Source organism: Opisthorchis viverrini, assembly GCF_000715545.1.
Source record: "Opisthorchis viverrini unplaced genomic scaffold opera_v5_42, whole genome shotgun sequence".
Classification (NCBI taxonomy): domain Eukaryota; kingdom Metazoa; phylum Platyhelminthes; class Trematoda; order Opisthorchiida; family Opisthorchiidae; genus Opisthorchis; species Opisthorchis viverrini.
Genome location: NW_008751698.1, coordinates 182,075 through 253,004, shown reverse-complemented (window position 1 = coordinate 253,004; position 70,930 = coordinate 182,075). Strand labels below are relative to the sequence as shown.

General features: G+C 42.2%; 1 protein-coding gene across 1 annotated transcript; it reads left to right on the top strand.

Moving 5' to 3' along the window:
• Nucleotides 1-10,662: 10,662 nt before the first annotated feature.
• On the top strand, nt 10,663-42,194 carry T265_03069 (hypothetical protein; the record flags this gene model as incomplete). Its single annotated transcript, XM_009167474.1, has 9 exons — nt 10,663-10,868; nt 12,496-12,785; nt 15,701-16,023; nt 19,348-19,705; nt 23,694-23,864; nt 28,191-28,311; nt 33,895-33,974; nt 38,806-38,943; nt 41,363-42,194. 9 exons carry the CDS (start codon nt 10,663-10,665, stop codon nt 42,034-42,036), a joined length of 2,361 nt encoding a protein of 786 aa, XP_009165738.1.
• Between the last annotated feature and the right edge of the window lie 28,736 nt (nt 42,195-70,930).

Sequence of the window (70,930 nt, the reverse complement as noted above, 5' to 3'; positions counted from 1 at the left end):
TATATATATATATATATATATATATATATCATCAAGAAGGACCCACTGCCCAACAGTAGTTGAATTTTTGAATACTCAAGCCTATATTGCAAACTATGGGGGATTTGGACATATCCAAATGTGTTTCCGTTCGGAAATCCCCTCATATCTCTGTGAGCCTGAGCAGAATGTAGCGACCTGTAGATATTCAGCAGTGGTGCTGACGTCATCCACTGATTGATTAATCTATTTTCGGAATATCACTCTCCCCTTAATAAATTAATGCAGTGGTTCTTTCTGAATGGTGGTAATTACAATACCTTTTTGAGCGGAAATCAATATCCTGACAGCAGCTCGTAGCCGACGAATGTTGGCTATTTCATCAATATTATCGTAATATGACAGTAAAGTGAACCCGTACTAAGTGGGAATTAAAGAATACCGGCTTTAGGTAGTCCACTGGTTGTTTCATTGGTTTACGTCAACTCTCCTGCTAATCGGCCATTCCGACCCCTTTTTTATGATCTATAACCAAGGCTGAAGTTTTGAAAACTAGTTGATGAGGGTAACACAATGTAATTACTGTCACCCTCGAGTTTAGCATCATTAATGAGTTTAGGTCTGTTGTCTCATCACCGAGTAATCAACAGATATCCGAGGTGGTCTAGTTAATGGAATTGGTTTTCCATCACCTTACATCCCAAAGCAAACAATCCTCCGAGTTTATTGTGAGACGATTCCACTGTTTTCTGCGTTTGACTGAGCTCTGCACTGCAGCATATGGCTTGGGTTAGTAAAATATAGCCATGGCGAATTTCCTTAGTTGAAGCGTGAAATTTGTTGTGTACCTTTTGTTCGAATCTATATCAATATTGAACTTGAATCAAGGGAAATAAGATTTTTCTCTTTTTTTCCACGTGGTGCGCTTTTTAATTCAACTGCAAACCTTCGTTTCACAAACTGGCCATGAGACTTCCCCTCTTCTAAAGTCCATATTAGAGACCAAGTCAGAACTTTTGAGATACGTCACTAGTCAGCGCAAATAGCTGTAAAATGTTTTTGATGATAAGACCACTTTGTTACTGACGCGGAAACAATTTCCTTGGAACAAATTCAGTTTGGTTTCGCAAAAATGACTTTTCAGTGTTTATGTTTGGGCAAATGAGCCACCTTGCCTAAAAAAGGGACTGTAGATCAGACCTGAAAGAGACTTCTTTTCATAAAAGTTTGCTTGAACTGTATGATAATTTACAAAATGCCCTTTGTTCTTGCTTGCTTGCAACTACTGAACCTTCTCTATCCGAGATGGTCTGTCTTATCCTCTTAAGATTATCGACTGACTGACTCAGTAAACCCTGTTTTTCACCCAGCTGTTGGACAAACCTCCCGCCCAAAGTTCCTACTTTACGTGCATCATCGATTAATTCGGTTGAATAAAGGCCGACCAGCCACAAATTCTGTCCAGCATTCACCCAATCGTGCTACTTCTAATCGTCACTATCACATGTTCATATCCCACTCCCTATCTTCAACAGGTGGAGTACTTATGCTTTATTTATTGCTCATTCGTGTTTCACATATATGTCATCTCTTCTCAGAACAAGTCAATAGGATTTGGCGAGCGCAAGCAAATATTGCACAGCTGAGGGATTGGGGCCGCACGCATTATTTAGACCTTTAGCGTTTTACTAGAAAAACATCTTCCTGATGTGTTTCAAGCTCAAGGAGTCTTGCACTCATCTGTTCCCAAATACTACGAGTTTCTTGAGGCTAGGCATGTCAATTGGATGTAGGACCAATGACAAAAACCTCGCCACAAAGATATTTTCGAGACTTTTGAGGACTTGGCGGGACCGTTTTTTACTGGTCAACAGAATTGCAAGTACGCAAGTACAAGCTGTTGCTCGCTTTGCCCCTAGCACAATATATACAGAGTATAGGGGACTCAAGAATGCTGTTGCTAAATTCAAGCATCTTAAAATAAGGTACCACCGATCTGCTCTGGAGTCTCCTTAAAATATTGCCGTGTACCCCAGTGAACGTATAATCATATGTCGCCAACTTTGGAAGAGAGTTCGATAATAAGATGAGGGACTTTTGAGCGAGAGTTCTCCTTGCATTAAACTTGATTTTATCCAATATCCCCTTTCATTTAAAGTAGTGAGGCATTTTGTTTTGCAGTTATTTGCTTCAAATATCGCACTTTCACTACTTCTAATAATTACTGTAGTAGCTATATGTACCACTTAATGAGTGCGTGTTGCCTGGGCACCACCCGAATTGTGTACCTTTACAGGTAGACGGTCATGTCTGCCGTTTCTTCATATATTCCTTATTTTTCCGACGCTTACGTGCACATGTGTATCCTAAATTAAAATGTATTCTATTCAAGTGAAACTAATCGGTGCAGAAAGTTGAAAGACAACAAAACTATTGCAAACAGTGGAATAATAGTGTACAGGCGCCATCATCATCTGCCTACCTGGGCATAGACGAAACCTAATAAAGGACATGAAACCACACTTGTGGCCAAATCGGTGGGGACGGAGACTTCACAAGATTTTCCATTCTGATAAGCAATAATTTATGGAAGGACATACAGAACTTACATCGTTCTTCATAACTAATATCACAGCGTTGCGTTTTCCTCTCTATAGGAGATTGCCGCCACGTATTTCTGCAATAATAACATAAATCGTTGTATTCTTCTTATGTGGCATAACAACTACTGTAATAACGTTAATATACCTATGAGTTTTCAACTGGTACTAAACCCAACCTGAGATTGTTAAATCAAAATAACGATAGCATCTCACTTGTGCCCTTAAAATTGGATATCTATGGTTTTGTGTTCATCCGCTTGACAGATAGTAAGCGTCACCCAGTTAATTCTGGTCCAACGGCCTTGAAATTCTTGTGGACAGCAATTAAGAATGATCATTTGCACGTTTTTTTCTTTTAGGGTGCTTGATTGTTTGCTCTTCCTATACTCCTCTTATAAGAAAGCTCTTCTGATCTCACGAAGCTGTGTACCGCGACTGAAAATTGCCACGGTCACCTGCGCAATGCAAAATTGCTCACAATTACAGATACTCATTATTTATTTAAGGAAACCTGTTCACTTTATTGACGGCCATCTGGAAATGACCGTCTAGCAACAAAACAGCTCGATTATGTGGACTGTCGAAACACCGTTAGTCAAGTTTACTACTATGATCCATTCTTGATATTTTGCACTTCTCGTAGCATCGTGAAGTTAATTGGAATGTCGGTTTGACGTAACCTATCATAAGCGGAATATCATTGAATAATCTGAAGATTACGTTCACTCCCGTTTAAAATATAAGCCGACTAAGACCGGATGACTGAAAGCGTTCGCTGCTGACTTGCCGTCATTATGCTTTAATGTAACGTTGAGCAAAACGACCGCACACGTCTGCTATTGGACTGCTTGTGGTGGTATACACATCAAAGCCTTGTCTATGAGGTTAACTAATCGTTACTAATCTGTATCTACAAACTTCAATCCACATATAACAAATGCGTATGGTGATATACAAATGTTGCCATGATGGGTTTTTTTCTAGGTATTTCTTGTGGGTGATCCTGCGTGGGAAGGCACAAAATGCGTTCATTAACTTATATATTCCGACAAGTTAAGGGACAGGACAAATGTACAGTACCCCTCAATTATTCGGCACAAAATAACCCGCCTACAGGAGGTAAGCTCGGTCCCAACTTAGACCAGATTTGCGATTACGGATGATAACATCATCTCCACCTCCGTATTGGAATCCTTCAGCTCATTTTGTTCCAATACCCCGTTTACCCCGAAAACAGACTGCATGTCTTGATACCAGTATGTGTAAGAAAAAACAAGAAGCAAGTTAGAGGCGTTTCATTCTTATTGGAAATCGTTAGCAGAGCACATACAACGAAATACCAGAGTCTTGAAGCCGGGACACCCAGATTGCAGGTTAACCGTTAGGTCGTGAGCAGCTGACCAGCGGTGTGAATATTTGCGCCGGTGCAGGCGCTGTAAGGCGACAGTTGGCTGACTTCAGCTTGGTTGATATAATATCGTGCAGAAGCTAGTGTATGATCAAAAAGCAGAATCAGCACAGAGCAGATAACGCTGAATACATTTGGGGAAACTAATGGCATATGGTGGGATCAGGTAATGAAGCGTCCACGTGAAACATAGCGGCTACAACAAAATGCAATATTTTGAGAACTTTTCGCCTACTTCAATGAAACACAAGGGATTCTTTTGCCCACGGCACCGATTTATGCCATGAGCATTGTCTCATTTCCTAGACCAAACACCAAGCTCCCACGTCTCTGTTATCTTTTGGAAGAAATTCACCTAGTGAGTTTCACCCGTGGCATCGTTCCCCAAGTAATTCACAGTTATGTTTAATTTAGTACTGTTGAAAGTTTTTAGCGCCTAGTTCTCGATACTGCGACTTATTTTCACAAAACAACTACTAGTGTGCAAATCAGAGTACTGAAGTAATAAAATTCAATTCAAGCTGTAGTGCTCCTTCATAAAATGGAGATGTGTTTCATCTTTGGTGCGTAGGACAAGATTTTGTATTTTCGGCTGAATACACGTAGCTCTTCAACCGCATTATGGGGGTTTTGGGAGCTACATGTGTGCCGCCTTTGATATTGTTGTATTATACAAATAAACAGGTTTTTTTCAGCAAAGTAGCACACGTCCGATTCCCAGGGACCACATAGATCGTGATATTGCCCCAGAGTTAGAATAGCTTGCGAACAGTATCGTTACTTGTTGTTTACAGAAGTACCTCACGTCGCTTGACTATGGCTGCAATTCTAGCTGTGTCCTTTTAGTGACAACGGTCTGCATCTAGGAAGGTTAATCCTAGATTCGCAAAAAAATTTTGCTTTCTTTTTGCGATTTGGAAAACCCTATCGCCATTTCTATTTTCTGTTAGCATAACATCCTTTCATCTTTGGATTCTCTTTCAAAGGCCACTACTTATCCCAATGGTTATGTTACTTCGCTTCGGAGCTCTCTGTCAACACACCAGTAGATATGACAAATAACTACCTCGCTATTATACATCTAATTAGTGCGTCATTTTGCTCACAAAATTCGCCGGAAATTAATCTGTTGCATATTCATATTGGCCCTAGTTAATTAGGTGTATTTTCAAACCTTTCTACGGTTAAATGAACTAGTGCCGGATGACAAAACTTTAGATTCTCAATTCTTTATGGCGTGTAAATGCTTGTGAACGATACGTGCACTGTGGCAGAAAATAGTCAACTTGCATGTTTAGTAAAAGTTCTAGTTGTTTGAGATGTACGCCATATGTGTCACTTTGTTCTCCTTAAGGTATATAAACATTAACTCACCCACTCCGTCTACTGAATCAAGCGACAACGCCTTTATTTCCACTTGGCCATTTGAGTTGCCTAACGAACGGCAAAATGTTTTCATTCATGTGAATTGTGTTGAGTGTTGGATTTTTATTCTAAATAAATAGGGTTATGGACCCCTTTCAAGTAAGTCATTTCGCTTCTCAAATCTCGCATTATCAACACTCACCGAATTTCGCAACCATTATTTTGTTGACGTCTGCTTTAAACTCTTATTCATTTCCTGAGCTTATTTATCGGTGGATACCCAGGGTCGTCTCTTTTTTTATCAACAGCCATGGCGCTCTGCATTACGGTCTACATCTTTTTGTATTACCCAGTGAGCCAATACGCATTTCATGCAACCGATGGCCACTAATTTCTTTGATAGTTCATGTCGTCTTACTGCTTCCAGCTATTTTTCAACTTCATTCCGATTTTAAACATCCTTCAGAATATATTTATTTCCAGTCCAAGGAACATAATACTCCTATCTACCCTCGTTAGACAGACGTTGTTACGCCTGAATGATTTCTTGTTTCCCTTCTTTTGACAGCTTCAATTTCCTTCATCATATTCTAGCAAATATTTTGACCCAGCTCAGTGGGATTGAAGTTAAAACAAACCGGAATTTTAGTTTTGCCTGTCAGGATCTTGTAAATTTACACATCTGTGCCACGTTGATGAAACGGATAACTGTAGTGAAAGTAACCGGACAATTATTAGCCCTCAATTTTTTTTAACTTTTGTTAACAGTATGAATAAAACTAACTGCAATCTGTTCCCAGCCGGGCTCAATGAAACAATTCAATAGTGCATACTGGCAAGCCTTTTTAGCTTGCACTCCTTCACTGAAATGTTCAGAATGAGAGTAGGGCGAAAACGACATGATGATCAAATTCAGGGCAACTGTAACGAAGGTTTTTTACAACGGACTTAAATGAGAAATAAAAAATCTTTGATCGCCCCATCCTTCCATAATTTTAAACGAAACGATTACGTGCTACTGCACCCTATGACCTGTATCCTCCGAAGAGCGCACACAATGACATTCACTAATACAGTCTAAGGCGTCAGAATGCCGCATAACGCAAACAGAATGACCCTGAGTAAACAATACCGCGTAGAATGGACGGCCACCTGCGACTGACCGTGCAACGGTCCTCAAGGTTCCGATTTTTTAAACGTTTCCTTCAGTCGTATAACAGGGTATCACTTCTGCCGCTAAGACAGTTTTTCACAGCAGAGTAGAAAGAACACTGCTCACACTACACAATCTCTGACAGTTCACAACCAGTTTTGTTCTCCTTGGGGCTCACCAGATAGGCGAATTCTTAGAGTTTGCGTCAATCCCACATACTTTTAAACTTTCTGTCCCATTTTGGTGTACTTAAGCTTTACTCGTGCCTTCTTTCTTTAGAGAGGTTTTTGGCTACCAGCACCTGGGTTGTTAATCAAATGGAGCTCCTTACATACGCACACGGGTATATTTTTTGCACTTTGTTAAAACGAGTGAAAGAGCCTTGAGCATGATTAATTTTCGAAAGCATTTGATCAACAGACAAAGTGCTGCGTAGATCAATACAGAACAAAAGTCAGCGAAGTGTACTTAGAAAAGCTAGGCCAATTTTTGATTTATTTCCCGTTTGCGCTACAAGCCGGATGCTTGGAAATCCGCTAGCACAGATGAAACTTATGCTCATGCCACTGTTTTTGTTAGGCTTGGACAGAAATCGTATGACTGAAATTCGGTCACTAATTTTATTGTACCAACTAAGTCCATTTTCCCTTTCGTAATCGAGTTTATTCTCTCGAACTTGGTTAGAAGAAAGCTCAATGTCCGTCTATATTTCGGAAGAAAATGCCCTGTCTATTTCATGAATACGGATGAGTCTAGGAGAACTTAATTTTCTTAGAGGACATTCAGACTGACTAGGCTATCCCAGTTTTTAGCAAACCTCTAGAAACTTTCAATGTTATCGTAGTTTTTTCAGAATGCTTTTACTTTCTGTGTATTGTTTTAAATATTCTGATGGACTAAGCTGAACAAGCACTAGCCACTACATCTCGATAAACCAACTGAGTAGCTCCAGTTTTCATCCATGATCAGCTAATATCCACTAAATTCACGGGAGTTGATATTGTTTTTCAACATCCATAAGATATCAAGCGAGTTATTCTCAGTAATATACAGGATATAGAATATATATTATATGAATATAGTATAGTGTGTAGTTGAAAGCTTCAACTTTCTTCACTATATGGGGTTTCTGTGTTTTGAGTCAGCCAGTAGGAAGTTGTAAGCTTGCCGTCTATACCACTCAGTTTAGTTACCCTACTGCAAGAACCACTAAACTTTACATCCATGTTGCCGCCAGAACTGTACCTTAGGTGTTCTTTAATTAGTAGGTTACTTCTATTAGTGATAACTTCGTAAACGAGACAGCCTCATACATATACAGAAGAGGGAGACTGAGAAATTACGGGCAAAAATTTAGACCACCCATTCCATTTCCCCCAGTCTGCTCAATGAACGTTAATCCCTCACATACTGTTTGGGCATCCACGACTGGAGCCATAAGATTGATCAAATATCCAGACATCAAGAAAGCAATTATCCCTTTTTAAACCCCATTTCCACATTATTGTTTACACTACTGGTTGTGCCTGTAAAAGATTTTCAGGAAAAGTGTTCACAGCTTATTGCTGGAACTCAATTTTCGAAACTGCTTTGACAGAAACTTCAAACGTTTGGGGATGTTTCCAGCACTTTGATGTTTTGCAAAATGTAGCCTAAAGAACTCAAAACCGGACCGCTGGGAGAAAAGTGAGGAAACCGGGCAAATGAAGTACCTTGGGTATTTCACAATTTCTTGATTTATGTTCATTCAGAAGGAAGTTGACTTCTGCAGAATGTCAGGCTTGATTTATTGCTTCCGGACTATTTTGAAACAAAAGGTAAACGGACGAAACTATATGTGGAGGAAAATCCAAGGCAAAATCAGCTTTGTATCGAACCATTTCCCGTCATAAGGTTGCTCGAATGAGTGTAAAACGAGACGAGCGTACCCTGCCACAAGAACACTCAATTAGGCTTTTACAAAGCTTCGAGCTTCACAAAAACATGGCTTTTGCTTCACGGAATCTTTCAGTCTAGCAGTCATGACCACAGTGTTAGGCCACAGTTAGATGAGGTCCTGCTATGCTGATACCAAACACCGTACCAAAGCAGTAATAGATGTGGTCGTTGGCTTGTTCGCTGAGCTGGGCAATTGATTGCAAACGCCACAGTTAGATGAGGTCCTGCTATGCTGATACCAAACACCGTACCAAAGCAGTAATAAATGTGGTCGTTGGCTTGTTCGCTGAGCTGGGCAATTTGATTGCAAACGTTTCATCACCAATCGAGGTGACATCATCAGTGCGTTATTGTGGAGCGTAGTAGCGGTGGGTTGGTGGTTGTACCAATGTCTGTTTCGCTTGCCTGTACAACATTACGGATATTCACTAAATGTTTATATCAGGAGGCATGACCGGCTTAAACGCATTTGTGGTTTTATTTACAAGGTGATGGGTAGCTCGTTGCCCTGGACCTCTTTGTGCGGTTAACGCCTGGGTGACTGATGTCTATGGAAAACAAGTAGTGATTTGAGTTTCTCCATGTTTCAATAGTTCGGGGTGTTAAAATCACTACTTACTCTGATTGTCTTGGAAGTATGCAGTGACTTTTTCTCTAAAGATAACAGCCATCCCAGATGGGATGTCACCTTGTTGACCTTAGTCACGTGCGTGCAATAGTATTTCCACGGAGTCCAAGTCACATTCTCGAGCATGAAAGCTATTGGGTGGTCTACCATTGGTTCAGCACTTCGTGCGACTTAGCATCCGAGCCCAGTCCCTCAATTTCTCTCAGTCCTATCCTTTAGTGAATTGAACAAACATCTATTGACAACTTTGGACGCTCGGAGCTGGCATCTTATATCAAACTTTCGTTCCTACTATTTTTCCAAGTAAATATGTATAAAAATGATCCTCCCATGAATGAGCTTGAACGATATCCAAGATGTTGCAGTACACACTAATTGTATGGATTGCGAAACTCCCCTGCAGTTCAGCCGCGATTTTTTCCACACAGGATTGTGTGCGGATTTCGTAAACTTGTCAAGTAGTTTAAGAGAGAAACTGGTGTATATATAGATAACCAGTGATTTCCGAATCGGGACGTCATAGAAGGTGGTACAAAGTGATCTCGCTATCTTGACAATATTTAACTGAGTGTACTGCGCACAAATCTTGGGTTTGAAGGAGAATGGTGTTCAGAAAGTAATTTGATTTCGCAAGCATTTTTTAAACTCAAACAACAGAACCTATCGTTATTGGAGACAGGCAAAAAATCTAACGAAAATTAATCATGTCCGGATGAGGTAGGGGAAAAATATATTTGGGTCTTCCCTGTAATGACATACAGAGTAGCCAATTCATTCATTAATATCCTTTATATGTTCTTAAGGTTTATTCCAAGGGCATATAATTTGAGATTACTTAAACTAGTGGCAGCCCGAATGCATTACGAAATGCTTTGAGAAATGCAGTGAATTCAGCCAAGCACAAGCGGTTTATGTATGATATTTTCAGTGTTCAGCGTAACGTCGATGTATTGACCTACACATATTTTGTTTGCTGAATTTTTATTAGTAGAGGGAACATGCAAATCTACCAGCGGTCTGGTGACAGCTCACTCGGGTGACCGTCAGCACAACTCAACCGGCTTAGTTCTCAAGTTAATCGTGTATGAGAAATTATCTATTCAAATTCAACCCATTCAAAACGCATCACGGGGGACTGGTCACATGAGGCAGTTCTGATAAATCTAGACAAAAGGCGGTCCACACTGTTGTCAAGGAGAATTCAGCCGGTAGCTTGCGCCAAACTTTCATGAAGGCTGCTATTCTGGTCGGATAAAATGGGAAAACTGTGAGCTTTAGGTTCTCATCAGCAGGCTAAATCTCAAAATACCGTCAGTTAACAACATTCCCACGGGTCCAGTACGCCCACAGTTTTACCTTCTATAAAAGCAACTAACTGTCAGTCTTTGTGAAGAACCCCCTTCAAAGGGATAATTAACTTGTCACTCAATGTCATCTCTCTCCATTTGCGGAAAAACTGATAGGGCGATTAATTATACTGAGCGATTAATGCATGTCGTAGCTCCCCCCTTCAGGGTGGATTATTATTCATTTCATGGGTTATTTCAATTTTTTTAATTGCACCGTTCCTACTTTAACACATTTTCACATGACAGAGTGTGATTACATGATCCGAAGTCACGGATTGACCGAGGCCACATTTGAATTTCCTACACACAAGAAAGAAAAGCCGCTCTATCCAAATCGTGTGTGTTCGTTCTATTTTCTCGGATCAGTTCACGCACAATACATTGAAGCTGTTCGAATTGGGTTCGAGGAGTTGCAGCTACCGAAGCCGAGTATATCAAAACAAAAGTGAGTTCGCTTTTACGCGACAAATTTCAGAACAAACTAAAATACGATATGAACGTTCTGGTAAACGTGAAGGATAAACTAGTGAAAATGTCTTTTGGCACATTATTTACAAGCATGTGCATCTTCGGAATGAATATGTCTGGATCTTCCTCTTGCATCTTTCGTACCTCGTGGAACCATGCAGGCGTAAAACGATTTCTGGTCGGCAAGTCATGAATAAGGTTGCTTGTTACATTTATCTTGAATGACTTTGATCCGTTAAAGCAGTATGTCAACAGAGAAAATACCGAAGTTATATTCGGTGGCACTTTATGGCGACGTTTGACCAAACCAGCTTTTGGTGCTTGTTTTCGAGGCTGTTTTAAAACGATGTGCGTTCTGTATGTGTGTGAGTTCCGTGTGTAGAATATTGTGCCCTTCTAGTACAGGCATTTCACCGACTCAACGAAAAAATGCCAGTTCTAAATGCATAGTCTTTAACACTTGAGACGCGATCTTTCGCGTACTTAACGTTTCAGGGCCCTTCATATGATGCATTTTCAGTTACATTTTGCCCAGTTACGCGTCACTTGTGGAAGATATTTTGATTATTTGGAAAATGGCTGATTATGGTACCGTAGTTATTGCGCGGTATGGAACGATTAGGTCGTTACTCCCCCTTTCACGCAATTGCTCAGCAAATCAAATTGTGGAGGAACGACATTGGTCTCATAGCTAGGATTAATCTTTGGCTATTGCAGTTCAGGCACGATGCCCTGGTGGTATGCGAAACGTACCTATAGAACTGTTGGTCATCTTAAGTTCTCTAAAACTATTTTTTGAGCAGGAAATAAGTTTTGAGTTTGAGTATACTGCTAAAACGGTTGCCAGCAAAATGTACTTGAAGGTGCATTGAGTTTCAGGAGCACACTGATTTGCTTAGCACTCTAAAACTTTGGATTTAGCAAATTCAATGGTCAACTTTTAGAACAATTTTTTCGAAGTTTATGATTTTCGTAATGAAAATTTAGAGGACACTTAGTACACCATCTGTCACAATTTCTTGACCGTGGTTGAATTGGGTTTACATGAATACATGTACATTTGAAACATTCCCAACCTCAAAGTCTAGACCATCTCAAGATAGCTCCATGATTGGCCGATTAATCGAAAAATTCTGAACCCGCAATAAGTTTTCGCCATCCCAAGACTTTGTCTAGAGCCAAAGGACATGCGGAAGGCGGACTCAGATATTAAGCACGATAGTAGTGTGTTCTACTGTTCCCACTAACCACGAGAAATCTCAAAACGTTCGATATTTCCGATTAGTAAATATAGTAAGCGGCTTCTCGTTCCATGAAGTGGTTTGTGGATGACTTTCCTCTGAACGGCAGTGTTATTTTTTCGCCACCAGTGCCGCTGCTACATTGAATCCATTTTGTGCAAATCCTGACAATCGTTGTTCACTAACGTCTGGAAATATCGTACGAGGTCACTCCACCACATCATAGACTCTGTTTGCTTTCTGCTGGTGAACAAAAAAACAGATGAAATTGGAGGGAAAACCATTTTATTAATGGAAAAATTCACATTTGTGTTCGTTTTTTTCAATTATACACGAGTAGTGACTCGGTACTGCCTTTTGTAGCTGTAATCATGGATTTCTTGCCGTGTACGGAAGCCGTTCGTTCAACAGTGTGTACCAGTTATCCGAACCAGGTGCGGGACCGACTTATGCATTTTCCGAAGGGACCGTTGCGGCCGACCATGTATGGTGTGACCGGGAAGATCAAATGCAACGCCTAATGCTATCAGCAGATTCAAAGCATTTTCCGATTGTCGGTCGTTACTCGGTACTTGTATTAAAACTAAACTCGACAGGATCAACATTGCCGGGAATGTATGCCAGCTTCCGTCTGCGTTACCGCTTTGAGCGTGGTAAGTTACGACTCGATATTTTCAAATTTTGTATGAATACCCGATTACTCTTAATGCAATTCAAAAGTTAACTACAGATTACTAAAGTGTTTTCAGTGTTGCAGCAGGATAATTGCCTAAATTTGACTGAGTATTGGATTTTTGGAACACTTGATTTCGAATATTTGAATTACTTTGGTGACGAACAACAAAACCTCTTGAAAATTCCCAGAATCCCGAAAAATCCTCAATACTCTTGTGATTTGTGATTTATTTCCACTGAATGTTTTTCCGGTGCACAAACTTCATTTCGAGTCAAAGCATGTCAATTAGGGTCAGTAGTTTTTGTGAAAACCGCGACCTGACTGGGAGGGCTATGCGGGTTCCAGATGGACACTCGGGGCGCCAATGTTACCATTGCGTGTCTTTGTTATAATTTGTAGACCACTACTAGTAAACAAGAGCTTATGGTGAGGAGTTTTTTATGATTACAATGTCAAAACACAGCGTATTATATTAGGGTTTGGGAATTCTTTAGACAGGTCGCCAACGGCAACCGAAACGTTGGATTACAACAACTTCATAATTATAAACCTTAGTATACGGTGCACAAACTTCATTTCGAGTCAAAGCATGTCACTTAGGGTCAGTAGTTTTTGTGAAAACCGCGACCTGACTAGGAGGGCTATGCGGGTTCCAGATGGAAACTCGGGGCACCAATGTTACCATTGCGTGTCTTTGTTATAATTTGTAGCCCACTACTAGTAAACAAGAGCTTATGGTGAGGAGTTTTTTTATAATTACAATGTCAAAACACAGCGTATTATATTAGGGTTTGGGAATTCTTTAGACAGGTCGCCAACGGCAACCGAAACGTTGGATTACAACAACTTCATAATTATAAAAAAACCCTTAGTATACACCACATGGCGCTGAATATTTTTAACACCCTTTGAGCTGATTTTGTCCCGGAACTCCTAAAAATATTGTGGCATTTCTACGCTTCTTCCGCCATTGGGAGGGAAAATTTGATGCTGTTTCATAATTTATGACGGAGTCACGAAAAATACAACCGCATATTTCCTCTCACTAAGATTAAGTTTTTGACCTCCTGCTTTTATTTGTGCCACAGGAGTAAATTATTTACCCACTATTTCTCCACTTTATTTCCCGCTAGCTGATATATATTATTAATCATACTCCACTTCTTGACAGTCTGATGAATCTTATTCCTACTGTCTGCTTCTAGAGGTCATAACTGTGGAAAGCTAAATATGGTAACTAACGTACGGAATCAGATGTGGGTTTCATACTCGCGTGTGTTCTGCCAATCACTCAGCGTCAAGAAATTTGCTATCAAACGAGGAAGCTATATGTGCTTCACGGGACAAAATCATAAATGGAGGCAAAAGTCTGCGAAGTCGTTCATTTAGTACCGCTAGGCAGAATGCGGTGCAACTATTGTCTGAATGGTGTGAATTACAGTTTTCCATATTCACCAAAATGTCCTTCACATGCACCCGGTAATTCTAGCTGAGCCAGTCGGATAGCACGATGTCTAATGAATGTCAACCCTCCAAAAGCGAGCCTACACAAAAAGTAAAAGACCCCGAAAATCGGACAAATTTTTGTATGCAATTTCATTAATAAGTGAATCGATTAGCGTGACATGAACCGCATGTCTGAGGAAGAATTCATCTTTCTTCCTGCCAACAGACAGTGCAGTGCAACCTACTAATTGCCATAACCAGGCCATTAAGTTTCATGGCCGTTGAGAGTTGTATTCAGTGGCCACACCACCTTGACTCGCAACAGGCTATTTCGTCCCTTGATTAGATAATCAGATCGCGCAATTTATTTTTTTATGAGCCTAATATTAATAAAATGAGAAACAATTTGATTTCCAAGACTACAGTCCCACTCGCAGCACTGTTTATGCCGGACACCACTATCATCGTTTTCACATTCTATATACCAAAACTCACGTGAACAGTGTCGTCCAACAAGTAGATACAACTGTGTTTGAGGTTGACGACTCCTTCAAATTTTGTCGTTTGTCAAAGTTTCTGGGCAAATGAACCCCGAAAATTTACAAGCATTTGGCCAAAGTGAAGCATGTTCGACATCACAATAAGTAACACAGACGTGCGATTTTATTCCGTCACCAATCTCCATGAGTTTTACGGGTTGATCATAAACCGGGTCTATGAAAGCTATCCTCTCATCGGTCGATAATCAAAGCTACATGATTTCCTATTATTCAGTGCTTACACTAAACAACTTTCAATTCAAGCGCATCTCCGTTCAAATACAATGTCGCGTACTTTAGAGAATAGTCCAACAAACACATCAATTTTGGCCTGTCTTAGATTCGTTCGCCAATTTTTTTTGTTTAAGTTAGAGTGGCACAAAATTATCTAAGATTTATTAGTTGATTCGGATACTCCATACACAGAAAGTGACCTACATTTAAACGACCCTGTTGTAATTTATCACCGACGAGGTGTCAGTAACGGACCGTTTAATTATTTTGCCAGAAATTATTCGCACCCTTTTGAAAGCGTAATTTATATCGTTTATTATGACGTTTCAAGTCGAAAGCGCTTGATTTCTTCTATCAAAGTGTTGTGTTTACACTGTAGTAACCATTGTCTTCTATTTTTCACACCTCGCATTTCCTTGAAGAGAGGCAATCAGTTCCTTAAACTGCGCTTATTCGTCCCTGAATAATCTGGTATTTAGGCAAAGTGCATTTTAAACACCTAAATCTTAATTTGAATGTATTTATTTCCCGGGGTCCAATTTTCGCTGATTAATGGTTTTGATCGAAAAGTAAGTGGCTTCAAACACTCGAATGCTGACTAACCACAGATGAGACAATCATTCGAAAATAAGCCAGCTCGATTGTAAAAATACTCTCACTGTTTTATTTCCAGATTTTGGCATTCCCGGAATGGATCTCAACACCGGAACATGCCAGTTTTTGTATAGCCCTTCCTTTTCACCATTCCTACGTGACCTGAACATTGCTCAACATTCATCTAATCTAACTCATCATCAGGGATGGACGAATTCCCCATTCTATCGTAATTCCTATCCATCCAACACCACCTGTATTTACTTTTTCGTCCCGGACACAACTCAGCAGCCCATGACAAGTATGATTCGACTATCCTTTGGAAAATTCGACATGCAACATTCCATAGAGCCAACCGTTCAACCTACGTCAACAGTCCAAAAAGCACAAGTTTGTTCCCAGGTAGGTGAGCTTGCTTATGGTATATCCTAATTAGCGACGGGTAGTATCCTAGACTTTATACTATAGGTTTCCGGTACCAGCATGAACTACTCCGGGACACCAAAAGAGTACAGTAGTGTACCACTAAGCCCAAGCTTTCGCCAGGAAGGATGCTAGCTACTCAAAAGTTTCGTGCATTTTGTCCACAGACGTATAAGTAAACGAATTAGCACAGGAGAAATTGCTAGGAAAATGGCAGCATTCTTGTTCATGACAAGCGAGCAAGCGAGAAAATCTCCTTCAGTCATTTATCGCCTGTGTGCTTGTCCGATGCAACAGATATAAATTATTTCTGCTAATCAGTGTGTTGTATCTGGTCAGTTTTTGCTCCCAAGATGCATGTTTCCGGGCTTATCATCCTCACTCAAACAACCATAATCATCCCATTATTGTTAGCCCCATATTGATGAGGGTTTCTTTACATTCGTTTCTGATTAGCATATTCCTAAGCCTGCTTTTATCATGTTCCAGTCTAGCCTTCAGTCACTTTCTCTTCAGCTGCAGGTTCTGAATTATGTTGTGTACATGTTTGAAAGTGTGCGCTTCCGTCGGGCAAAATCAGCGCGTACTACGTAACCAGTTTACACGCGCGAGTTTAGAGGAGGATGATCGGTGCAGCATCTCAAAATGTTACAGGATTAGCCACTGTTCCCAAAATTTGTGTCTCTTCTACACTAATTTCATTAAGACTTACAACTTGCGACAGACGGCTTATGGGTGGAGGCAGTTCCAACAATATAGATTCTCAATAATGTAGCATTTGCAACTTCCTATATGTTATGACCCAGTGTAGTATGTATTTTAGGAAGGCAACTTCTGGCAGATGAGAAATTTGATAACTGTACATTTTATTCACCGAAGAAAATGCTAGACCACGCTAGGAGAGTGAGTTCGACATCGTCTTATTCTATTTAATGAACAGTTACTCAGTTATTCAATTCACCAGTTACTCAAATCGGCTGGTTCTGTTCAACAAATATTTGATAAATATGTTGCCACTGCTTGAGAAGAACATCCGTTATGTTTTCGGGAGAGACGCTTAAAACAATAGATTCGTTGTATCTCCCCATTTTAACCAGTTTCTGTGCACACTACGAAAGGCTCCAGATGCTCACAAGGAGTCCAGTGAAATACCTGAGAAAATATCCAGAAGTTATAGGTTGCTGTTACCTTTGGTACCGAAAGCAGACAAAATAAGTTTACAAGTACATCGCAAAACTGTACAATAGGAATTTCGCTCAATTTCAAAGCGTAGAAAAATTACCGGGGGAAAACAACCTAACTGTGACTCAACCAGGCGAATATACGACCACTAGGAAGATACGAAGAAGCGTTATACAAAGGGTCACAAATGGTGCCAGATTAACTCAGTTTACCAGACGAAGTATTCAAATCAAACCGCAGGGAGTGTTGAAAAATATTTGGTCACTGACCGCTGAGAAAGGAGAAAGAATGCAGGGGTGTGGAGATTGGAAATTCGGCGAAAATACTCAACTGACTCTCAGAAAACGAAATATTATTGGCGAATTTAAAACAGCAGCGTTTCACAGTTACATCATTACAGAAGCAGGGAAAGGCCACTATTTAGAGGAAACCTCGCTGCTCCGCATTAATTGTATACCAGACGCGTGCATTTTTCCATTTTGCTTATCAGTTGGGTATCAGTACACCATGACTCTATGTACGGATGTCTCCGTTGCGTCCAGGCTACAGAATATTTGAAGTTGTCAGGCATTGTTTTTTCTATAACTGCCAACCAATCAATTTGACGTCAAGAAGCCCCTAAATAAGCTGACATTGCTAAATAAAAATAATCAGTGGAAACCTACGAAGCCCGATGCAAAATAGGTTGCTCTGGAAGGACTTTTTAATGGGTTGACGTTTTGACAGAAATGAAAGGTGGGATTAAATTTTCTTTTGCAACAGACCACTGCTAATAGGGTTTGAGGACAGCCAGGATAAATAATTTGTACACCCAACAATAACTTACGTACCTGTAAAGTTCCATGATTAGGAAAAAGCTTCAAGTTTCAAGTTATCTTAGCCCCATAACAATATATATTTGATGCGTGTTATGTAAACAATATATTCGTTAGTTAGAGGAACTAAATTAATCCATATTTCCGTGACGGGATGGAGATTGTATGCTTGAAGTCACACGATGCAAACTAGAAATCAACGGGGCATAGGAAGTGTAGACCATGCAATAAAACTGTGACTTTGGGAAGTCTGCACGTTGTATACAACAGGGTTTTTAGGCGCGATCTCATGCTCTGCTGACTGTCAGCTAATTCTCATAATATGACCCCCGACACCTGATCAGTTAGTGGCATTTGGTCAACGCCGACACTCGGACAGGAGCCAGGGGTATGAAATCCAACCGGCTGTGTTCAGTGGACTTGTGGCATGATCCAAAGAACTCACTATATTCGAGTTGACTGGTTTTATGGGGGTCTCAGCTGTTGTGTGTGAGAGGGTCAGTCACGTGACATTAGGTTGTACTTTTTCATGCTGTTAGCTTCCTGAGTGTGTATAACCTGTCCAAGCCATACAGTTCCGTTTTTGCTAATATACATGATCATACGCCACAGAAACTCATCAGTGGTATCCGAATTGAGGTTCAAACCACTCTCGTCTGAACAGCCATCCTAGCGCAATCATTCTGGTGAGTCCACACAAAAGGGTGGAAGCATTGGTCTCGGGTTTCGCTTGCATTAAAGGTTATAAGCTGTAAACACCCTCGTTTGTGCCTGAAGTTTAAGTTCCAGATGCCTGACATGCGAAGCAAGCGTTTACCACTACTTCACGAGAGTATAGCGAACGCATCTGGATTTTGAAGTCTGAACACGCTTTACTGGTATGACCGACTGGCCCGACTACTTGAACAACGATCGAACGAAGACTTGAATGCAATCACCTCGCATATCGCATGTGAGTACTTCAAAACCCTGTCGGACCGAGGATGTGAACCACTGGTGAACCCTAATATGAGTGGGTAGACTCATCAGAATGATCGCACCAGGATCGGAGGAGAACTGTTTAAACGAGAGTGACGTGAGTTAGTTCTACAAAGCCCGCAAGCGCCTAAAACCAATTATATCGGAGAATTCGGACACCCCAAAAAGGGGTGTGACATTGTGCAAACTTGAAACTTCCGTCTTTCTTATTAAATATTAACCCAAACGAAAAATTAGTGCAGTAATGAAAGGATTGCATGCAAAACATATGTTAAATTCCGCCGTTTGTTTTAAGTTGTTCAAACGTGATCGCTTTTTCTCCTAACAGGACACTATAGAAATTGTTACGGTTAGAACAAAACTTGAATTATCCTTGATGAAAAGATTGGCTGAAATTTCTTCGCGACCATTCTTATTGGGCAATGGACAACAAACTTGGCTAGATGAATGGGAAGCTATCGAAAATGACTTGCAGAATACTCTAACTACCCATGACCTGCAACTTGAGCCTGTAGCTATTGAGTGCGGTCCACGAATTCCAGGCCCCGTAATAACCGAAAGACCCACGGATGCCTTTCTCCTAAGATTTCGCTCCAGCATGAACACTCAAACCAAGGGATTTACACTACATTATGAGTTCATCAGCGATGCAGCGACTGCAGCGTCCTCCACTTTGTCGTACCACAGTGAGTCTCTCATTTGAGGTTTTATTTAAACTGAATATAAATGGTATTGGGTATTTTTAAAGTCACCCCTTTACCTGACATGCCTGGAAAGCTAAATGTTTGGAAAACATGGTGGCAGCATGGAGCAGCCTTACTTCTCCAGAGTAATTCTAGTTCTGCTTTCTATGGTTCGTCATTTAGACGTTCGTGTATAACTACCGATAAAATCAAGCTTGTGGCTACTCAAAAAGATAAAACAACTGATTCCCGTATACTGATGAAAGGGTGAATTACTTCTTCTTCTCATGAAGACACGTTAAACAGAGGGCATTATCATAGAGAAGACACTTCATCCAGTACCCAGTCTCCTCGATTCTGCAAAACCGTCTTAAGCAACCAGTCAACCGAGAATAGGAGTTCGGTGCCATATTTTGGAACGTATCGCTATTGAGATATACAATGAAGGTGATGGAACAGGAAACAGTGTATGAATCAAAGGTTGCTTTCAACACATGCATGACAACTGGTCTACGCTTTTGGCTTTTATTCGAATTCAACCAGGTGCCCAATAATTCTCATTCCTACTCATTAGTTTGAGCGGACCCTACTACCACCATGCTTCATTGGTACACCCAGGTCCCAGTAAGCAAGTTATACTTTTCAATCGGGTCAAAGAAAACGGTTAAAAAATCTTGTTGGAAATACATATCAAATTCTATTATCCTGATACATGTGGCGCCTATTTTTTTATTGCCACTGCTGTACTGTTAGCTTTCACACGATTCTGAGCCTTAAATAATATTTGGCTACTATTCCATCTTGTTGCACTGTGCGAGTAGTGTAAGCAGCTTAGAATATCTGGTTTGATGCATTTCCTCCATTCATTTGTTACCCTGAAAATGTCGATTGAGCAACCATGCTCCGTCAATCTTCCAAATTTGAATTGGAACGTGAAATCATGTCAGGGCACATACAACTTCCGTTGGTAGACTGAGTCTGTTCATTCGAAATTTAGTCGTTGACTTTGGCATTCATGGACAAAACAGTCCGATTACTAGGGAACGCATATAATGACGCAAACTGTTTAGCACTAGCTGCGGACCGTAAGCTGACAACACCTGTGCATGGTTCCACTTTGGACTGCTTCGTGGGTATCCATTAGAACCTGCCTATTCGGAAATGTTCCGTAGAAACGTGAAAATTGTTTTTATTTGAGCAGTCTAGCCCAGTAACCGTCGTAGATCCGGGATTTATGTTGATTCCAGATGGAGCACAGTTTTGTGCAAAATGTGGAACGACCAAAGTGCCTTCGTGTGAAATAAACATAGAGACAAACCCAGCGTCATTTATTGTTTCGAAATGTACAAACATAATTTTTGACCGTAAAACCCCAGGAAAAAGAGCCAGTTTTCCTAAGCGGTAACGTGAAATAAAGTGAATCCACTTCACAGAACTATATCCAGAAATGTACAAAGTTAAGTACACGCTTACTACCAACTGCCTGAAGGACGGATTAATCCCGCCGAGGTTACCCGGTGGATAAATGTGCAATGATTACAGTATTTGCATGGATCAGAATTATTCAACATCAAACTGCAGAAAGAATCTTTGAAAGTATTTGTTTGCGCCAGATACATTTTTTGTCTTCATCAAAGCACAGTGAAGTATCGTTTCACAGATCGTGAGTATAAAGTAGGCGATGACAATCTTGACGAGAATGCACACCGTAAGATGGGTTAAAACCCTGTGCGACTATATGGTCAACACATTTACAGCTTACCTGCATGTACAAAACAGTGTGTATAACAGCATGTATGTATGCATTTATAGAACAGACGTACTTGTAACTATTTTCTGCTTACTAAATAGTTTTAAAATATAGAAATTTCTCTCTATGATAGGCAGTTGTAGGCCTGCTTAAAGGTTTGACGGAAGTTAGTTCTCAGTGTTCAATTTTATTGTACAATACAGTGGGTTCACTATTCTGGCTGGGTTTTCTAAAAATCCCTCCGGCGCATACGATACTGTGTCGATGATACCATTTTCAAAAACGATCGATAACTTATCAGCCCCTAGTACCTACTCGTCCCATTTTTCTCCTTAATTCAGGTTTCAGCGTGTTTCGCTGAGCAATTCCAATAAGTCACAAATCATATCGTTTCGATTCCCCTCAGTATGACGTCATAAATTTGTGGAGTGCTTCAGTGTCAAGATGTAAATAAGTTCAAAAGTAACGGGCGATATGGGGTGGTCAGCTGGACATTGGAGCAGCAGTGTGAGTACTTGTGGTTTTGTTGCACTGGTTGCTCAGTAGGTTTGGCTGGACTCTTGGATTACTACGTTTGGTGAGTTCAGGAACGGGTTGGGTATGCCAGTAACGTGTGGCACTAGTCGCAGTCAAATTGCAAACGCCACCGGCAATCCCCTATGATGGCTAGACATAAAATTCTTGTCCAAAGGAATCCCCCTGAATTCCATTTCCTACATACCCGAGCTTACTGAGTAATCAGTCATACTGATCAAATAATCAACTAGGAGCCCTAAGGAACTTCTCCCAAGTTATACACTTAATGTGCAATCTACTCTCTGAGGTAATATCTACGGATAAAATAGATGGTCTCCTTGGGTTAGGCTTCTGCGTCGCTTCTGGGTGTCATTTTTGTGGGAAACCCGGAACATACCACAGTGAGGCCTAGCTTAAAAATGCATTGAACTTTCCGCCCGGCACCTCAGTATTGCTCAGTGGTTAAGGCGCGAACTTTTGACTGAAAAATCTACGTTTCCACCTAACCTCGGCATCTAGACTGCTCCTATCTAGACTTGTGCAACTTTCTTGCTTGTCAGCTAGGTACTGAAAGGTAGTTACGGTTGAACGACCTTCTACACCCGCTAAGTCAATGATGTACTCATTCCGTTGCGCCGTGGTCAACAGCTATACTGTATCGTGTACACAAATAATTGTGCTTTCAGGCATTTTCTTCATGTCAGAGAGGAAAAATTGGAACACATTTCATTTGCGAAATGAACGGCGTGCAAAGTTTCATGGCTTTGTTCATACTCACTCAGTTTTTCATGGCCTTGTATCTCGTAGTCAAAAGGTGGACCTTAAACGAACAGTTGCTCATCAAGCGCAGACAATTTGGAGATCAAAATAAGAAATGGTCAACACCCGAGTTCAAAGCTAAGCTAGTTTTGCAATCTGCACCAAAAATAGCGCTAAAAATTTTGGAGCTGCGTTTGTCGTTTACTAACCAACAGTCTCAAGAAAAATCCCACCCAAAGAATTTAATGCTGCAAACCTGACCATCATCTACCTAGATTCGAGGCCCGATGGTTTTAAAACCCCGCGACAATGCAGCGGCTCACGGCTCATTTATCTTGATTGATTATTGCATTCGAAAACTGGTTGCACCGCGTGGTACCTTTGCACGAATATCACAATAAAACTTTTAAAACCCAATTAAGCGCTATCTCGGAATTTGACTAGAACGAAATAAACTAAACTAACTAAACTAAAATCAGAAATATCTCATGCAATAAATAGACTTTGGTCTGTGTTCTTGTGAACGGAGCAAACTCCAAAGCTAGTTGGCGTTCCTGATTGCTGAGTGCGGTGTGTGGTGCTGAGTGTGATAATCCTTCCCTTTCACCTGACTCTGGGACAACATAGAATACTTGTCCAAGGTTCCAGTTTGACCCGAGCAACAACTAATGCACGAGTGTTCACATTCTAGTTCCTTTCGAACAGATGTCCACTCTAGATTTTGTGTTTCCTTTAGACCAACTGCCACCTTGACAGAGAAACACGCCATTACTACCATACATGTTACGTGAGTACAAGCCCATGTTGACACGCGCGTCTGCCATTTGCCTGTTCACCATTGCCCGTGGGGACCTCCGAAAATTAAAGTTACTTAACATAATAGGTTAATAAGTTAAGTTAATAAATTAAGTTAGTAAATAAGTTATTTAAAATAATGGCTCGCTTTGTTCACCGCTCTTGCTGCAGCATGTGGAGCCAATTTATCCTCGTTGGAGCGCGGTGGTTTGATTGAAAGTCCAAACTTTCCGAAACCCTACTTCGATAATTTGCAATGTGCATGGACACTCAAAGCTGATGGTGAAAACAGCCAACTGCTGCTTTATGCTGAAAAGTTCACTCTGGATGGCACTGAAATGGGTGAGCGTTAATTTTTATTTTCGTATATCTGATTTGTAATAATGGTATTTTCTCAGTTTAGTTTTTGGTCTGAGCCTGCCGTCAAAACAACCGCCGTAGGTGTACAACGTGTATTAACGTCCTAAATCAGGTCAAAAAACACGTACACCGCGTGTGCATGCGGCGAGGACATCCTTAAAATTCTGACGCCTATTGGATGCGATCAGCATTCTACAGATACTAGATCATGATTGGCTGTTGAGTCCAAACTTTTGATCAATTAGAGCTCGCCTTATTGCTGGACTGACAAGCGGCCCGATCTTTCTGCCAGTCACACAGGGGTAGGCTTTTCGTACACGGCAGCACCTAAATGCAAACGGTAAAGCGGTATAGGTTCTGAATTCCGCCTAATATATTTTACTTAGTTGTAGTATTGTACAACTGGCGACGAATACCAGAGGCCACTGCGAAACGAATTTTCCAGCTTTCATAATGGAATCAGGTTCACCATGGCTTTCCCGGTGAGCCGAAGTTCCTTTTGTTGTCATTAATTATTAGCCTTTTCCGTTTCTTTTGGACGTCACTTTTGTGAGATAAAGCAGTAAACATAGTCACCAACAACCGCTATTGTCACGCCCCATATAATCGGGCATTATATTCAGCTGCATACAACCAAAACTGCGCGTTTGTTTTCCGAAACTGGATGTAACTGGTCTTTTTTCAAGCTTGAAATAAAAGAAGATTTAATCTGTCATTATCCCGAAGACGCAATCTGATTGATGACCTGTTAGAAAAAAGTTGACATTTTGGACCTGAGCATGGATAGGTAGGATTTGCCTGTGGTGAACTTTCGGAGAAAATTTGAGCCTGTGTGAAAATCCGAAGATTAAAGAGTCAAGCAAAAGTATAATACCCTCCCATCTTTATTCACTGCAGTTCAAGAATGAACAAACGGAGATATACTCGACGCTACAATTGACCCATATTCAACTGATTGTATACGCCATGAAAAAGAACGAGTTTTCGTGAACTGAGTTTGTTCTAGTATAATTTCGACTTAGTTAAACGGGGCCCATTTTAAATTCTAGAGATGCAACAACTATTTCTCATAAAATTATTGTTTAGTTACCCAGGTCGTTAAGCGGGATTACCAGGCAGATAACCTACTTCCAACCAAATGGTTACAGTAACACTATTTGCGAGTCCACAAAAAACCAAACCGACCACCGTTGAGCTCACGCCACATGGTGGACCTAATTTTCTACTGAATCACAAACGGATCATTAAGCCAACTCTCTTAAATACAGCCTAGTGGACAAGCTTATCTGACGGTGTCGGGATACTTACCGAATTAGATCAGTTGGGTAACTTGGCTCATTACGGCCAAAAATAAACAAACTGCACATCAACCCCCCTCCCCGAAGTAAGTTCACGGGGTGGGGATAAAGTCTCTTAATCGTGGGGAGGACACTTTTCGGGAGCATGAAATGAGTGCCAGAATCAATGAAAAGCACAGCTCAAAAAAAGGTTACAACAGTTCTGAGGTTTAAAATCATCGTTTGGTTCTTAGAGGCATTGCATCCTGTTTCAGGTTTCTACATGGTCCTTGGCACTGTGGTAACCTCTCTGTCCGTGGATACGTGAAGTAGGTATACATATGTTGGCTATGCGAAATAGCCGGTAAACGCACATACTAACAATTTTGGTTCTAAAATATGACACATTTTTAGCCAGATTGCTTTTGCAGTTTTTTGCAATCTATACTAGCCGCAGTGTTCTTCATGACAAATAGTATTTAAAGAAGTGTGTTCCGGAAAGCAGACTTTAAATTTTTCTCAGCCACCGCAAAAAAAATTCTCTCAAGATTATTGTTTTGTTAGAGGCGCTTTGCAAATCCGCTGTTTTACACATAAGACAGGTTTTTGTCCCAGTCCCGATATCTTGAGTTCCATTTCTTGCTACTGTTATTTCTTCGAAAACTTAAAATAATAGCTCCAACTGCCATGATAGCTTACGGCCAACTTAAATCTAATCATCAGACCGTGTGCGTCGCTCAAAAATGTATGGAGAAACCAAAGCGCTTTCCTTTGGGCAGACGTATGGTTTATTAACTATCACATGTTTGCACCGCTACAAAGATGCTTCTCTCTAGTGCTTGACACGCCCACCCACTCGTAAGATGAACATCTGTTTAATGCCTTTTCTCCGACGGCAAGCAATTGACGTCTTGAGATTCATGAATCAACCTGTGCATATGTTATCTGTATCACAAACTTCCTACTAATTCAGTCAAATATCAGTGGGTTCAGTTAGCGTCTTTCCTTTGTAAACAGCCGCCAATGTTTTGAAGTATGTCTCAAAAAATGATGAGGAATGATAAGGACAAGCTGTATTAGGGCAAAATAAAATTCCTTTACTCCGATTCTCATACACAATGCATCTACTGCTAAGTTTTATTGGAACGTTTTTAGGACGTTGAGTCCAAGAAGTCATTACAGCAATATTTTGATAACTCTAGCTCAAAATCCCACGACGCAAGTTTCGCCACGTAAATCCATTAATACACCCGCTTTCTCCCATGGGGTAATTTCCGCATGTAGTTATTCAATCGCTAATTCTGTTTTCACAAATTTGGTCTCCACTTGCTAAATGTCACCCAACTCTACTCGGTGGTTTGTTCTCATGACATTGTCAAAAGTGTTCACCCTCTGATTCGTGCTACCTGTAAACTTAACTTATTCCATCGTCTGTGTGACGGGCAGGACGCAGTAACCACCCCACACTACTGTGTTTTAACTCCATTTGCTGCTTTTCATGTTAGTATACAGATAGTTGTGGTAAAGATACAAAATCCTCGCTGGTCTTCATAACAAATCTGAATCACGATAATGCTAGAAGTGCAGACGAAATTGGTCCATGTATCGCATAAAACAATGCGCGAATGAATGCATGAATAAGTAGCTCTACCTAAAAGCCGGTGTTATATCAGCGACGAGTACTGAAATTCTGTCAACCGACTAAAAATGAAATGTTTTCACTTCAAAGCCCCTGATTTTGAAATTCAGTTAGGGGGAGTCCGGTGTCATTTTGGCAGAACATTGTTCGCCAGTGAATTTGAAATTCTCTCTGGGGTAACGGCCGCGTATAATAAATGCTCCTTGCTGTGTTTACTTCATTAGTGTGATCGCTCGGTCACAATATGGGAGAGCACCTAGCGCTCATACTGCCTAGCATTCGTCGAATCGTCAAAACGCTCAGTAGTTCTGTGAACAAGACTACTCTGTAGGGTATCCATGGGGTTGGAGATTATCTGTGTACTATCTGAAAAAAAGGTGCTTTCAGGAAAGTTTTGTGAACTGAACAGCTACACTTCACCAGAAAGGAAGCCATTAGTATGCTCGAAAAGGAAGTAGTTTATGTTCAGCTTGCCTTGGAAACTGAGGAGTTGAACTTCTGCCTAAATATGCTCTCAGAATTGTTGAGTGACCACGGCCGTTTTAATCAATGACAGTTGATGTTTGGTGGTCTACATTAGGTTTTGGAATATTGCTTTTGATAAAACTAGGAGGGTTTATTTTAAGTTGCTTCTCTAGGACAATCGCTTTGAGGATTTCAAACTTTAATAATGCTTCGCAGATATAGACAGCCTTTGAAAATATCCAGTGTTTCAAATGAATCATTTGCGCCTTGTGACGTCGTGGACAAGCACAGATGCATTAAAACTTCCGAAACCTGGCGGTTATACCTCAATTTGTCTCCGCTACAGTATGTGGTCGAAAACAACTAATCCTACATTTTCTTTTTAACGCCTTTTTTACCACAAACTTGAAAAAATTTGAAATTGAGGTAAATAAGCATGTTTGAATCCACACATTTCGTTTCGACCGGACTAACATTTTACCCTGTAATATAGCCAGGAAACCCAACATTCTTGAGGCGTCCTGCACCAGATCCCGTCGGGAACCATTAAAGCGACTAAGACTGGGTTGTCATGAGACATACATTACTGTTTTTTGAGTGCAATTTTTATACTAGTTTCCCATTTTTGTCTCGAAATCAAAAATTATTTGGGTGTGAATGAAGCAAAAAGTGACTTGATGCTACTCGTGTGGAACTTATTGCCAGTGGGAGAAACTCAGAAAAGCATTTTGCAAAGGGTTTTGTCATAAATGATTTGTCCTATGACTACTTTTCAGATGACAGCGAGCACTAAGTCCATCCATGGCTTTAAATTATGGGTGGTGTTTGCTGTTTGTAGCTGTCTACTATACATTTAAGGTGCATTTTCAAAGCCATTCACTTCCAACTTTGTCCGATCCTCCTAATAAATTCTATATTGTCTTACAGATTGCTCACGCGCAGTGCTGCGAATTTATACGGCAGATTCCAACCAGCCTGCCGTTGAATTGTGTGGTAACCAGAGCAAGCCCACACAGCTTATAATTTCTAGGAACACAATTGCTATACGGTGAGTTCATTCAATTTCATATCGTAACGTTCTCCTGCCGACTTCCTGTAAAATTTCTCCCTGAAAAATGACCTGGTCACTTTGAACATTTGCATGAGAAACCACAACAGAATCGCAATTCTGGTTTTAATAATAGTCAGTTTGGAGGGAGACCTCGACCAGATTTGTCAACGTAAAATTGGTTATATGGATCAATCTTCTAGCATCATTTTGAAGCTTTGCGTCTAACGGCCTGAATTCAGTTCTTGACCACCTAGATAAGCCTTGCATCAATAAAATTACTCACAGCCTATGAGTAAACAGTAGTTCCCAAGTTTAAGTTTCACCAACCAGCATGGTAGTACATGCACTGGACAAGTATGCGCGTCCTCACACCCTTTGGGTTTAGGGTCAATTTATCTTAGCCGGGAAGTATTCCTCATGGATTAGGCGACAGATACATATCATCCGGTTTGAACTGTTTAATACGGTCTGCCTCGTATAGTCCTGTTTCATTTCAAAACGTCTGATTTATTCGGTAGACCAAATAGACCTAATAATTGTCCCATTGTTGGGCGAACACGCGATAAAATAAAATCTCTGTGTGTTTTGTTAATATATCCACCTTTCACCAGCGTCTATTCCCTTAGTGTGGCCTCGATAATATAATCGTTTATTTGTACACTGGTCCGCGATAGACCGATCGCTCGCTGAACAAGTAAGCATATCGAAGCTGTAGTGCGAGATCTCTGAAAACTTTGGTCCAAACGATTTTTACAGTTGAAACACGGCCACCAATATTTAGGCATTGTTTCTTTCATTTTTCTGTTGTCATAATGGAGGCATTTACGTGGATTTATTGTGAACTTGTTTAGGTACCGTTGCCACATTATGATTTACTCTGTTGTCCAACGGCGTTGGCTGGTGGCTCCGTCAATAGCACGTCCATTATTGAAAACGAATGGCAAACGCCCCCACTTTTCCACCATTTCAGCCAAAAAACGCTGAAAGTTTTTTTGGTCAGAAAATGGGTAACCATAGTCCAACCGACCAACTAAATGACAGAATTGCATTCATAGCCTTGTTTTGTGTGAATTATCGCTCCATTGGTTTTCGGTGTGATAATCCACGCTGATTTCGAATGCTGGCGTCTCTTTGACTTTTAGGCAAATTATAATACACCAAATGGGTGGATTTTTGTGGCCGCATTTCCAGTGAAACTCAGGCTTGGTTTTTTAGCGCACACGGTCAGCTATTTGCATTTGGTTACTTAACACACTGCAATTACTGTATTCTGAAGTATTTAACTGTTTATTCCTCTATGACAAATGTCAGAAGATCAGGTTCTGTCAACGTCTGTTTTCCGTTGATTTCCCTCCTGAATAATCCTCACCGTAGTCGAGTCTGATTTCAGTTCTGTTTAAAAAGTCAGAGCAGTTTGTCTTCCACACCACGTCCATCTCGCTCTAAAAAGTGAGCCATTATCATACGTGTAATTCTAGACCGTAACGACAGTTGACCGTTCTAGATGTCTACGCACAGATGGCTATATGTTCATGTCTGAATATGCTTCCGATGTAGTGGCCCTAATGTAGTCGGATCTCAATATTTCCAAATCCTGTAACTAAGGTTGCTATTAGTTTGATACTTTTTCGCTGCTGCTGCTAATCGACTGAAGTGGTTTACTCTACGAATCGTACTGGTAAATTATTTCTGGTTTACGGTCACTCGTGTGTTGTCTAACAAGTTTTTATTTATAACAGCATGAAGAGAGGTTAACCAGGCAGGTTGGTTAATCGAAGGTGTACTGATGTATCAGAATCAACCTGATATGCTACGATTTTTAGCTGCATGCCTGACGATTTAAGGACGTCGTCCAGCTATACTCCCAACCATTCACCATCGTTTTTTATGAGGGCACTGCGGAAATAATCCAAGCTATTCAAGGTTCATTTGCTCGTGCACCTTAAATGGCAGTCGACTTGTCTGTCAAAGAGGAATGCGTTGTTGTATTTATCCTCAGCGTCCTAACCTCGCGACGATATCAAAACACATTGTATAGGCGTAATGCACCACCCATAATTTTGCCGAAAAATCCTCGACAGCCCTCGACCAATTGTGCCCTTCTAGTGGCTCACCGGGTAGGCGCAGTCCCCGAGTTTCCGTCAAACTCATGTTCTACTTGGACCCAAATTGAGCAGAGTTCAACAAATGCACTCATTGCATATCAATTTGGTTTTGATGGGAGGCTCACATGGAACTCAGCTGATTCACCTGTTTGTGATTTTCTTAAGCGATGTCTCTAATGTCGTACTAAATGCAACCTCATGTGACCTGATGAAGTACATTCACTTGCTTAAGAAAATCAGGTTCTAGACAAATCTCCCGTCAAAAGCAAATGAATATGAAAATGAGCGTATCTGTCCATATTCGAATTTGGGTGGAACATTATGTTGACAAAACTCTGTGACTGCGCCCACATGATGATGCCCGTGAAGGGCGAGGCCAGTAGTGGCCTGTCGAAGATTTTCCAGTGAACTTATGAGTAGTTTGTTACGTCTCTTCTCCGATAATTTGAAGTAAGCTTTCATCATAAGGACAAAATGTTAATCGTTAAACTGTGTTGTTCCTGCTTTGGTTTAAATTTATTAAGATACGGTATTACTTGCCTTTCTGCTATGTGCTCTGCAAATAGTATATTTGAGTTCTGAGGCTCTTCCAGGTTTGGTGACAGTTACCTTCTGCTTTCGTCAAAGCAAGTACCAGTATCCGAACCTGTAAGAGTCCACTGTGAACTGTGCAAGCGACCACTGGTTGTCACTTTGTTTTCACTGTTAGCATACATTGTGCAGTACACTGCACCACATCCAAATTAATTCTATTCTTTGTGCTGACTCTTTGTGCCCCAATCGGATGCACTAGCTAGCCACAAACATTGTGTACCTTATCGGGGATGCGGACCCGAAAGTTAACAAAAACTGTTGGTCTCAGTTGTTTATTAGATGATTTGACAAATACGAATGATCAGTTGAACACGCTGATGGATTTAACGTTGTACTACTTCAGTTCCGCCTACAGCTTTACATTTTCCGGCTGAAACCAGTCAGAGAGCTTTTACTTAGTTGCACAGATGACTCAAAGCGACAGACAAAAATAGAATCAGTATTTGTCTCACCGCCAGTAAAGATGTTCTCCATTTTGAATGGTCCCATTTAAAAATGGGGGGAAATGTACAAATGTGGATGTGATTAGGAGGACAATATTGAAGGGTACTACTGGTTATATGTGAAAACATCCGTTTCCTTGCACATGATATGCCACAATGACTGGATCCATCAAAATCCCCATTAGTAACGACATGATGAAGCCAACAAATCAGGTGTTCCGACTGGGAGTTACATGATCCATTCATTACTGCCGCAGTCGATCAGTCCCTTTTGATCAAACCGCTCAATAGTGAATCTTTATTTATCAACGGCGGATAGTCAGTTTCCGGGCAAACCTAGTGCATAATATTTTGACCGATGTCTGACATCCCAGACAAGTAACATTAAACAGCTGGCTTTTATTCCGAACCCGAAGCGCAATGACGCCATCTATATGCCTATCTCCTGTGCCCAAAATATCAACTGCTAACTTCTTCACTCTTACTAGGTGGCCGTTTCACATGGATTAAAAGTTTTATATCTAATATGCAAACCAATCCATGTTATGTTATGTTGATAAATACAGGAACTCCAACCAGCTCGACTGAAGTAGTCTTACATTAATAAGACTATCAGCGATATGTGGGACTCTAACTTTTGTCATGAAGCATGGTTGGAATTCAGACAAAATCTGTATAAGCATATATTTGAGTCAACTTCTTATGGCAATATCTTCAGACACGGCGAGTAAAAAACACTGCTGGTGTAATGAGGTGGTCCTCTGGAGTAATGTATAAAAAAATAGACTTCTTCGCTAAGAATACTAATAAAGCTCTGAACAGTGCCTGCATTGGCACTTATTTTCACGGTTGTTCACTCGGTGATCTCGTTCCCTCTTGAAGTCATTGGAACTTGTGGGGAATGTTCATCTGAACCAACCGAAACTTCTGTCGAGTTTAGTAAGGGTCTAAAGCGTTAGCATTGGGTGGCTCACTGGATTCGGTGTTTTACCGCTCTATAAGGGATTCACTGATACGTAAAATAAGGACAGATAGCGTCTGCTAAAATGTTCCTCTCTGCATAGAAAACCTCCGCACGCGAAGCGAATCCGCGATTGTAACTGTACCTGACAGCACCTACTTCAGATTTGGAGGAGTTGATCGCCGTCCACCGAAACACAGCCATTTTCTCCGAAAATTCTGAGTGACGTGCTACCGTGGGTAGCCTATCGTCGCTTTCATCAAGCGTGTTTGATCCAAGGCATACAGTGTTCCAGTGGTTCACAGATTATTGGAACCGGATTTGGTTGACGACGCTTTGGTTGAACCATTCGTGAAATTTTCAAATTCCTGAGTCTCTCTCTACTGCAATTCCTTGTCTCCGTAAACGTTCCTCAAAAGCTTCGCACAAGTGTTTTAAAAAACTGCCATTGTAAATATGAGCAATAGAGCGCATCTCAAATATGCTGCCTCTAGTGTCTGGTTTCAAAGTTCTACTTGCAGTCGTAGGCAGAAATTTTATCAAGCTTAGATAAAAGTACCCACTTGACAACAGTGTAATATTTATCAGCTGGAAGCTTATTCCTTCTTCAGTAAAGTTTTATGCTCAAGAAACCATCTTGTAGATGAAATCATCTCTTTCCGGTCCTTCAACTAAGTTCCTATGCGTTTGCAAGCCTACCTAACATCACATCGAGCTCCTTCTGAATTTTGCCTTCTATGCATAGATGATCACTGTCAGCTAGCGTATGTGTTCCGCATTCCTGCGAAATTAACAGGACAGGATGTCTCACTCAAGTTTAAAACTAAAAAAATACGCCTCAAGACGGTTTTGAAAAAGCCTAGCTGATAAGAAAACACACTTCCTGTACGAGCAATTAAGGTTCTTGGCACAAGTTGTTGTGACATGTTGGCTGATTCTTGACAAACAAGCTGAGATTCACTGTACTGAAATAACTTTTTTCCAAAGTGTCGTTGGTCTTGGATAACCAATGTATGCTTAAGTGTTTTGTTTATGGCCATCACACTGGACAGTCTTCGCAACAGAAATCAATTAGCCGAAAATCGCACGAACAGCCTGTGTTTTTTCTTCCAAGATAAATGTGACCCAGATTTATCATAAGCTAGATAAATATTTTGTTTCCGATTTTGCAAACAGTTTCTCTTCTTCCTGGCCTTATATTGGACGTCAGTCCCAAACACTCGTTATTCCAGAAACTGTGGCTGAAGGACCGCCCTTACAAATAGTATTCAGGACTACCATTTCTTAGAGTTTTTTCAACCTTTATACGCCGATAAGAGTCTCATGAAGCAACACTGATTTTTTGATAAGCACATAAGTTTCTGATTTCAGCCACTGCTAATCGCGTGATTGTCCTTCAGATTTTGGGTACCTAAATATATGCATCTCTATGAGGACAGTCCAAATATATTGACGTTATTCATTTATTTCCTTCCAGGTTTTTGAGTACGCAGAACACGCAAGGAGCAACAGGATTTCGGCTAATATGGACGGAGCTGCTACCGATCGATGACGATGGTAAGATTAACAAATTTCTGGATGCAGTTTCTGGTTCCACTCTTTTTAGTTAAATTATCCATACTGAAAGAACAGGAAATCCATTTAGCAGGATTTACTGCAAAGACATTTGCAGTGCTCTAAGTATTGAGCACATTTTGGAAAATCATCGTTTTGGCTTCATTATGCTGCTGAAGCAGGATCAATATTTCTTGGTTTTTGTTTCTGTACTTGAGCATCTGAAGAACACGAAGCAACAAGCTGATACTTTGATGAACGATCATATGGATAAGTTACAAGGAAGAAATGTTGCTCGTTTCCAGGAGCACGGAGAAAATTGAGGACTTCAGTTGACGGACACACCATGTGAATTTTTCAGAAGACAGCTTATTTACTCCTAGTGAGACTTGATTTTCTGGACATATTCTACTAAGCGCCCAAATCACAACCTGAAATAGTGGGAGTTTTAGATATCGGATGTTTTCATCAAATATATGTGGACATTTTACTATCTTGTTAAATAGTCCGATTGGTCCCTCTTGCGCTGTGCTACCACATACGGTAGATTGCGTTTTTAGGTCTTAATAGTATTTTGCAGGTTAGAAAAACCTGTTCATAAAGACAATTTTTACTCCTTAGAGAAGTTTTTCGATACCGGTCTAAATGTTTTACGCAGCTTCTAGGCAAGCCAAGGCGTCCAGATGAGCGGAGTGAGTGGGAGAAATTATCTGCACAAGCGGCAACAGAATGATAAGATAACCTAATACACTAGCGTATTTTTACACTTATCCATAGATGCACAGTCAAGTGATATATTTAATAACCTTGTAAAATTTTATCCCCATCCATCTTTGAAATCTAACCTCGCTAATAATTGTTGTACTCAGAAAGAAGCACCAAAATCCGCCCAATTAATAAAAAAGTTCCAACTGCAAATATACAGTTGTCAATGTGGGGACGCTAGGCCGTTAACACGAAATGGCAACTATTTGTATCTTCGTAATGGTGACGCTCACGAACTTATGTCTCGGAATGTACTTTCTATGCAACCATTGGAAAGTACCCGGCCCGTGCAGTCACCTGCAGGCAAATTAATTATGAAAGTTGACAAAACATGACAAACGACCCCAGTGGCACGGGAAGGAAACGATCAGGTGGCTATCTTCAGAGCTCATATGTTGAGATTTGAGCCCGCCTTGGTCTCCGCGAACACGGCTTGTGATAATGGCTGACTGGGTAGTAGGCCGCGCCTGACACGGGTAATGAACAAGCAACATGTCTGCGTGGAATGAATGTAACAACCAACTGATTTTTCCGCGTGCTCATTAATGATAGAACTGCACGCGTTAGAACAGCTTCTCTATCCGGCCAAATCAAGTCCTTCGTTTATTATTGTATTCTGGGAAGCCCGATTTGTGATGCACGAAATGACAAGCCAAGAACTGTGAAGTCTTGAGATTTACCAACAAAGTGATTTACTTCGCCTACAAAATGCTTATATAGGAGGACACAAACTCATTATGGGGCGTTTCGTCTAATTCATACACAAATTGGTCTAAGTCCACAGAAAGCCTGTTGAGAACGCAAATCGACGTGAATTACGGACAAACGCATGAGGACAACACGTGTTAATGCAAGTGATAGAAAATCGCGCGAGGATTGTTTGTCAGAATTGGCTCGTTATGTTAAGGGTAAAAAGTTAATGAGGAATTGTGGGCAAATAACAAATACCCGAGATGGAATCGGTAAACGTGGGTTCAAGCTAGGCTTCCCTTAAGCTATTCCCAGGCAGGATCTGACACCAAAAATGAAAAGCGAAAATGACACCACGGACTCCAGCCACAGTCCTTTCTCACAGTCCTTCATGTCCTGACTGCTCACCTACCTCTTATAGCATACATAACTTCCGTATTTCTTTGGTTACTGAAGCTTCGAAATTCTTGAGCACTACAGTTGTGGGGGTTACGATCCCCTTCAATGAAGTGTCGCGCGTGTGTTGCTATCCAATCATCATTACCAAACCACCCACTTATATGTTTCCTTGAAAGTCATCCATTTATGCCGCACTGGAATCAATGGAATGTATTCTGTCAGCCAGTGGCGCCAGAAGTTGTCGGCCATCAAATAACTCTGTCTCCAAAACCGAGTATATTGGAGTCGTATTCCTAGAACTTCATCAACCGGGACATATGATATTCTGGATACTAATAAATGTTCCGGGATCAGAGTACCAGTATTTTCAGAATCATCCAGCGCTGGAACCAGTGGGTGGTTGTTCAGTATTCGTTCCACTTCTGTCAATTATGTTGCTAACGATTCCTCTTTTGGCTTTTGTTCCCGTGGGACTACAATCATAACAAGTCGAATCGACCTTATCACCCTCTCCTCGATGCCACCGCTGTGGTTAGCATAAGGAGGGTTGAGGTGCCAATCAGCATGCCATCGCAGCACGTCATTCTTCAATTCAGTATAATCTAAAGTCTTCATGAACGGTTTCAGCTCCACCTCCACTCCCACATTGTTATTGCCTTTATCACTACACATCTCCTTTGGGGTTCCTCGTCGGATAACGAGTCGAGCAAATGCCACGGGGAATAAGACATCGTATATCAAATAAGCCACTTCTATATGTAGCGCACGTGTTAGTAAATAAATGAAACTACGGCCAAATCGCTTCCTCTCAATACGACCTTCGTGTATTTGAAACGGTCCGAAGTATTCAAGCCCGTTTGCTGCCAATAACTGCTCTGGCTGCACACCGGCAACTGGAAAGTCTTCCATTAATTGTTCGGCCAAAAAGGCTGGTTCAATTCAATCCCATGCACCACTTGACTGCAGCCGTAGGGCTCAAAATCCATTATTGTTGCCGTATAGTTACTAGGGTATGAGAAATGTCCACATGACCGTCAGATTCATAATACTAGTTAGTAATGCCTTGCATCATTGGATGTTCTCTTGGAAGAATAATGGGATATTTTTTTTAATTTTGGCAGAGCATTATTGTCCACCCACACACAAGAAACCATAAAGAACCAACTCATACAAACACTGTGAACTCCACAGGCCCAGTCAAACCGTCTGGACACCGCCACCACGAACACTACTAACATCGATTAGACGTCACTTTTTGTTGTGTCTCCTGCTGGGTACAAGGAACCCATGGGATTACATAGTGGAAGCCATACCAGCAACACGCCCTTTTCGTGGCCTCTTTGTCGGCCTACCGCTCAGCCACACGTTATCCACCTCGCAGTATGTCATTCTGAAGAAGGCAACGAGAACAACACTCGTCTTGACAGTGACAATATACCTCTTACTGTAAGCTAGTACACATGACCCCTGAGATTCAGTGATACGACTTTTTGACGACACAAATGATCCGAGCCTTGAGATTTGTGCACTGACTTCATCATTCGGGCATACCCACGCCAGTAGGCGGCATCCGAAGCGTTAATTCGACCATCTCAATGCAATGTATAACGCGTGTAGAAAAGCCTCTATCTAAGAACCGCAATGTCTTCAATGATGTTGTCTTTAGCAAGGTTGCTATTGATCTCAGCCTTCTCGTCCGGGTATAAGGTACTTGCGTAAACACCAAGGAAGAGCCGTTGGCTTCTTCTTGCGAAACAGAGCCAATATTCCCCATTGTGGAGTTTGGTCACTTTGCCTCCCTCGAAGCCTCCATCCTCTACACAAATGGAAAGTTATAAGCGCCTGGCATGATCATGGTGGCCAGATGATCTTCTGCCGTGGAAGTTGTGGTCAGCAGAAGAGATTCCGGCTGCATCGTATATGATGCCAAATTTGCTCTTCGTAATCGGGCTGAAAAGGAAATCACGGAGAGCCTACGTCGCCTAGGATATACCATCCTGGAGGATTTGAGAACACCTACGCCAACGATTTTAATCAAACCTCACCTAATCACTGTCCGAGAGCACCGAGTAACTGTGGTGGACGTAAAGTATATGCGGATCGGTCCAGAGTAATTGTGTGGAATGTGTTCCCTCGCCATCACCACGCTTCAACGTGTAATCATTAGTGGTGACTTTTGATTCACCAACCGATAATCATTTCATCGAGGGATCTGCTTTCTTCAATCCACCAAGACTGCTATTGAACCGGGATTTATTAATTTTACAGTGTGTCATGCGTTCACTCTTTACGCACTTACCATAGTTTAATGCGTGGTGCACGGAGTTGAGTGTGCATTCTTGCCATTGACTTTTACACCTGACCCAGTATGACGGACACTTTTTTGCTTGATGTGCGAATCTTGACTGTGCTAGAGATTACTGCGCCTTGAAGGCCATTCAGCGTTCTTTGTCGTTTTTCAGCTGCTGGTGTTTACACGCATGTTTCAACGCCAAAATTTCTCACGCATATCGTAATCTAGCTTCATGAACTGATCAGTGAATTGCGTAAGCGCACACCTAAAATAATTAGAATCGCTTATTATTCCATCTGCTCAATGCGCATATGAAATCATCAACTGAGCTTAATGTTTGGTCACCAGGGTATAAATCTAGTCCAGTTTTCGACACCTCCACATGAAGGAAGTCTCTGTTAATTTGAACGAAAAAACTGAATCAAGAATTGGTGGCCTTTAATGTTTTCATCGTCGCACTTGATTCCGAAAAATGTTTAAGGCAGTACAGAGAGATGGTCTATACGTATTAGTATTCTGGTTTTCTGCTGGCATCTAACAAATATTTGCTTTTAACACGATTAATCTTGAACTTAAAAAAGGAAATTTTTGTTACACAATTTTGACTAAATTGGTAGTGGATTTCCTCCCGAATGCTTATTAAATGAACTTTTGAAATCACAACTGCAACTTCTCTTCCTTAACCAGGAGTTTGTCCCGGATTCTTCTGTGAGCACACTCGTCATTGCATTTCCCAAGGCCTCACATGTAACGGCCTGCACAATTGTGGGTTATACGAGGAGGATGGTGAACTGATTATTGATAAATCGGATGAAATGGTGAACTGTGAGTTATATCACATATACGGTTCAAACCGTAGCGCCCTAACCTAGTAACCGGTTCATCTTAATTCTTCTTTTGTTTGTTTAGTCAGTTATCACATTACGGGAATAATAAGAATACAGCCTGGCTTATTGTTCTTTGAGAATACTTCTGTTCCTCAACGCATTGTGATCGCTAACACATAATAAAAACACATTACCAACTGTCTGCATCACGGCTGATTTTTCACATGCCCCTTAAAAATGTAAATAAAATGATTTCGCCTAACTAGAACGAGCGTGACGGGAAAAATTCAAAACGATGCAGTGGATGGAAACAAGGTTCTGTATATTCTTGAGAATCACGATGAAGTTTTGTCTACAGACAGGCAGACTTTGGTAAAACTGTCGTTCCAAAACATAGCCCGACTGAGTAAAATGTAGAAGCTCAATATGTGAGTTAACACATTTTCACTCCCCATATTCAAACTCAAATTAGGAGACCGGTCGAGTTGCCCTTCATCTAATTCCGGCTTTTGATGTTGTTTAGAAAGGCAAGGAATAGGCATGAGAAGAAAAAATCTCCGGTCACTACATTTTATTCTGCAACGTCAGTTTGATCACTTCCCATCACACAGGATGTTTTGATCAAGCAACACGGTGAAACAGCTTGATAATTAAATTGGTAACCAAGGTTCATGCGGTGAAAGCTGCTTAGACCCTGGCAAAACTTTTTTTCGAATTTCGATGTGCGCATCCATAGCTGACAGCTGCTGCTTACCTTTTATCTAGCCATGTTTCTAAGTAAACTTGCTCAATGCAGTTAATTCCTCCCAGCATACCTGAATTAGAGGGAGTACAAGGATTTCCACAGAGACTACTTAATCCCTCGAGTGAAATAGACTTTCTCTCGACTGATGTACACCGTATTTTTGAAGGGAATGTATTTTTAATTCTCAAAATAATTAGCGCAGAATGTCAACGTCTCACGTTACCTACTGACATTTAATGAAATTCTACAAAGGGTGAATAACCAGATCGGGTTGACACCTACGATACCTTGAACTGACGAGAATCCACTAGAAATATATCGGTCAATAAAAACGATTTTTAGACATTTTTCAGATTAGAAAGTAAAAATAAAATTTACGACACTACTGGTATCTTCTGAGTTTGTGACGACAAGCCAGAAAGCGACCAGGATGGCACAGTGTCCTGCCTGCTGCTACCAATAATAATTTCAGTGTCACTAATTAGGGTGGCCGAACTTGAAGTATAACTGGTCGACAGATGCGCAAACTCTCATAGGTAAGATGGAGTCTGAGTGGCCGAAATTATGCTTGTTATGGCTGTTTTTGGACCACTTAGGCATTCGGCTTCAGTTTTGGATGGAGCTAAGCCAGAAGGGTCATCAGCACAGTTAACATGTGTTCTGCATGATTTGTACATGAGCTGATATATGTAAACTCCTTCACAAACTATCTTTTGAGGCCCATCACAAAATACACAAACAGATGTATATCCATGCGTGCGAAATCTTTATGCCATACAAGTTGAATTATTTTGTCTCCTTAAACGTCGACTCTAAGCCTCCCGCTGTGGCTGGTGATCTTCCAATGGGAAGGGTGGGCAATGGTAGTCAACCCATATTCCTTTGAGTGTGAATCACTTCCCTGAAAAGCCTTTCTCAGTTCGATAAGGGTTTGTCTGCTTGTGGGAGTGCTGGGGAACATACTTCTCCTAAATTACTGTTTAGACACTAGAAAGTAGCTAGGAACGGGTTAAATTAACGTGGCTCTGAAACATATTGCGTTACGTGGACATAGTATGGTCTGTTGTTAACTTGGAAGTTACAGAACATGTGAACACAAACGCAAAGCGACAGGTAAAAACGTACAAGCAAACTTCTCAGCCTAAATAATCCCCAGTAGTGTGGCTAGCGTTTCCATGAACAGGGCGGGTGAAAAACACCATAAACATCCACACCGGCTATATGTGTTCTTGTCAAAATCACTAGTATATATTCTTAGGCACGGATTGAAGTCGCCCATTCCAACAGGTCTTTACAATACTCCAAAATCACGAGAATCATTCAGAAAATGCTCTGATTAATAAGCGTGCAGCTGCAGCACTTTGAAGATGAATGAATACGTATAAAGTCAGTCAGTTTTTCAGTCAATCACAACTTAATCTATTTATTTATGGTCTGAAAAGGATTTAATTGGCTGACAAATGGTCCAAACTGTTTATTTGTTTCTATAGTTCAGGAAACTGGATGCCGATTAATGAAGTCCAGGACTTAGGTCGTTTGTTTGAACGTTTTAATGAGTTCATTTCAAAACAGACTAGACATTCCCTCAATATTCTATCAGACGAGAGCAGATTACAAGTTTCAAGTAAGCAGGTTTCTAATATGGTATATGATGCTTTTCTACTTTCTCTAGGTTCTAAAGGACTGACCTACAACTTTCTGCACATTGGAATTGGAGTATCCCTGACCTTTGCGTTGCTTTTTGGTCTCGTGGCATTTATATATTGCCGAGAAAGAAAGAGACAAAAGAAAATGCCTTCGGATCCGCTGGCCGAATTGACTGGTTCAAAACACTCGCTAGCGTCCAGTCATCTAGGAATGAAACATCACCATCATCATCGTCATTGTACCAATCAGATCAAATCGGTATCCGGACATTCGCATCTGGTACACCATCACCGTACTTCCAGAACGAATATGGTTGCGGACGGTGACGTTGCTGGACTGCTTTCAGGTGTGTACGTCAAAAAACACCAAGAGAACAATGATCATCGATCCCACTATGCACACTCACGAACTAACCTCCTTCATGCACATAGTTTCACATCCAAGCAGCATCTCACTTCTACTCAGGATCTATCAAAAAACCAGACTTACGGATCAAGCAAATTACAACGGAAATATCCTCGCAATGCGCCCATACATGCCTCAACATTGGGGCGTATTAATTCTAATCAAACCGGTTCAGTTCATAGTGGAGTGGTTGGGACTGGCTTTTTGAGCACAGCTGTTGGTGGGAGCCTTCCATCTGACACCGACGGTGGACTTCTCATACGCGAAAAAATGCAAAAGATCTCTATCGTCTGATACTTACTACACTGGAAACAAAATTTGGACTATTTGAACGAAACCCAGAGATTTGGCAGCGTGTTAGACTTTACGAAAGTTTTGTTTTCTATTCTTAATTCATTCCTTCCCTTGTATATTAACGTTCGCTTAGTTCAGCGTCCATGTTCATAAACTCAACTCTACCACCGACTAAGCATGATTGGTTTTTATCTAAACCGGGGCAAACTTGCCATTACTAATCATATGAATAGGCAATCTTTTTTGTAGAAATAACGATTTGACGTCTGTATTACGCGAAAACGAGTGACGTTTATGAATATTTTTAGTAAACTGTTGAGTTTGGACCTACTGATTTCAGGAATTTTCGTAACTACAGTAGAACAGAGAGAACCGTTCCTAAAACCAGATAAAGCAGACGAATGACTTATATTCACTATAATATACTTATCACAACTAACCCACTTTCAAGCAAGAAACAGTGTATTCAGACGGGTAATTCAGGTGGGAATGTTTCCTTTCATTCTTCGCCCAGAGATTCTATCGCCGGAATTCGGACGGACGTACAGTGTCTAAAACTCCACCTGATACTTTTGATGTGAAGTAAACTAGTAATCGGCAACCAGAGGTGATCACTAAGCCCTTATAATCTCCTGGTACGTGGTCGCTGTACCTGCCTATGTTCTGCAGGTTGGCAGAGAAAATTCTTCGTCGTTAAAGTCGAAGGATTGGTACAGTATAAAATGACCTCGAAATGTTCACGCTGACAGTCGCGTTGTTTCCAGTCATTCTTCACTCTGCAGTGTGCTTGGAGAATGGATGCCTCATTTGAAGGTGGAGGCTTAAAACAACTGAGCCACATTCCCGAAGCTTCATTCTAGTAGCTGAAACCCCACCAAGGCAAAGAAGAGTGCAGTTTTCTCCCGTGGAGCCAGCTACTAGGAGAAAGCTTTTTAACTAAAATGATAAAACTGACGAAAAACACGAGGTTTTTAATGGAACACACCACACATAAGATTGTCCAGAACTCTGAAAATCAACTAGTTGTTTCATTCTGTATAGGACTGCGTTTCCCGTGGGTCCGTCAAACTCATATTTCACGTGAACACAAAATTTTGTGCAGTCGGCAAAATACACCCACCGAAACCGGCTATGGAATGTCGCAGTATATTTAGCTACCTCAAGAGTAGCGTGTGCTTCTCGAATACCGTACCATCTGAAACATGAGGCGGCCTTGGTGTTGAACATTCAGCTGAATAATATTGCAAAAGAGGACTTCATTTGTGAGTCTCCTGTTAGGATCAATGGAGTCTAAAAATGTGTGTATTTTCCCAACAAATGGTCTTCGGTTTTTTACCTGCTGAGAGAGAAAAAGGCAAAACAAGGCATTTTCAGCACCACTTACTGCAGCACTTCACCCTACCTAGAGGGCAGGGTGTTTCTTTGGTCCTGTGTGACATTGTTGTTATCCTGAAATCCTTTTGATCTATATCTGCCGTGCATTTTAGTATACATTTTCCCCGATGTCTACTTGAATTTCGGCACAAATACACCCTTCTATGAGTACATAAAACAAAATTTGGTTTGCTTAAGAGTGCACTGTAATCAGCAGATATCGCCACCTTACTACGGCCCACCTTGGATAATTCGACCCAGTGTGGAGCGACGGTTGAACCCGAATGTTAAAGATGTCAAAAGATCAACTACTCGAATACAATAGTAAAAAGGCCACATAAGAACTCTTCCAAAATGTACTAATAGGGTGCTTTGCACAAGTCGAAAACAACGTACCTACTTCACCGTTAAAGTAATTTTTGTAGTCCAGTGAACAAAAAACACTATTCAGAGTAAGCATGTATCTCCAGCGTTTTGTTTGCTCATCACTTTCTCGACCCCTTCCCCAAAATGAACACTAAACGAACTGGAACTGAATCATTAAAGTACTCTCAGCCTGAACATGTTTTTTTCATTTTGGTAGGCCGCGATGATGACATTGTCACCAGGATCTATTTCGAACTGTGTAACAACATTTTACCATGGCTACCATCAGCATGTGTTGTTCAACAATTAGCCTTGACAACTAGCGTTGACAACAAGGTGTCGTAACAACTAGGCAGAACTATGTTTCATCCGATTGATTGGGGTGTCTCCTAATCCTCTCCTCTCGACATACTCCAGTACAGGTTCTCTAAGAGAGTCAATAATTTCGAAAACGTGGTCAGTTTTCGTAAAAGCTGATCAGCTGAAACTTTTCCTATCAGAACTCGTCAGACTGGAACAAATGTATCGCCTATTTAAACTTTTGGTTAAACGTTTTGGACAGATTTCTCCAGAACCCCGCGCTCATTCGCCAGTTGTAAAAATAGTGGAAAAAATTGAAAACTTAATTAAACAGCAGTACTCTAAGTCAGACCGTTCGACAATCGGCCAGTTGCATTCAACAGATGCTCATTAGATTCAAACTCATGCATCGGTGAAAAAGTAGTCAGTTTCCTTCCGAAAATGCTCTCCTGACGATTCATAGAGCGGCGAGTGTCAAACAAGACTTTCAAGTTAGCCCGATGTTGCTGAAATCCCCCCTTGAAATTTCCGCCGAATAAAACCATCCTCAAACCACCGTCAAGTTTGCGCAGTCCCAGGAGAGTTGACTTTGAATTGATACTCAAAGGCGATTTTAAGGCCAAGTTCTCCCCTCATCAGAGAAAACGGTGATGTAGCCCCTGTGAAGCACAGACGGGTGACGAATATCCCAAATGAGGGATTCATTTGGGATTCATTTAGTCTTCCGTTGACACCAAGTTAATTTCACCAAAGATTTCCCTTCCGTTTGTGGGCAGTCACAATGGCAAAGTCAGTCAGTCAAGAAGGGAATGAAAATCTCATATAAGAATTGGATCAATAAATCCAAAACCGAAGTTCTTTCACATTAAAGCAATTTTCTAAAGTTGTGACTAACAGTGTGACATGAATTTCAACCAGCATAAGCTTCTTACTTTGGGTTTCAATCGTTTCTCATGCTGGCACTAACTTGGTGAAGATGTCGTTATCTTAAGTGTACTTGTAGCGACCCAGACACCCACATACTTGACTGTTCAACTCACAGTCACTCACTGGATCGCGAGGCTTGTCTTTTTTCCCATACGCACAAACACATCGCATTAAGCTGACTCATCGGACATCGTTTGTCTGCACCGCCTAGTCGGCGTAGCAACCACTCATGTGCCGACGCGCCCACGTATACGCACTGGGATCCACATAAAGGGAAACCAAACCCAGTCAGGACAGACTCGCGCGCGCGCAGGGAGTAAGGAGTCAGCCAAGCACTCTAAGTCCACGGACAATCATGGAACACGTGTAGCAGCCCTACTGCGAAGAAAACACGTTCCCACCGTTCGGACTTTTACCAAGAGACTCTCGCATACGATAAGTTCCCTTTTGACTCGCTCCCATTTCACATTGTATTCATTTTTATACGCGTTGCAACCCTCCGCTGTCCACCATACTAAAAATTTCTATTAGTGCACATACACCTTCTGATCTGTATTATGGCTATCACCACCTGTGCACTAATATACTTTCGATCACTCACATGAGCATTCCCCTCTATGTGAGAGTTGTGCACTAAATCGGGTTCAAGTTTCAGATTATGACAAAATTACCTTGGCTAACAGGGAGAACAAGAGAGTTCTCAAGTGTTATTTTAAACAGTCGTCCAAAACCTAGCTCGGTACTGATCGGCATATTAGTGATCTACGATAGGGGTGAGATGGTTCAGTGTCTACAGCGCGAATTTCCTGACCGGAGGGTTCGCGGTTAGAACCCGGCTTCTACATCCAGACTTCTCCTGCCTAGGCTAGGGCAACCTGACATTATCCCAGCCCTCGTGCTTCCTTCGGGTAGCATGGCAGCTAAGCACCGAAAGAGTTNTACTGATCGGCATATTAGTGATCTACGATAGGGGTGAGATGGTTCAGTGTCTACAGCGCGAATTTCCTGACCGGAGGGTTCGCGGTTAGAACCCGGCTTCTACATCCAGACTTCTCCTGCCTAGGCTAGGGCAACCTGACATTATCCCAGCCCTCGTGCTTCCTTCGGGTAGCATGGCAGTTAAGCACCGAAAGAGTGTTACAGCTTAGCGATCGGCGATAATTACTAGCCGCCAGTAGGACTTTACAATCCCTGATGTTTCGTTCAGTTTTAACGTACAGCTCAATAAACGCATTTTTCATCTTACTTTTACCATGTGCAATTCACTTTTCGTGTGCTTGCACTGAATTCCTCCTTTGTTGAAGCAGTTGTACACTTCTACTCTGTTGAATCGCCAGTAAACTTTTGCCGCTAACGAACTAATGGCAAATCTTTCTCCATAAACATCCTATTGAAAAATAGCTGAAGCATATTACAGACTCATGAAACGCTCCAAAACTTAGATATGCGTCATTTCGTTTCACCGCGATCCAAGACCTAGGTAAGGCATGCTTACAGACAGTGCACGAAGTCTGCACGAACTTTATCTAGGATTCTAAACTTCTTCTCTGACGATGCTCTGTCAGAAAGATACTAACTTCCAATCACTTATAACGCAGGTTCGAGGAGAAAACCTCATGCCAAATCACTGTTTCTACAAAGCGAACATTAATATTGTTCATATTGTTTGCGTTGAGCAGTGATTAAAAAAATTTCCGGACATTTACCGAGCCCTTCACCATGTTGTTATAGGTCCTGAGCTACCTGAGCTACCAGCATCTTCCTCTTTCGGAAATATATCTTTGAGCAAGACGAAATACATCAAAAAACAACTCGCCGAAAGCGACTTTCATCAAGTTAATGTGGCATTGATGGATTGAAGACTACCCACTGTATAAGGATCGCCACCAAAAAGAATTGGGTCCGATTTCATACAGTATTCATATTTTGTGTTACATTCCTTCAACTCGAGCAAGGTGAATTTTCGTCCACGCTACACTTCCTAACATTCCTCCAAAATGTACTTACATACATGGATATATTTAATCGATTCGTTCCTATCACTCATTCCAACCACTTACACTTTCAAATGACGGCCCTGGGATACGGTTTTGTTGTGAATCCCACTTGAGCTTTTTGACTTTCAACTACAGAGCATCACTCTCTATAACCGAGTAAACTGGTTAGTCTGACTATGGTAGAATAGTACTTCGTAATTAACTTACTCCAATATTTTCCGTATCTTTTGTGCTTCAAATCATTGGTTTTGGAAGATGTTAGCACCAAACATTCATTCACTCTTCTCACTCATTCAAAATTGATAGTTGTTTGACCCGATGTTCGTACGGTGTTGAATACTGAGCTGCTCAGGCGCAAGTATCAACCGACCACACTGCAGTTAGTCAAGTTACCTCCCCAGGAATTTTCGGCAAGTATGATCTGTATTATCTCTTAGAGGATGTCTGATGTCACTAATTCCGACTGAGTCGTCTGATGAGACGTGACAAAACGATCCTTGATTTGCCAGCATACAATAAACTAAACTACCAGATAGGCTAACATCCTTCTAAAGGCTCCCTGACATGAGCATCTCTAATCATGTCTCTGAAGGAAACACAATGCATGTAATCCCAGGTATTCCCAGAGATTTCTAATGTGTGTAAATTCCGGCGCTCCCTGAAGGACCAGGTTACAGGTCATTTCAAGAAAACTCGTGCAATTCATCACGAACCTGCCTCAAATTGGACGAATCACATGTTGATTTTTGGGTCACTCTGACGGCATGCGCAGTCCACTTTGAAGAAAGCTCTGCATTTTACGACTCCAGCTCTCAAAGCAGCAGTAATCGCTCAGGCTATCGAACAAGAATATTAGTTTACACTGTCTAGTCGTCTACTTGCCACCAACCTCTGACTTTTCAAAGTTATAGAATGGCCTAGTTCTGTCCGTGACCATTTTTCCATTTTTCACCCGAAAATTTTGCCGAAAGTTGACTGGATTGTAAACTAAAAACCGTCGTCTTGTCAGTATTCGCTACGGACTTCCTTAGCTGCCTGTCTTGATGCAATTTTATTTCTGTCGCATCTGCACTTCGGCGTTTTTCAGAAAATTGCCTGGAAAAAGTATGTCATCGGCAGAAATGAAAGCCTGGCAAGAAATCGCTCAGTCCCTTAAAGTGATTTACGACTTCAGCAGAAAGTGGGATTGCAGACTACCTCACATAGCTTAGTGGCCCCGAAACTTCGTCAGCTGTTCGGGCAAGTCCTCGTAATTTGATGTTAAACTGCATATCCGTTGTCAGTTCGTTTCAATCTTATAAAACACAGCAAGGTCCCGTTGAAAAGTTACCTATTTAAAATGCTTTAATTCAGTCTCCTGACAATTCGCTGCATAAACAGAAAACGGTAGTTTTCTTTGAGATGCTGCCCCGCTATATCGTTTTCGGGTATTTTACTTTTGGATCGGTTAATACTTCTTCGACGGTACTTGTAACAAGAGTCACCCCCCGGTTCATTTAACGGAGCTTTTCAATGGCGTCTGACTAGATGAACCCGTTCGAGCACAAACTAATTCGTACTGACCCAAATGATCCTTCCAGTGTCCAGAAGAACAATGAATTTTAAAAGCCGGAAAACGAAGCTCAGGAAATCTTTTTGGCTACTGTATTTCCATCGTTTACAAGAGGAACATTTTGGAAAGCCTGATGGAGTTAAAGCATGAACGCTCAGCTTTTCGATCATAATCTGTTTTGAGCATTACTGCAAACTGTCCTACATTTCCAAGCATTTAGTCCCTCTGCTTCTAAACAGAAATAACCGACATGCATTTCGTTTGCCGTCTTTGCTTGAAAGCAGGAACCACTAAAGTCGGTCTATGTATGTGTAAGAGGTGCCTACATTTGGACTACCACCTCGTGGAACAAAGGCTGCATTATCTCAGGGTCCCGCAGTTGAGTGTTTCGTGCTAGAATGGTCAGGCTTTTTGTGCCACTCTAATCCACCTTTACTCGTGTGCGTCTTTCCAACGACAGTTCGGTACCCTCTTGAGGTTCCCTATACGGAACTTTGAGTGACGCGTGGTACGACAAATCCCGAATGTCAAAAAGGAAGAATTGGGTTCGTAATTCTACGGTACTATTTACATAAGGGTAAGCAAATGTGTACCACAAACCTCAATTGTTCACGTTCGTAGCGTCAACAAGTTCACGCTGACCGGCACAGTGCAGTGTCAACGTCCGCACACCAAACAACCGCGACCGAAGTGATTGCCCAGTAGCGTGAGTTGCGGTCGTCCCTTCCGACGACGGTCTCGTGATTTTCACTGGACGTGCGATCACACGGAACTCATGAGAAAACAAGTCAAGGCAGGCTCAGCAAACGGGACATGAGCGCACGTGAGTGAATGGGTCAGCAGCGCACATACGCATACAGGCACACATGTCAGGTATGGATAAGCAAAACAACTGGAGATCAAAAGTACATAGGCGGAGTTAGCAAATGAATGGGGGAAATTATCGTAAGGTCAAGTTAGGTTCAACAGGCCCTTTGTTCTGTTCCGAGTAAAAACGTTCTGGCGGCATTCTTTTTAGTGGAAAGTACCGTTAAAGGTCCTGGTAATATCTAGTTGATGATAGGATAATAGAGAAATTGATTATACTGCAGTAAGCATTGGCCTCTTTCTGAAGGGAATCTCAGGAAAGAAAACGGGTATGTTGAACCGGAAACTCCGGCGCTTAGTAATAAAAGTAGAATAATTATTTTGATATAGTGGATATTATGGCTTAATTTAATCAAGACATAAGCCCAGCAGCATGAATGCTCTTCAATGTCTATGACAAATTAGGAACAGAAGTGATCTCCAGGTTGATTTGAAACTCCACAGCAACTTTTTCTGATTAGAAGTGGACTACAAGCAAACAAAGGATGATGGACGTTGTGTTCATCAAAACAAGGGTATCTAAAAATAGCTTGAACTTACTTCATGTGAATAAACGTGTAAGCGGCAAGCACTTATTCATACACCTGATGCGAAGCTGGTCGATTTAGGTTCACAAACTCAACGCATACTAGTAGCAGATTATTATATTCATTCTTACCGAAGTTGCTGTCTCTTCGGTTGAAGAATATTCAGGGGTGCGTCTGACTGGAAGAAGGTTTGATCAGGCTGTACTTTGTCAAGATGGCGTGATGCACCTCTACAACAAGTTTGAGTGTGAATCTATCTTTCTCTCCATCAGGATCAACGACTGCTCTAGCCAATGGCGTAGATGTTCCATCAGTAAGTGGTATTTTGCTTGCACGCATTGTGAGACGTTTGCTGCATGAGAACACAGTAATGTGATGCATCAACTGATAAATGAATGTCTCCTGTGCAAGCCAAAAACAAACAGTGAATTAACAGTTTAGATAGGACAGATAAATCGCTAAAAACAGCTCCGTGGTCGACCTTTTTATCTACAGTGTCAAGTGACGGAAAAGACAGTCACTTTACATCTAAGTCTATCTTTGCAGGTCGCATTTTTGTCCAACCCACGTCAAGATTAAATGGTGAGGTGAATACACCCAGGGTTATCAACAATGTACAGACAATCAAAGAAACCATGACAGCTTTCAAGGATTCATGCAGCGGTTTAGAGCCACGCTTTGTCCCAAAGTCACTTTTAGTCAGAATCGCGTATGCGGTAAATCTAGGTTAATTTTTCTGTCGAACCTGGACATATTGTGTACCGATGCTAAAATAGAGGCATGATGACCAGAAGAATTTCGCATCACTGATGCTGTACATTAGTTATGTTATGGCACAAGACCTGTGAGAGTTGGATGATTAAAATGCTAAATACCGCCCGCTGGCCGCCTGATCTCTGTAGGTGCATCTCTGTCAGCGCTTTGGGAATATGCAACAACCTCATTTAAAACAGTATTCACGTAAAACTCTCATCACTCAAAGCTAATGACTACAGGAAGCATGAATTCTAAAAGATAGTTGGCTTGCCAACAAATTCAAACTTTCGGATTGATGAGTATGATAGGAATTTTCACTTGTCGCCCTTAAGGGAAACAGTTGACTGGAAGGACTTGATTGACTTGTCTTAATATTCCAGTATTGCACAAATAGGTGACATTCTAGGAAAAACTTTCATAGTGGTGTAGTTAAGATTATTTGGGCATTCAGGCAGAGATAACAAACTTTAATACAACGAACAGTTTCTCAGGGATCAGTCTCCAGTCCTCTTCTTTGCTATAAACCTGATATCGATAATCCTAGAAAGCAAAAAAAACGAAGCCTTCTTGTGGATGGCTGCCTCACCACTGGACCCAGTGGTTTAAAGGAATTTAACGTCGCCTCTCTCCTAGTTATTGGAAAGAAGTGAATGGCTGCTTGGTTCATCGGAGTTAAACTGATTTCCCTATCGCATTCCGAACAGTAGTGCTTTCAGGTTAGGCGTTTGAACCAAACTTGGGACCTTTGGCTCCCTACCATCATCCTATTACACCAACTCATGAAAGTTTTACGAAGGGTGTCCGGTGAATACAGAAGGAAACAGGAAGACACAACTTGGTAAGTATTTTTAGAAGCATTTGACAGGGATGTATTAAGAGAGATATATCCCCCATCAGCTCTCCTCGATGACACCTTTCCGATGAGGCCACACATCCCCGGTACCTTCTGATCCTATAACATCCATGTTTTATCCTGCGCTTACCTTTGTTTGCATTAATACCAACAAATCAGTACAGTATGCACCCTAAAAGTTGGATTGTCTAAGACTTTTGGGACCGTAAGCTGCATTCAAGATGTGGGAACATTTCCTCAGGAGGAGTAGCAAAAGACGTTTTCTACGTTTTCTGTTCACAAACCAGTTTTGACGAGACTGAGTTTCCTTTATTTGTTCCATGAGGGCTCAAGGTACCTCAGAGGTTAAGGCGTGAACTAACCGGCCAGAAAGGCTACCAACTGCGGTATCTGTACTATCACTTCTCAGTTTTGGGCAACCTGATAGCAGCCCTTGTGCACTCATGCCCCCCCCCTGTGTGACATGACAACTATGCACTGAAAGGGTGCTACAGCTGAATGATCTTTTATTATCACGTTGTTAATTGATTTCACTTTATTTTTTTATCAATTTGATTTAATTTAATCTCTTCAGTCTACATTCCTTCCATCGGTAGACTGGATTTGGTATCATGACATAAGGCGCTTGGTGAACCTCTTCTCTCAGAAGAATGCTTTAGCTATTAGTCGGACGTATCCTGGGAAATTATTCTGAGTACATCGCAGTGAAAAGCAGCTGAACTCTGTGAACCCACCCTTGGGGTCAGCTTACATGGATGAAGCCACTTTAGTGTAGACAGTCCTTAGTTTCCGGTTTTATCCTAAGTCCTTACTTTAAAAGCGACCCTGTTTTCTTTCTAAATGTTTCAGCTTGTTCACACTGAATGTTCCAAATTAAGGTAAAGCAAATGTGGAAGAGGTTTCAACTTGATTTGATAGATGGCGTTGCCAAAATATGCTCACTAAGCTCATAAATGAGATTTCGAAAAGCCACTCAGCAAGTCATAGATTCTGTCGCTGTCTTTCAGTGTTCAATATATCTGTGTAGTATTTACATGGCCTTCAAAAATATCGTAGGCTAGTAATCGGACATCCCTAGAAATCATGCTGAATGCATCACAGTGAAAAGCAACTGGACTCTCTGGACTCTCTCTTAGGGCTCCATGCAACAAAATCAGATATATAATAACGTACTCCCTTGTGTATTTTGTTCTTCATATCCACTCCTATTTTATCTCGAGTTTGGTTGACAACCTACATCACTTGACGATGACTTAGACTGATCTAAAATGGTCCGGACAATCGTGCACAACCATCTTAAACCAAATACATCAAACCATTGATTTACATAAACCCTGTCACTCAGAGCTGACTTCCCATACCAAATCATGTGAAAGCATACTAAAGTCACAAACGTCAGCCTTTTTACACCAACATCCTATTTTAGCTTGTATATATTCGAGATGAAAGTCCAAACGATGCGTAAACCGGACAAGAATTTTTGTGCCTTTTGAAATCTGCCCACAATCCTTTGGTTGATCTACAAAGAATTTATGAGACCTGCCAGATAAAGTTACTGGTGTGGTCTGACACAATATCTGAGTCTGTCGGAAGGCCTCCATTTCCAGGCGCAACAAACTGGATATTCGTCAGAGTTTCAACACATTTTGCACAGGCACTGGGATGCATCAAATTATTGAGGTTTCCATTGGCTCAAATGACGCCACTCTTGAAAAGTTTGACGATGTTGCACGCAGGTGTAAGCGACCACCACTTACCTTATCTAGGAGCCATGGCAACATGCTCACAGCTGAAATGACGCAAACCCCGCAACTAAGATATGTCTTGCGCTTTAAGAGAGGTAGTCATTCCGCTCAAAGATTAAAAAGGATTGTGGGCGCATTTGACAGAAAACAAGGTGTAGAATATTCTCTATAAACAATGGTTCCACTAAATTCAATGGGTTCTAAAGGCTTGCTACTACTGTTTGTACACCGCGTTCAGTATGAGGCCGTCCCTTTAGCTAAAAATTGTTAGCGAAACACAATCCGGATACCACCACAAACCTACTGTGTTAGGGGTAATTAGGAGGCATTCAGTCTGATTCCAATAGTGTGCCGTCGTTAGTGTGACTGATCAAAAGCCTCTACAGACCATGGTATTCCTTAACGTCTACATGCGGCACCAAACCTAGCAAGCATTAGAAAACCACTTTGTAAGCCTGAATAAACCACAGCAAAGCAATACTCCTAGATTTATGCAGAAAGCCGTAGCACGGGGAATAAATGTAGATGAGGTCAGACACTTATCAGCAGAGAAGTTTTCCCACAGCCTTTTTAACTGAACTCGGTACCTCATCAACAAATGGGTCCGCACACAAACTCAGTGCGTCTTTTACACACATAAATGAAGTGGTGACGATGGGGTGCACACCCAAAAGCTAAGGTATAAAGTTGTCAATCAACTTCCCATCTAGCTCTCGGGGAATTCATGAAGCACTGCGATTAACCTAATAGGGTCGAACTATTTTCTCCATGTCCAAAGTGTCTGTTACGGAATACAGTCTGAATCATCTGAGTGGATCAGATTTAAATCAGACCATTAAGGTAAGACATCATCTGGAGATCAACTGCCGGGTTCATCGTCTCTGCCTACATTGTTCCTGGTGATAAAACAGGGTGTTCTTGGATCAAAAGAACACGCCGTACGTAGCCCATGCTAGAGTCGACTATCCGAGTGAAACTACCGCTTTAGTTTCTCCCACCGGATCTATTCACATTGGATAGTACGTTCACCATCCATAAAACAGTTTGCAAAGTGTCCAACTAGGAGTACCATTAGGTTGTTTTGGTGTTAGCTTATTAGTTGTTTTAATAGTCAGTCAAAATCAATATGTGAAAGTTTCTTCAACATGTTCGGTGATACCGTTGCACACTGAAATCGCGAATGAATGTATATCTTTCTAGATGCCTTGTGAGCGATCACAAGTCTTTCTTGGTGGAAGCAGTTTCGCAGCATCTCCGATATGCCACGGCAATGGTTCCCGGGCTGCGCAAATGCTGGCACTTCTGCTTCCAGATAACTTTCGAATAAGTAGAACTTCAGACAGTTACTCAGGTTGCCAACAAAGGAAAACAGTCCTATATGCAAATAAAAGGCCATTTTCAAAATACCGAGCGGTCAACGAAGTATGTAACTGGACCTTAACGTTTTTTTCTTCTGCAGTGCCCCTAAACTGCTTGTGTTGCACGAAGGTAGCTTGGTGTCTCATTTGGAACGGTATTTTATATAGTAATGCACTTTCATTGATGTAGGGCGGCTTATGATTACTAGTGAACCATATACGTAGCCTCATATTAAAGTAAGACACCTCATGGGTCAACATTTTCTTCAAGTTGGTTAACTCAGTCGACTTGAATGCGAGGTCTATAATTATTAGAAATGTTTGAAAATTCTTGGATCTTTTAAAGAAGTTCATAGTTAGATACTTCTAGAACTGTTTCACAAAAGACGACGGTGTACGCTACTCAGCTTGATCTCCTCTAACAGACACCTCGAACACAATTGTCCAGTGGCACCCTGCGTCTAGAATACTGAATTTTCACTTTCAACTGTAATTTCCTCTAGGATATTTCCCATCCCAATTTTTATAACATGTGCAAAGACAACAGGAACGGCTGATTCCTTATTAGCATGAAGTAAACAAATTTTGCACGTTTGTCGGATTGCCTGCTCCTAGTGTATATTGTAGAAAATTCAGCCTTCCGACAGTTCTGAGCGCCATTCCGACAAGTTGAGTGCAGCATTAGCTGAACATTTCACGGGTTATTAGGGGCTAATCTTGTCTAAATCGCCAGGCAAAAAAGAAAATCAGACAAATTTACAGTGGTAATGAGTTAAATGTCAGGTACCTTTACCGTAAAATTACCTTGGCAGAGCGAAATAGCACAATTCCTCTGCAAAGCCCCGAAATGTGGGTCTGAATGTTTTGGATCCTCGGAAAAACAAGTCGCCCAATTCATCATTACCCCTCAGGGAATTAGGTCTGTCGAAACAACGCTGGCCAATTAGGTGATACCCTGATTTCAGGCAAAAATCGCTCGCAAACACTGATTGCTCGACAAATTTATGCATCGATTTCAGTTTTGGTTCTCATCAATCGCGATTCCCAAAATTGTCTAACCTGGCAAGCTTTTGATGAAACGCGTTGAAAATCATGAAGCACCGTATTTCCAACTCAGATTTCAGATAAAATTTCACTTCACAGCTCCAAAGACTCATCTGACTTTTGGCCAACATTTCTGTTGTATTTTTTTATTTTTATGTTATTTTTATGACATCCCAATCTAATGTCCCACGGACAACCTGCATTCAAAATTGGTTTTACCAACGTTTTATTCATTTCCACTTCAACAGTGGATTTATTGGTGAGGTTTTTGTAAGCCGAGACAAGTTCATTAAGCAATCCGTTCTCTGAATTTCCGATACAGGTACATTCGAGAATTGCGAGTATTTGTGTACAAATCTGGAGTATGTAATGGGTTTACACATTCCCAAGCCTCTGAATGCATTCTGATATATGGCTGTCCTACTGGATGCCGTTCCATTAAAGGGGCTGAATCGCTGGACCGCTAGTCGCATTTATGTTGAGGGACTCAGTAGCGCTTCACTTCTATGATATTCCACGACTGAATGTGCCGCACAAATGCCGCCGCATATTTCAGCTGGTACGAACTTCGAGATACCATGGTATATTTTCTGGACAAAACACGCTACACGTATTTCGTCTGTTATGCTTTCGTCATGGTTCAACGAGTAGGCAGGCACAATCTCTGACCTTCCATCAGTATAGTGCTTTGGGTGAATACCAAATACTACACGGTTGGCAAAGTAAATTCAGTTACGAATTTCCGTCAGTTGATTCCCCTGATTTGTGATGCTCCCCGACTAAATTCCCTAAACAAAGCCCGACCACGTCCTAATCGAATATGACAAAGTAGAAACCCATTTGGGTCGACACCAGTTCCATTTACAGATGTGTTCACTTCTTCAATCACTTACAACTTGGTGTTCAGCTGTGAAAACTCGTGAATTACACCTACCTGATGAGATATAGTAGTGGCCAAGTAGTTTTCATAAACTTTGTGTCTACTATGTTATGTCAGAAAGACAAACCACGTTAGAGAATCTTATGTCTTCATGGCTACTGTGAAATTGGTTAGCCTAAATTCAGATGTGATGATCGTGCTTGGCCAAGCCATTAGTCAGTGGTCAGAATTCTCTATTCTTCAAAAATTTCATGGAATAAACCTAACATTTACCTGGTCGGATTATGTACCACCATCTACAAAGCACTGCGGATGGAGAGGTATGGGTAAAATTAATTACATAGTACTTTCGGCCTCCGAGTAGGCTACGACTGGGAAAATTTTTCGCACGCTATCACGACGAGTGATAAGTTTGAGATTTCCACATTCACATCAGATTTGCCGCGAACACCAATATGTGTCGACCGTTTTCACGTTCAATTGGTGTTTATCTCGTATTATCATTATGAAGTGTCTGCTGATGAATCTCCCGTTTGAAAACTTGGAGGGGTGCCGGCAGAGGTGTTTGCATCCAGTTCCCTTTCTTCTGAATGCCAGTGCATATTTACCGTAGAAATGACACACGGCCGGTGAGCTCCGATCGGTGAACAAATTTCACCGATTAGGAACACTTCTATATTTCATGTATCGGGAACTTATAATTGCTCAGATAATGCGCGCATCACTGGAGAGATTGCTTCAACTGATTTTCCCCGATCGTGCGCGATTGAAGATTGAACCACACACCGCAAAGCTTCATGGATATGGAGACTGCTGCTATTTGGGAGGCCGCAGTGGACCAGTAGGCCAACGTTTTGTTCTAAACTAATTTTAGCTGTTTTAACTTGGCTCGCTTAATGAACAGGCGTTTTGTTCAACTTTTCAGACGCATCGTAATGGTTGGGACAGATTGACTACTAACATTACCAGATATCCGGACCCTGGTATCGCATTGGGAATGAGGGAAAACGTGGAGATCCTCACCGAAACTTCGTGCCTCAACGGCTGCTGGGAAGAATGTGCTGTATTTGGAAGTTGTTGGGATGTCTAAGGCGGCGGGGCGGGCCATTGCAATTGCTTGCAGCGTTTGCCTCATGTGTCGGGATTACGTACAACGCTTCTTTTTCGCATTTTATCCGCAGCCCTGTGGCTCACCACTAAATTTAATGTAAACACTACTTTCATCCTTGCGATTCATTCACACTTTCTTCTTACTTGTAATCCCAACCACCTATTTTCTAATGATGTAAAAAAAATCTTGTCCCAATTTTGACGTCTTTTCTTCGGTTAATCCATTTGTCTGCGGCACCCCTATCCGAGTGAATTTAGTTTTGCTTGTAATCGCAGTTGTTTAACACACCTTTCAGGTATTATTTGGACCATGACCTGCCAGTTTAGGATTTACCACCGTCGCTGCAGGGCACTCTGTAAGCGACAAAATCGATAAGTCGAACAACGAGGACCGAAGAATGGATCCAAATTGAAAACGAAAGTGATCCCGACGAAAATGTGCTGTACTGTACGACAGAATATCAATAAATCACTTGATGTACAACAAACCTTGACAGTTACCGACCGACGGTTAGACCAACGACAAACACGGCGGCGAGTATCAAGCGTGAGAAAGCAGTTCGAAAAGTGCCACAAATGTTAATTTAAACAAGTGACAATACGGTTCTTTGAGGAACCAAGAACATGTTTATAGTTTGTGCAACGCAATGTTTCAATGGGTGGGACAGAGACGGGGTGGTGCGATAATAATAAAATGACAATGAATAGCGGACAGGATTGGGCGGGACATTTGAATTTATGCACATGAGTTCAGGGAGATTGGGTGGGAGAAATTTTCAAGCTTTTTGTGCGTTACACCGGCCACCAAATTTCTCCAAGCGATGGATTGTAAAGTGATACGGGGATACGTTCAAGTAGGGCCCTAGGCTATGATGGGTCTAGGGGGAGAGAGAACGCTGACCTCTACGGGAATTCTCGGCATCAGACGTTTTCTATGCCTTACACCAAGTTTCCCAAGACGTCTTTACGCTACTCAGCACCCTCAAGCAGACACAAGCGTCTGATGTTTTAGTTGCTGTTTTCACGGAAGCCGTTCGCACGATTCCATCTGAGTTAACCCCACTTGAAGTGACACTGCCTAACGACCACTTTTCCCTTTGTACCCCATCACTAACCACCAACACTACATCACCTTTTTTAGGGTTACGAGTCTTCAGTAACCACTTCTGTCTGACTTGTCATGTGGGTAGGTATTCCTTCATCCCCCTTTTCCAGAATACATCAGTTAGATAGTTCACGTGTTTCCATTTTCTAGTGAACTTTTCAGCATAGCTACAGTGGGAGGGTATCCCTTTGTTCTCCTCTAATAGTAATAACATGTTCGGTGACAAGGCTAACTTGTCCCTGACATCCGACCTGGACGCCACTATCGATCCAGTGTTCAGTATTTTCTCCACATCCGACATGAAGGTTAGAAGAGTCACATCAGGGATGACTTGTTCTGAGGCGATAGCAGTAAGGATACGTCTCGCAGAACGTATCATTCTTTCCCACACACCTCCACGATGGCTTGCCGAAGGCGGTTGAAAGTGCCATTGAATATCTTGTTTCAACAACCGATCGTTGATCTGCTGTTGATTCCACGATTTCAAGTGTTCGCGCAGCTTGCCGATAGCTCCGACAAAGTCCGAACCGTTATCACTAAATATTTCCCCAGGTTTTTCACGACGGCCAATGAAACGCATCAGTGACATGATGAACAAATCAGTGGACGTGGAATGTACTACTTCAATGTGTACGGCTCTAGTTCGGAGGCATGTAAATAGGCAACCGTACCTTTTCTCCATAGATCTGCCACGCTTGGTCAGCATGGGGCCGAAATAGTCAATATCGACATAAGAGAAACAACGCCATCCTCTCTCGACCCTCGCTAAGGGTAATGGAGCCATGAAAGGATGGCTTAGCAGTGGCCAGACGGCGGCGACTTGCTGAACACTTCCCTATTACTCGTTTCACAGTAGTTTGGCCATGTATAGGCCAGAATGCTTGTCTTATGCTGGCGAGAACTTCCGAAGTACCACAATGGCCTTGAATTTTGTGATAGTGCATGACGATCAACTCGGTCACTGGCTGGGTAGAATAGGTGGATGCCTCAATGCGGGGTAGTCGCAATAGTTGAGCCGACTACCAACACACAGTACGTCGTTCAGTAGGATTGGCGAGAGTTTGGATAATGATTAGTTTGCGTGCACCACACCATACTTCCTAAGCTGAGCTATTTCCGCCACGTAGCACTCTGACTGCACGATACGCAATATTGAATACTTCGCTACCCTGAGTTCTTGAACTGTAAGATATTCAGTCGATACAGTAGTAGGTGATGACTTCAACCCTGCCTCAAGATACTTTAAAAACCGCAACCACCAAGCCACAGCCTTCGTAAGTTTAATCCAATCCGAGTAGCGATTGAACAACACGCCGATTTCAGCCGTTGAGCATGTAGCATTAACACACTTAGATGCACGCTTATATTCTATGCCTTCGGGAACCCCCGATACAGCTGGCAGGAATATTGGTAGATCATTACCAGCGTGCAGCCAATCTGGCCCGTCAAGCCACCGACCCAGGGAAGCTTTATCCCGAATACTTCGGGATGACATATCTGTGGGATTATCCGAAGATTTAACGTGCCTCCACTGCTCTGGACTGGAATACTCGTGTATGATTGCCAAGCGATTTGCAACAAACGTCGTGAATCTGGAAGATCGACCGTTAATATAGTGCAAAACAATCTGGGAATCCGTCCAAAAATAANGTCCTTCAGACTCTTGGTAATGATACAGAATATCTTTACCGCAAGCACGGCCGCTGTTAACTCCAGCCGAGGGATCGATACTGTCTTGAGAGGGGGCACTTGTAGTGTCTGTAATCCGTTGTCACATTTACCATTCTTCCTGAACTCAAACCACACTTTGTAACTGTCGTTCACATTGTATCATGACGTTTGTTTTAATGTTACGAATACACAATTTTCCGGTGCGACCTGCTGACTTCTTGCTGAACGAGTTTATTTACGCTCCGTTGAACTGTCTGTTGGCTGCTGAACCAGTGGGACTAAATCCCTGTGTCTGTGTCAACTGTTGAACGTCACAATAAATCCCTGTGACATTTTTAGCCGTGAATAATTTTCCTACCGTGGAATATATCACTCACGCGGAACCATCTGTGGGAAATTCCGACAAGTGAATATTTCCTTTCACAGCCAGTTACTGCATTTGGATCGGTGTAGTGGGCTATTGGATCTACACATTCGTGAGTCCCCATTTGACTACTCATTCCTTTCCTATTGTGATTTTGTGATTTTGTATTGGTTACTTTGCTCGTTAATTTATCCGAGCACGCTGATAAGGTCCTTGTCCGCTACACACTCTCAACTTACCGAAATGCAATCGATAATATGGTCGATTAAGCCCCGCACAGAACCGAACCTTAGCAGCAATCCCATATCCGGTCTCTGAGGCGTCGCAGAACAGAAGCAGCTCTGCTTCACATCTATAGCTAACCTCCACGGAGAACATACACCTAGATTGTCTGATTTTACCGAGCGAGGTGACAAAGTCAACCCAATCTGTCCACTCTTTTGCACATGACTGGTCGATGAAAATGTCTCATCCAAGGCCGGTTTGACCCAGCCTTTGTAGCAATTGCTTAGGTTGTGAGCAAAGCGGTGCCATAATACCAAGTGGGTCAGAAAAAGAACACACAAATGACAATATGCCGCGTCTCGTGTGTGGTCCTCTCGGTATATCATATTGGAAACAGAATTCGTCTCGTAAAGTATCCGATTGTATACCAACGGTAGGGTGCATGACCGGGCTGCAACCCGACAGCGTTACCGGTGACTGAGCAAGCTCGGCACTGAACAAGTTCGCTATGGCCTCGGGTGCGTTAGTCGCCCATTTTCTTAGATGGAAGCCTGCCTTGAGGGGCATTGCAGTCAGCTGAGCGGATATCATTCTAGCGGCATCAATGGATGGGACGGACAACAAACAGCCGTCTACGTGGAAATTACTACGAATTGCCTCGGAGACTATATGAGCACAGTCATTTCCAAATAGCTCCACAGTTTGCTGCACAGCAAAGTTGGCGCAGAATGGCGAAGATTTCGCTCCAAACACGTGCACGTTCATTTGAAACTCCACCGGCTCCAATGAAATATCGCTACCCGGCCACCATAGGAACCGAATGGCGCCTCTATCGTTTTCCGGAACGCGGACTTGCACAAACATCTCTTCTATGTCAGCCGAAAGTGCTATGCGCTCCTTGCGGAAACGCAAGAGCGCTGTCCGATCTGGACCTTGATAGAGGTAGTTATTTAGAGCTTTCTTGTTGAATTGCGCTGCACAATCAAACACCACCCTCAATTTCCCAGGCTTCTTCGGATTGATGACAGTGATGGGGTAGATACCACCGAGGACGGAACTCTGGACTCAACTGATGTGCCGGCACCGGCGAAGCGTTTCCCATCCTAAATTTGCGTTCTACCACAGCGCTATACTACTGGAAATAGGACACATCCTTCAAGAAACGTCTTTTTAAACTCTGCAGTCGCATGGTTGCCATCTGCAGGTCGAAACTAGCACAATTGATATCGTCCCTCCATAGCAACGGGATAACGAACTGACAATCAGTCACACGAACCTTTGCTTTTACCAACTTCAAAACGCGCTTATCTTCGGGAGACAAGACTGAATTCAGCCGGTTAACATCTGCAAACTCGTCATTGTTTAGCCGATTCATTTGTTGCAAGCTGTTTGGATCTTCCCGAGATAAGCAATTTACAGAAAAGTGACACCGATGTTCACCCCCCGTTGGACCTAAGATAGTCCATCCGCGGGGCGTTTTCAACCCAAATGGCTGTTTACGTGCCCCAAGCCGCTGCCCAATGTGCGCCCGGTACGTCACATCCAACCAAAATTGCGACATACTTGCGTGGTATGTCGGTGATGGGCAAGTCGTCCAAACGCGCATAGCACCTTGTCAGTACTACACGAGATTCGACGTTAACGGACGGCATAATACTAGGCACAACGAACGCTTTCTCGATATTGACCCAAGTGCTGTCTAACAGGGATCCAATTTCTAAGTTCTCCACGCAAGATTCGGATAGGCAGGTACCACTTATGATTTTGATAGTCAATTGTGACGGGTGTGGCGGGATGGCCAGTTTTCGCAACACGCCATGGCTCACTAGGGTAGTATCGGAGCCATTGTCTAACAACGCGTAGACAACGAGCTCGCCTAAAGGTCCTTTAATGCGGACCGGGAGCAAGCCCAACACTGTTGATCCTCGACGTGCATTGGCAGCGTTACAGGTGCCCTGCCCCGAACGCGAAGGGTCAGGCATGGTGTGTAGCAAGTAATGGTGAGTTGCTTTGCATTAATTTACACCACACTTGCGTCCGGTGTTGCATGCCTTGGTCATGTGCCCAGCCTTCAAGCAACGGAAGCACACCTTATACCCCTTAGCCATATCCCAGCGTTTACTACACCCAAACTCCGCAGACTTCACGCAATCTTTTAATGGGTGCGGTTCCCTACAAAGTGGAGAGGATTCAGGTGTCTTAAAAACAACGTTAACGAGTGAACGTTGCCGTTTGATGGGTTGCTTGGACAGGGTTGTCCGGTCCGCGCGACACTTGTTTGTTTGGTCGGCTATCGTGCCAAACCTACTATTGGATATCTTAGCTCTGATATCCATGAAGTAACGAAGATCTCTAATCATCGGTACACGTTGATCCTTCGTTACACCATCGATGCATTCAGCCCACTTATGCTGGGGCGATGTTGGCAGGCAGCGGACCAACCGTTCAAGAGTCGACTGGGAGTTCAGGTCGGTCTCATAACTCATCTGTTCCAAGGCTATTTCGGAATTCTCCAGTTTTATTGTGAGCTGTAACAAATCAGCTGGAGAAGCCGAGAACGCCCTAAACCCTTTATGCAGCCCATCTAATAACGATCGGGCTGCACAACGGGACTTGCCAAAAAGCCTACTCAGAATTTGGCGAGAACGTCTATAGGCTTCTGGGGGTGGAAGTACCGTGCACACTTCGATAGCCTCACACTCTCTCTCTCTCTGCAGTAACGCAACAAGCAAAGCAACTTCTGCCCATCATCAGTCGTTCTCGACGCAACATAGAACTCAAACTGACGAATGAATTTCAAATAATCGTGTGAACTACCATCGAATTTAGTCAATTTGACTCTGGGGAGGTCCATCGAAGTCAAAGGGGCTAGCGTATGACTACCAGCCATACACCCCTCGCTGTTGCGCAAAGGGGAGTGCTTCCCTGAGAGATATCATTTGGTGGGGTCCATTCACACTGGGACCACGGCCGATTTGGATGTGGTTGCAACTGGAACTTGATTAGCATCATCATCATTGTCAGCTGTGATAACCGCGTACTCGTCGTACAGTGGTTGTAACTGCCGCAGTTTCGTTCACCGATGGTTTAGGGGAGGGAGAGGTAGCTGCGCGTTGCACGTAGGAGCTGATAAATTAGTGCATAAATCCAGCACTGTCAGTGAGCTGTCAAGTGGGACGGGGTGGGAAAAGGAGCTATGCATTGAAGGCAATAGCTTGGATGCACGAGCGCCATTAAGGACGCGACTGAGCCACATCTGACAATGCCCTCTAACCATTGATGTGGCCCGTCTCGGGGTCCCCATCCAGGAGGACGGCAGTGACCAGCGCAGCTGAGTTTGCTGGTAATGGCTATCTTACTTCGCTGCCAAGTCATTGTTTGACCACCTCCGGCTCTGCTCCACACTTCGCGCGGTTGTGCGAAAAGAGCCCTTCGAGGAGGTCGGTCGACTGGCATACGCAACACGTGGCCAAGCCAACGCAACCTATGCAGTGTGATCAGTTCATCTATTGAGGGTGAGTTGCTTCTGTCGAATACCATTTGACGTACCTCAGAATTGTTCATCCGGTGTTCCCACCAGATTCGTCGATGCCCCGAAGACAAAGATGTTCAAACACTGAAGGTCTTTTGACGTCCTCAGCGCGCAGCGGCTACGTTCCTGTTCCACATAGTAATATGGAGCGCACCGCAGCATTGTAAACTCGACCCTTGAGGGAGAAGCTGACGCCACGCCTACGCCACAGGTGACGTAGGTTCGCAAAAGCTGCTCTGGCCTTCCCAATCCGGACGGAAATTTCATCTTTCGTGGGACCAATGGGACTGATGCAGCTGCCCAGGTTAGACCCACGAGACGAGTGTCAAGCGTGAGAAACCAGTTCGAAAAGTACCACAAATGTTAATTTAAACAAGTGATAATACGGTTCTTTGAGGAACCAAGAACAGTTCATAGTTTGTGCAACGCAATGTTTCAATGGATGGGACAGAGAAGGGGTGATGTTATAAAAATAAAATGACAAGGATTAGCAGACACGATTGGGCGGGATATTTGAATTCATGCAGTCGATTTCAGGGAGATTGGGTATGATAAATTTTCAAGCGTTTTGTGCATTACACACTCCTTGTTCTCGTTTTGTCATTTATTAGTACCGAACAAGAAAATCTGCCATTTTATTGATTTCTGGCATTGGTGGATCCACTTTTAACATCTGAGCCGAGCTGTACCGATCATTCGTAAGCCAATGTACACGTCTTTCTACGAATGTTGGCGTTATTTCACCGCATCCTTCTGGACTACTACCAGAATGGACTCTAACGCATGTAACCCTGTAACGTACCTAGCCCGTACAATTATATTTCCAGTTCCATAAACAAAAGCAACAAAGCAACAAAACCGCACGAAAAGTGTTTAGCGAAAGTGCAGAGTCGTCCTCAAAAGATCGTTGATTTAGATGAGTAAGGTAGCCTTTTGTATTCATTGTCCGCCCCGATAAACTCTACTGGAAGCATTAGGAAACAAATATTCACTGCCCCAGAAAACGACGATACTAAACCTGACGACATCCATGGGCATCTTTAGAAGGGTTGCATCCTATTTGCTAATGTAGAAGTGGAAAGTTGTTCCACAGGCCACGCGATTAATATGCGTCGGGCGGAGAGATGTTGGGTTGCAGCTCTTGCAGCAAAATTTGGAAGGAATTCGGGATATGCTTTTTGTTCAGACAGATTATTAATTACTTGGGGAAGATTAAATAAGACTACAGTATGACTACAAATATGAGTTCGTCGATTCATTGGCCAGCGGTTAGCTCTCGGAACAGGCCAGGAGACGGGGATTCGGCATAATGAACTTCAGGCCTGAAAATCGCTAGCGGGTAACGCGCTTCAGGTCGGTGATAGAAGGCTGGGTCCATTTCCACAATGTGTAAAGCAGTGCTAGATAGCAAAATTTCAACGTCATTGATTATTTTCGTCGCTTTCTCATCAAAGTTCTTTAACCAACTTTTGTCCTTTTGTCTCAACCTGCTTTCACGCACTTTCTACAAGTTGATGGCTCTAGGATGGATCGGAATTGAATGCAGGTCTAATTGGTGGTCTTAGTCGGGCAGATAGGTTAAAACCTCGAAGGACAAGTGAATTTTATGTACTCGTGGTTTGATTCATGTTTACATGCGTGTACACACGAATTTCAAAACATGGTGGAGAATATGAGAGGGGCTGTTTATCAGCAATGAGATGTGGGCGAAACAATAATCCGTCAAGCGTAAACATTTGGAATGAACTGTCACACTTGCCAGGTTTTGTGGCAATTTGACTTTGCGGATTTGAAGGGCAACTGTCCTCTTGCTTGCCTCCACTCTCGAGGTGCTATCATTACAGATAACAAGAACCCCGCTTGCAATGGTTCCAGTTTCTTATCCCCAGCTCGAAGTTGCCGATGTGAATATTCTGATTAAGCTCACTCCCTTCAAGTAACGCAAGCGCTCTCTACCCAGGGTTACCAAATGTCAATTGGTTGATTAAGCCCCCTGACGCTGCAGCAAATACCAGCGCTGTGGTCCTATTGAACGGGCGCATGAGCGATTCCAGGATCAATATCTGAGACCAACCGGAAAAAACTTGTTTGATTTCCACTTGGCACACTTCTTGCAGAGTTGATGTCGGATCTCCTCATGTCATGGTGTAACTAATGAGGAGAGAGAAAACGAACATCTGGTCTACACGTCGCTCACCTCTAACACTGCGCAGACCTTTGGATCAGTCCATGCATCTTTAAAGGGCCTTTTCAAGATTGAGTGTACATTCTAACATCGCCTTCTGGGGGCATAAAACTGGATTATGTCGGTCCGAAGATGGAGGGGCCTATGGATGATAGTCTCAGCTATAGACTGATAAGTTCTGAAATTTTGACAAAGTTAACAGTATTCGCAGACTTTTGTATGCTTAAAGGCGTGCTGGTTCAGCGAATAATGAATCCATATTACTGTTTCTACCCGACCATGCACGACCCACTTGCTACCGTCTACAGCGATGCTGCGGCAAATGCAAATATCATGTGGGTGCAACCGTATTCATTCTTCGCACTATCGGATTAGAAGTGCGCATCGGTGAGCTTTATCCTGGTTGAAAATTGGGAGGTGGCTTTGGTTAGCTGTAGAGGCGACCACAAGAAAGTCCACTGGCGGACAAAATACAAATGTTGTCTTCGATGTCACAGACCGCAACAAAAGTCCCACAGTTTTGGTCATGCAACCTGGACAAGAAAACCATCAGTAACTTCGCCTGCGGTAGCAGCCGTACAAAAAATATTACCAGTAAGCACCCTTCTGAAAAAGAAAACCGACAGCCCTCCAGCAATATTCTTTCAGAACTGGCCAGTCTCATCGGGGATGCGGTAGTTACTCGTAACAATTAAACCCGAAGCTACGAAATCAAATTATTTTAGCTGAAACCCGACGGGAATTGCGGGCAAGGCGGGAACCAGTGGAAATATGGCACAGAGGCAATTACGGTCAGATAAGCAGTGCAAACCTCATTCAAATCGAGAGCATCTTGCAGAGATCAGGCTGTGGTCGTCCACAAAGACAAGCTCATAGAGGAATCAACAAAAACTGTAATTCCTGCCAACGCGACCTTACAATCGACGAACCTGAGAGAGCCCATAAAAATAACTTGGAGCTCGAAAGCGCCCATACAGGTATCTTTGGAACGCAGTCGCGCCGGAAAGTCCGGAGAAGCAGACGAAAGTAATTTTACCGCATATCCGCCAGCAATGGCGAATTTGAAAATTCACACTCTGGTACTTCTTTTGTTGCAAGCGTCAATCTTATAGAAATTCGTCCATCGGACGACAAAGCGCACTCTCCGAATGCAAACTACTGGCAAAAGCCCGGCTCTAAAAATGCTAACAACCAGCATTTGTTTAAAATCGTCGAAGCAGTAAGGAGGAGTACTCACTTTAGGGGCGACCCCGAAATTTCGGAATCAGAGCCAGTGTAAGATCGTCAAATCAACGCGTCTGTCTCCCAAACCTTGAAAGTAGACATCGTTCACAAGCCGTTTCAGTCGATTCAGCAGGCTTTATTTTACTCAACAGCCAGCTCGCGTCATACGGCCATCTATAAACGTCCTCATGGAGACCTGGTTCACACCAGATGACTCCGATGCCGAAATTTTGACAGTTGGCTGTTCCACTCTACGGGGTGACTAGAAACGCATGAGGACAGTTATTTTCTGTATGCTCATCACTACCTTACCTACCCCAATTGTCATCTGTGACACCAACACTACCCTTCTATGAAGTGCCGCTCACACATTCAACAACCTGAAAGCTACTCCGTAGGAGTTCGCGAAATTATTTCTAAAACCCTCAAGGAGATAGGCACAGGAGTCCCAAAAGACAGGCTGGGGTATTGAATGACGCAGACGTTACCAATCAGGATTCACTTGCGCAGATAGTTTACGATTAAATGCTTCGCTGAAAAACGGAAACGCACTACATACACACACGGACAACAACAAGGAACCATGTCAACGTTCTACTCAATAAAATTTACTTTACCGGAAAAAGCATCCAAATTGCCGGCAAACGCATCCAACAATGTTCCTTTATATGCGTCATATACCCGCTAATCGCAACTGCTAGGTCCGCACCAATGCGCACCATTAATCATGAGGTCTTATCTATTCATTATGATACAATCCGCTGTCTGACTACGGCCATGAATAATCATAACCGTATTCGCCCACTCATTAATTTTGCGAAACTTCTTCAGCGGATGGCGTCTTTATTCGTTTGATTCACGCGTAAAAGGTAATGAGTGGTCACTTCGATTCTCTTTTTCTATAAACCATTTTACATGACAGTAATTCTGCAAAAATGTAGTCAAATAAATTTTTGTGTCTTTTTCAAAAGCACTGACATCTTAGTGTTATAAAGGTTGATTTACCTAATGCACAATTGGCGCAGTTGTGAGAAACAAAGTAGCAGTCTCACTTTACGGTCGAGATTTGGCTCCTGGTATCCAAAGACATCAGGCGCCTTCAGAAGTGTCCCGATGGATATAGTCAAGGCAATGTTTCAACAAGTGGGAAAATACTTCATACTCTATCAGAGCTCCAGATTAAACTAATGGATGTTCGCAGTAACGCAACTAGTATTTTCCCCGACAACCACATCAAGTTTCGTAAATGACAATTTTTGTCAATTAAATTACGTAATGAAAAGACTTAACGTCTGTTGCATGAAAAGTTTCTTCATCTCTTGGTTCAAATGTAAGGCCCAGATCACATGCTAAATCATCTAGATTTGAAGTTATCACCCCAAATAATTTAGGGCATACTGGGATATTCGCAACAACGACACATGGTGTGCTCCGCTGGACTACCATGGGTCATTCAAACCCAACATCGTGGCGAGTCTTCCTGACTAATCACGTGATAGCTGGAGTGCGTTTATGAGACGTACAGACGGGCAAATAAAATTGTTCCAGTCTTGCATGTTCTCCTGGTGTGTGCGGCTGCAGATCTTTTCCACTCAACGAACGCGAATCCTCATCGCGGTAATATTCGTGTTATGGACATTCGCCTCCCAATCGAATTTTTCCCTGGTCAAAATGATGAGTGGTGTGTACCTCACACGCTCACTGTGCTCGGTAACCTTCTAGAACGCGTGTTAAAGACTATCTGCGTCTGGTAGAAGCATTTTCAAAGTCGCCCTCCGTCTATCAAAATAGTCATTCGCAAATGGCCCAATTGAAATTGCATTACAGTTAGCGGGCAACTGGTGATGGCACAGCGCTGCGACACCCGTGTTGAGAGCATACCCGCAATTGTTCACTCCCCACTTTGACAGCGCCCTCTCACCAACCAGATCCATTAACTGCGACCACAATCAAAGTCTTCATCTAGCCTCAGTCACCTCCGGGATGTGCCCATTACAACTTACTGAACCTTACGTTGGATTTAAACGTCTCGGCGTCTTTTACTTTGTACTTCCTATCAGGTACTTCATTTTCTCGCAGTTCACGTCCTATCTTGTGCGTTTGCGTGAACTCCTCCCGAGAAGCTTTTACACCCGACTTCGCCACAGCAGCAACACTAGTTTCAGTACACAATGTGACTCAGTTTCCCAATACCATTTATCCATACTACGTATTCGCCCACTTCACCACATCCACTTACGCCTTTTTCGTGACCCAGGCGATACGCCCAAATGCCCGAGGCCACAAAGTTGCAGTGGTCACTGACTAGAAGCACATCCAGATTAATTTCGCCAAAGCTATAAGGTTCGAGAAGTTATAATTTTAATGGAGATTTAGTCTAATCCATTTGCAGCTTCCGGTGAGATTTTGCTCGAAGCATTTTATTTAAGTGAGCGAAATTTCAAGGTCACGGATAATCAACGATTCGTATTTTGTTGACGATTTAGGTGAAATAAAACATCAAATCGCCAATTAGCATGTTTTGGCGTTCTTCGGCGTTAGTTACGTTTAAAAAACACCTAAGAATATCTAATGCAAATTTTACCCTGGAAAATTGGTCAAAGACGTTTGTTTGCTTTACACTCCTCAGATTCAACAAACAAGATAAATTTAATCGGTGAACCTGGTCATAACACATTTTCTCATGGATCCCAACCTCCGCCATGTTCAACATTGCTGGACAACAGCCTGAGTTAGGCAGTGGCGATGCGAGAGCCATCTGTGAGTTATCGCCTCTCCCAGATGTGCAGAACTAGCCTGCAGATGATACACCGTCACGTGATAGCTACAGGTATCATTCCCATCATGAATAGGACGCTCTACATGTGGTGATCGCCATAGAGCAGTCGCCGTGATAACGGTAGCCGTTTTCACTTACTTTGACTACTTATCG